Below are 72,089 nucleotides of genomic sequence, written 5' to 3' on the forward strand. Positions count from 1 at the left end.
TATTTGAAATTACAAGATAATATATAAGAAATATAAATCAAATGTTTCATATAATTATTTAGCATGGTGTTAAATATGTGTGTTTATCGGGGAATTTTTATCTTTAGAATATTGACACTTCACAAACAAATATACAAATAAATTTGATTTCAAACCAAAATGTATGTAAATACAATTTACTATAAAATAAGACTTAATAAAAGACGATAGAAATGAAGTCCTTCAAAATTATTGAATCTCTCTGACATTATGAATACAAAGATTTAGTTTATAAATAAAAAGAACTCATACTACATTATATATATAAGACTAAATCCACACTTGTTAAACAATTTTCAACGTTTAATATGTATATATGTAAGCATGACTATTGGATAAAACTATACATTTTTAAAATGTGTTTGTAAAATATGTACATTTTAACGTTATTTCATATTAACGAACAATTACATTTTTATGAAATATATAAAGTACAACATTTTTATGAAATATATAAATTACAACATTTTTATGAAATATATAAGTTACAAAAAAAATGTAAATAAATCAATAAAAAATAATGAAAAAAAAAAATAAATAAATTAAAAAAGAAAAGTAAAAAATATTTCAAAAAAATAAATAAATTAAAAAAGAAAAGTAAAAAATATTTCAAAAAAATAAAAAAAGAAAAATCAAAAATTTTTCCAAAAAAAAAAAAAAAATTAATCAAAAAAATATAACCAAAAATATATTAATAAAAAAAAATTTTATCCATATATGCTATATTTTCCTATTCAGTATTGAATCCAAAGTGGGTCCAAATCTACCATATGGATCTTTTGGCAACATAAAAATGTCATCACACCACGTATAGCCTAGTACGCGGTTTTCGATTAATTTTTTGAATGCAATATTTTCATCTATCAAATCTCGATAATTATCATTCGAGATTATGACTGCATCTTGCTCAGCAGCTAACTGCAGAATAAAACTATAATAAAAAGAAAATTAAATAAGTTTATTATAAATCTTATCAATTCCAATATGACTTACCGATCATCATACGAATTGCTTGCCATACCAGGCAGATTCTTACATGGAGTGAAGACGATTTTTCCGTTTTCATAATATTTTTCTAGACTAGCTGGATCTGATGATTTAGATTTTTGTAGTCGGAATTGTGGTACAACTGCTTTAACCCGATGGCCCATATTTTCAAAATAATCTAAACAGATTTTAAGACCACGGACTGAAAATTCTTTATTTCTGCTATGGCTATAATAGAGAATTTAAGACAAAAAGTATTAAAAATATATATTTAAGAAAATTAAATTTAAATTAAAATTATAAATTAATTTCAAAGAAAAAAAATTTAAATAAAATTCATAAATATTGATAAAAATTTATAATTTGCAGTTAGGGTAGTAATTGGGTGGTAATTGGCATTAAAAAAAATATTCTCAAGCCTTTACATAAATTGAGCTTTCAATATACAAGCCTCAGATCACCGCGAATTCAAGTCTCCGATAATAATCCGGAAAAAAATTAGAAAAAACAAAATATGCACTATATGCCTTAGGGACGGGATAGGGAAGGTAATATGAAGATGGAGAGAAGTAAGGTAAGGATGAATGTTGTAAGGTTGTTAAAACATCTAACCAGGATGGAGATGAAGAATATTGGCAACTCGGCGGAATGATGTCATAAATAAATAGGTTCATTTTAGCCCATGTAGTCCGGATCGATTACTGATTTGCTTGTCCGGATCTTATTGTCTGGTGAAAAAAATCACGTTTAAAGATTATATGCTTACACGTATGTATGTTTCTTTCGTCTATGTATACGCTTTGTTTAGTAGTCGCTTAGATGTTATATTTTTTCGTTTTGCATTAGCATTATCTAAATTACGGACTTATAAAATGATCAGAAGATTACTGTTTAATTTGTGTTCTTGAAATAAATATGTATGTTGACCCTTTTTTTTTCAAGCCAGCGCAACTGGGCACTTTTACTCTTTGATAGCTGGGGGTACTATAGGGTCCCACCCATCTCATTGACTAATTTGTAAATCTCTCATAAGCTTCATAATTATCCAGTGATTGATCTAAGATCTGCGTACCTCCCCGTGCGGAGACTGATTACTCTAAGATTAGATAGTGGTAAGTAGGATACCCTGTCAATTTTCGCATATAACTTCAAGGCTCTGTCCCTTATGTATTTTTTGATCGGGTCTATTCTAAGGTGTCTTAGTATGTCGTTTGTGCGGATGTAGCAAGGCACTTTGAAGAGTCTTCGGAGAACCCGACTTTGAGCGACTTGTAGCTTTTGTATAGTAGAGTCAGCAGCTTTGCTATACGCGACACACCCATAAAGTAATGCTAATTATCTGGCTATAGATCAGTTTTCTGTTCTTCACGCTTAAGTTGTTGTGTTTGAAAAGTGGTTGTAAGCATTGCAGGGTTTTAGCGCAACTACTTCTTTCGACTTGTATATGCTTATGCCAAGTGAATCGCTTATCAAGCGTGATACCTAAATATTTAATGCTATCCTCCCAATTAATCACAATGTCACCAACTCTTACTCTCGGTGGATGTTGCCTGTGTTTACGTATAATAAACAGGGCTTTAGTTTTCTCTTTGTTAATTTTTATTTTCCATTTATGGAAGAACCCCAGGATGAGATTAATATGCTCCTGCAGCATGTTGGTGACATTTCTGGCAAGTTTATCAGAATATAACAAGCATGTGTCATCTGCGTATAATGATAATACCAAAGGACTTAACATTGGGATGTCAGACGTGTAGATGTTGTACAACAAGCGCATATAAATTTTTTTCTGGATTTTTAATATGACTGCTGCAATCCGAAAGTTTCAGTAATTATAGACCCGGATTAAGTCGGATCAGGATATACCGGATAGAATTTTAACGGAGTTTTAATGTATATACATTATATATATAAATCACAATATAATAATTTTAATTATTTATTAGAAAAATATTTTTAGATACCTGTATGCCACATTACTGCCATCGATTATGATCATTCGCTTTCTCAAGATTTCCACTGTGCCAGGATTATAAGCATTTGTATTATATTGCATTAATTTTTTCTTCTCACTTTTCGTAAATAAAGAATTATTCCGCACCATTTTTGCCCGTATGCAATTGATTACATATTGTGATGACTAAGGGGAAAATAGATAAATAACTTTTGCAACAAATAAGAACCAAACATACATTTGATGTATTGTCAGTATTTGTAGAATTAAGGGGAATATAATCTGGTGATTTTGAATCACTAACAAACAAAACACTATCATCACTATCGTCATTTACTGTTTTTGGTTTTAATGTGGTATCTTCAAAAGTTTCATCCAACACAATTATATCCTCAGGTCTGAAATGTGATTTTGCAGTTGAGTTCTTTGTAGAATGTTTAGGCGGAGTAACTTTATCAGGTGAGTTGATACTAGTTAAAGTTTTATCTCCAGTTGTATCAATCCACCATTTAGGTTTCTTCTCTTCAAAAAAATTGGACTCTTTTTTGACTTCACTGCCTTCTTTTTGTGATATTGGCGTAGATGAGAGGAAATTTGAAGGTTCGTAGTTTTCCAGATCTATTGAAACGAGTTCTGGTTCCACGCAAATACAATCATCGTCGATGATATTTTCTTTACAATTTGATGCAATTATCAAATTTTTGCGGACAGAAATAGTTGGTTTATTGACTTTCGAAGCAGTTATCTCCGCTGTTAAATCAATTTTATCTTTAATACGTTGCTTCTTATGTTTCCACTCAACTTCTCTTGCGTTCTGCATTGCATTACGCTTTAAGGTACGATTCATGACGGTCCGCTTTATTCTTTTATAATAAGATTGCGATGCAGATCTATTTAAAATGTTATTTTTATATTTTGCCTAAAAGAGAATTTAATTATTATAAAGAATTTATACCAAAATTTAGTTTGGAGTTCTATTTTCGTACAAATTTTCTAATACTATACACCATGTAGTTTTAAATACATTGCGTTAGAGGTCAAACCAAAAAGTTTCAGAACTTAACTAAGGGAAAAAAGAATGCCCAATGCACATTTGAAATTGGTTTTAAAGTATAAAATGTTGCTTCGAAGTGTTGGAGCGTGGCGAGCTCTTGAGCAACTTGACTACAGCTTGAATATACTTAAAAATAAATATACTGTCAAATTCATTGAAAAGTTCAAAAATATTGTTTATTCAATATAACAACAACTGCTTCAACACCACATGATGTTCGAACATTTGAATCTGCACAACCATAATCGAAAATCAAAATGCTTGAAGTTTTAAACAGATCAAACAATGTTTGACTTTTTGACTATATCATTTCTCAGATATTGGTTTTCGTATGACTGTTTGAATACCAAAAGAAAAACTTTGAACAATACTGAAAAACATTTGTTTCTGGTCTAGTTTCTTGAGCGACGACTTCAATCACTTACAAAATTATTAATGCAATTTAATCATACGTTCTTTTTTATTTTCACCACTAAACCAGTAAGCGTCACCACACCACTTAGAGGGGCTTGCAAGACCTCCTCTTAAATAGCATTATAAGTTTTACCCAAGGTTCTAAATATAATAACACAGTTTTTTTATATACGGTAATACAATGGGCCTATAGGCCTAAGTGGATCTCTTAGGATCGTCGGTACAACCTAAGTAAACCAGTAACAGACTGCTCTATGTCTCAAGAATGTCATTTTATATATAAATTGCTTTTCTAATTTGACATTTTCAATCTAGTCGTGCTTGCTTACAGATACATAGATTTAGCCCACATACTTATAAAAAATGCACGCATGTTTAAGTGCTACATAATAGCACTAAAACTGTGACAATGGAAATTTCGTAATCACAAAAAAATAAAAAACAAGAAGTAGAAATATTGTTTTGCTTAAAAATGTTTAAAGAAATCTTCTGCATAAATATGTTAAACGTTTAAAAAGTTTATATTACATCACTACATTAGACCCCGCCATTAGATTTCAGTGACTATTATAATATCAGCACATATCTCTATAATAATATATATAGGGTTAAATGTGTTGGTTGAAGTAGGTAGATTTCAATATGAAATTAAGAATATAGAACCTCAAATATTGTAATTATATAGTAATTCTTCGCAATCCTGTATTATTAAGAATCTTTTTACAAAAGATATTTAATTTAAGGTATCTAACACTACTGTTCTGAAACTTTTTAGAGAAATAGATAAATTGTAAACGTAAACAGCATCAAAAGGTAAAACTTACCCCCGAATTATCAATTATTTTCTTAAATCGTTTTTTTTTATTTGCGGAATGACTTGTTGACGGAATATCGTCGTTAACAGGTTGCTAAATAAAAGATACAATATAATGTTATTATATAAATGTCAGTTAATGTAAATATGCATGATATGAATATATGAGTAATAATCATTTAACAAAATAAATTACGAAAAATAATAAATAACAGATGACCCCAATACTTACCTTTACCCACCTAAATTTAATCTGATGGTTTACTTTATTAAAACACAAATTTGTATTTTTTTTTTTGATTTTATTTCAAATTTATATATAATACATTTATTTAGATTTTCTAACAACGACGATAATAATTAAATTTTTCATAAAAACATTTAGTAGAAAAAACAGCGCGCATATATGAAAATTGGTAAAAAAGTTAGTCATATCAAATGTATGGAAATATAAAAAGTACTTTTTTTGAATGAACTAAGTTTTAATATTTATATATAATTAATTGAATATTTATTTTATCTATTTCCAGTTTAAGTGACAACATGTAATACACAAAAGGAAATAGCAAAATAATATTTTTTATTAGCAAAGCAATTATTGTTTTTGAACTTTAAACTGTCAAAATTATTTATTTTTCAGTTCTTAATCTATGTTATTTTGAAGGGAATATATGAACGAGGCCATTTCTATTTTGAGAGGTCTTCATAAGATCTCTTCTTTATAAGAGGATTTAAATACTGTTTATATTTGAAATTACACTCTCAATGTAGAGATTTCTTCTTCTATATTTATGCGCGCTGTTTCTTCATATTTATTTTGATATTCCTCAGTTGAAAATATATTTGGTATTTTCAGCAAAGTTTCAAGCACCTAAAAAACAAAAAACATATATTAAAACATTTTTAAATATTTATTAAAATTAATTTAAAAAAAAAGTAGAAACAAACCTTTAAACGCATTAATCTATAGCTTTCATCGTTCATATGGAAATATTCCCGACGTAATAATTGGCTGTAGGATTTATAAACATCAGACGGAGCACTACAAGTACAAAAAAAAAATTGTTAATTATAATATTAAAAAATAAGTATATATAAAAAGGAAGGAAGTATTATAATTCAGGATCTCAAGTAACGAATTCGAGTATAAGATAAAATAATAAAAGTGTAAAGATATAAACTGAAAATGTATGCAAATATTTTTTTTTTTGCTGCTGCTTGGAACTGTTAGTATATTACACGGTAGAAGCTCGAAGAGTTTTTTATTATAGGAAACAGAGAAATAATTATAATATACAAATACATGGGCCTACATCCATATTTTAGATTTAGGTAAGATATAAGCGTGAAAAAGCGAGGTTGTTAAGAGATAAGGAATGAACAAAATGTGGATCCATATCATAATGATAATCCATATGATGATCTTCTGAAATGATCAAACTATATATGGGTGTCAACGACAAAAGATTTCGGAAGGTTGTTATAAACCTTATAAAACACTAAAAGCACACTTAATTTCTGAAGTCACTGTTGAGAGGAATAACCGCCATTTGATCATGTGAAAACACAAATAGCTTCGGAACGTAAACCTGTGAATTTCTGGAACCAAATATGGATTCGTATCTGGTTTGTTAAGTTTGATATTTTCCATAATAAATTAAAATAAATTCATTATGCGAGTTACACAAAAGTTGAATTTGTTGGCGTATTAATTTATCGTGAGACCCCACCAGGGGGTTATGAAAAAGTAGATGTATTAATCAATCAGAACCAACCAGTGCATTTAAAAAAAAATTCGATGATGTCGTTATTAAGTTAAAGCTGGAGTGGCTTCCGTTCGCATAACCACATCTCTTGTTAATGCAAGCAGTTCATTTAGCTTGAGGTGGCCTGCCAAGTCATCACCAACCCAATGGTGTCCTAAGACAGTCTTCCTCCTACTTGTCAGTGCTGGACATTGGCACACTATATACACTACTGTCTCCTTTTCTTCTAGATATAGTTTGCAAGTGTCTTCGAAGATAACAAATTCAAAAATAGATTGTAACCTGTTTTAAACCTGTTTTGTTTTTTTTCATTAAGAAATTAATAACAGTTATTAATTGCTAGCACATCTAACTTAATACTTGCATTTTAACACAAAATCGCTGATCGAAAAGAATTTCCAGGTATATTTCATCATTGCATATCAATTCCGCAATGAGTTCAACACACTTAGTTTGGACAGACTGCAATTCCTTTGGAATGCTCAAAATCCAATTTTCATTTTGACTTTTGACAGATAAAAAAGAGCTTTTAAGTTAGTTGCCAGAAAGCGAAACATCTTTAGGAGATTTTTGTGCTTGAAAAGACTGCGCTAACCTGTAAGATAGTTGCCAGAATTGCACTGTGTGTCTAACCTGTATCGATGTTCAGAATAAAGCTATAGGTTGTTGTAGAATGAATGTCGTAGGGCACTTAAACATATGAAGAAGGTTGATTGAAGTAGGTTAAAATTAATGAAGGTTGGTAATGGTGTTTGGGGGTTTCGGGTTAGGCTAAGGCCCTTATGCACTGCGACCAGTTTGATCTATTGTACACTAATGAACGTTGGTTAAAGGAAGGCTCCACAACACAAGGAGATTGTTAAAACGTCTTATAACACATGAGTAAAAAAATAACTACTATACATATTTGATTATTACAAATTGTTAACATTACTCGAATAGTATCATCAAATTAGTGAAGCATATTGTATAGTTATCAATTTTCGTTTCTAATAAATTATACACATATAATTGAGTAAATCTATTTGTTTTTAATATTTATTTACCAAAAAAAAAACTTACCCTAATATTATTAAGTCCAAGTCCTGTAATATATTAGCATCATCCTCAATGCTAGCATCTAATTCACATTCAATTGCCTTATCGCCTAAAAGCTTTAAAACGTGTGCTTTTGAAGTTTCCTAAAAATATTTTTTTAAAAAACAAAGCTTATAATTATAAAATGTATAGGTACTCACGTCCTCCAACATGGCATCGGTGCAGAAGTCCTTAAATGCAGCACAGTTTTCTCTGACACAACTACGATTACCATCATATGCAAAATATTGGAAGAATGCAGCTAAAACAATATTTGGCTTACAGGATTCGAGGTGCTCCTCCTTTCGCAGCATCATTTCATTCCAATTGTGATAGGCGCGAGTAGGTTGGATTTGATTTAAACGTTCCCGAATACGTGTATACCATGTTTTAGCCACATCTTCTGGTACATCGTAATGTGTGCATGCTCTATGCCAAATACTTTCCATTTGTTAAGTTTTTACTTGATATTATACACTTTTTTTCTTTTTCTTTTTTTCCTATTTGATACTATTTTTTTAGAACTTTTTTTTTTATAAATAACGAATAATGTACATGAAATGAACCGTTTTTATAAATTTATGAAACGAAATATGAATGCAGAAAGTTGCTTTCGTGCTTACACGGTGATGATTTAATAAGAGCAAATGAAAAATATTTTTAATACATTTCGATTAACACTAGTGTTCTTGAAATTTGGGGGTGGTTATTATTGCAATGTCCTTCTACTATGTAGGGCAAAGGATTGCCAAGTGTCTATAGAATGTTCTCTTTGAAAATTCTAAATTGAAGTATGTATTTTTTTTCTATATTGTGTAATATTAATATTAAAATAAATCTTTATTCAACATTATTTTTAATAGTTTTTATTATTATATTATCATAATATCATATATTCTAATATAAAAAATCTAATAAGTTTGTTGAGTATGCATTGGTAATGATAAGAATTTCTAGTTTGTTAATAAAATGTGTAATATGCTTTCTAGACTTATAACATTAACATTGTTACATGGATTTTAGAGAATTTTGTAATGAAAATGTCGCTCATTGGTACACATATGTTGTGTTAACTGCGTTAGTGTAAACGTATTGTTAATTTATTAAAATTTAATTTAATCGAGCTTAACGTCGGTTAATTTGTTATTAATAATATTATTTTTAAGCAACACTTACTAAGTTATTGTTAGAAAATATATACATTTAACAAAAAAAAAATAAAATAAAAATAAATAATTAATTTACAATTAATGGTTATTGAAAACTATTTGTATAAAATTATGTTACAAATTCAAAATTCACCGATCTATTTTTTCTCTCTCCTTATATGCAAATATAGAGAATAATTGATAACAAATAATTGATAATTATCTGACGATGTTTTCAATTGATTAATCTAACTTAACTTAGTTTAACCCATGATATACATTTTTACCCCTTTTAAAAATTTAAGTATAATTTGATTTGTTTTATAGAAATCATTTAAATAATCATGAAAGACTCAAGTGTAAATCTAAATTAAATTTGTTGTCAAAAATATAAAGGTAGTATTGCTTAGTAAATAATATGCATATACATCAAAAGTACCAACTATAAATAAATTTATATATTTCAGAATAAACGCTAAACCACAATATTAACCACACCTTCACATTATACCAGAGATAAACTATAAATCTCATTATACAGTAATGTTATAAACAATAAAATTTATTTAGAAAGAAGAAAATTTGGTTAGGTCGTGTGCGAGTAAATTGAGGTAAGGTAAATTGAAATATTATAGGAATGTTTTGCACTGCACTTATGTTAATATGTATTTATTGCATTTATTTATTATTTTTGTTTAAAACTTTTCAAATTAATTTATTAAACATCTTATAAAATTTTCACAATGGTAATACCTAATTTTTATCTAATTTACCTTACTCGTAATTCTGGTAAATACCAACATTCACTGTCATACCGACATAATTTACTATTTCCCTCAATTTATCATCAATTTACTCAAACTCGCACACGGCTTTATTATTTATTTAAAATTTAAAGTATATGCTTTTTTGGACCTTTACCATTAATTAATTCTTTATAAACTAAAATTTCGTTTATTACGATTTTTGTTAAAAGGAAAATCTTTATTTAACCTAATCAATCAAGTATGCATTAAATTATTAAAAATAGTTATTCTAAAAATTTCAATAATAAAATTTTGCATATTTGGCAACTCTAACCTATCTCAATGCCAGCTCCCCCTTTTCCAAAAGTAAAAATAAAGTTTCATAACATGAAAAGTTACGTATTTTACATGTAAAACGGCACATGCGCCATTTCACTGTATTTTCAGCACAAACACGGAAATAAATATAAACATCATATATTTTCGAAGTGCAACTTACCTTATCCCTGTTATTTAACCCAATCAAGACTGATCTACCAGCAGCCATAGGCTTTCTTCTTTGAGCTATTTGCTCAATTCCAGACACATTTAATGAATTTTTTAGGACTCGGTCAATGTTTTTAAAATAACGTGACTTATTGCGCTTCTTAAATTTTCTTTTACGAATTGTCGATTCGTTGCTTTTTTTGTTTTTACCCATATTGATGTTTTTCTTATTAAATGCTATAAATTAAACAATTTGTTTAATTCTAACTTTAGCACCAACAACTTTTGCTACAACTCAAATCAAAGAAATAATGGAGGACTCTGACAGTTCGATATTTATAAGTTGGTATCACTGCAATAAAGCAATTTCATACTTCTTTATACTAAAAGGGTTGCCTAATAAATATTATATATACAAAAAAATTTTTTTTTAAATCATGTGAGTACATATATATACATATATTTATTATATATTATATATATTTGCAACACATTTTTAAATATTTTAAAAGCAGTTTTTTTCTCTACTTTAGTAGTAATTTTTATTGAAGATATGTGTAGTTCTTGTTGTTGCTGTTGCTTAAATCCGCCGTGAAGTTCTTTTATTTTTTTTTAAAGCGGAAAAAACAATTGTTGGAAAATGAGATGAAATAAAACATTATGATCTGTTTTGAGATTAAATCTGCATGTGTACAGGCACAACTGAAAAAATGAAGAACCTCATGTGGTGTAATGTTTCAGTTAGGTCAATGTGGTAAGAATTGTGATAATTATTGCTATTGAACGCAATACTATACCCTAAACCTTTTGTGGAAAACCTTTTTTATATGATAATTCTAAAGCATTAGAAATATTTACTTGTTGGACTTATACCATACACAGATGTTGTTATATATTTATCTAATTATTTATACTTATATTATTTATCTAATTATTTTATGTAAGAGCAAAAAAGGGGCTTCGAAAAAAAATTTCTTTTAATATAGGCCAGTTTAAATATAGTCGAAGAAAAGATCGGTACATTAAAATCGTAGCAACTAGTAACACTCTTTAAAGAAATGTGGTCACACGTGCCAGTGTAGAAAATAATAGCGTGTCGCACGCAAACCATTGGTTCCCACACCCCCTTTGTTTATTAAAATAAATTGGTTTAAACAGTTATACTGTACTATGTAATGGTTGAGTATAGTGTAATAATAAATGGGCTACTCATGTAGTATACACATTATTTCATATAGCTTTTAATTGATGACGATTTAAGAGATAGTGAAATTAAAATAATGCATATATGTAACTAAAAAAAATTAGGTATAAAATAAAATTCTTAGAGTTTTCATTATGGCAACTATGAAAAACATTTATAGTTTACGAGTTATCTTACTTATATGTTTTAGTATTTATTTTTTAATTATTATTATTGGATTTTCAATTCTTTCTTGTTTAGAAAATAGCTATAAGTTGAAAAAATATGAAAAACTATTCCCTTTTATTGCATAAATTACAATTTATTCAAAATAAATTGTAAATAACAGAATTCTATAAAAAAAAATAAAAAAAAATTCTAAAGTTCAAGTTATTCCAATAACACTTTTTATAGTAAATTTATTATGACTACTAAACTCGTCGCAGAGTCTATTGTTGTATAAAAGTGTACCCATTATCCCAGTCTTCCAAAAAACTAATTGACTACTAAATTCGTCGCAGAGTCTATTGTTGCATAAAAGTGTACTCATTATCCCAGTCTTCTAAAAAACTGTTTACTCGGTAAAAAAAACTGGTTATTCGTTATCTATTCTAGATTAAGCTAAAAACAAATATATTTAAAGACTAAAATTATTAAATAAGATATTAATGGAAAAAAAAAATAAAAGTTCATATTTCAATTCATTAAGAACAATTTTATCAAAAGCAGGGTTCAATGTTACTATGACAAAAAAAAATATTGAATCTGGGTTAAGATATTATGATCAATAATAATTGCCGTAATAGTTTCAAGGGCAACTCTAATATATATAAAGAGATATTAGACTCTTTTCGATATATTTATTTTGGAAATGTTTTATAACGATACTACAATTAACGTAAAAAATTATATTTCTTTATAATTCATTATTGGAAGTCGAAGGCTCATTTATATAAAATAATTCAGGAATAATTATATAGAGTGCATACTTAATAAGAATAGAAGAAATATTTTGTACTTATACGAAATCTAAACCTGGATTTTTAGAGGTAATCGTCAGTAAGCTTGATTTGAATCAAAAATGAGCTTGCAGTCACTTGGATCTTTAGTGCTAAATACTTACCCAAAAATCTACAAAGATACTTTTTATACAATTCATTCTTATGAACCCAAAGCTTAAATAAATACAAACTGTATCGCTAATCCCTGCTAGAATAATAGCAACACAAGTAATATTACCAATTTAAATTAAAACTCATACTACTATCTTAATTACTTATTTAAACCTAAAAATCAAACTAATACGCCAACGAAAAAGTAAAACAAAATAAAATAGAACATTTTTAGCTTACCACTCCTATAATATTATTGCATAAAAATGTTTTGACCAGTTCCACAATAAACACTTCAGATTCCCACTGTGCGAACTGCAGCAACAACAAAAACTATCAGTAAAATTAATATTATTTTATTAAAAATAATATATGTTTAATTAGTGGACAGATGTTTACTTTGTTAAGTAATTTCACAGTTGTAATTTGACTATTATATAAGCACAAAAATGAATACATAAATTTAATACACATACGAGTAATGTAACTTCTCACTCCACTTTATTTTCACTTCACTATGATGTAAATAATTATTACAGTGGCCTAATTTTAACTAGTGCCTAGTTTTGATAAATATTTTAAAGATATCTAACATATACTTGATATTTTAACTTCAAGCACAATTAGGAGTTTCACTAACTTATTTTAAGCGCGTTCTGTTGCAAAAAAAATATTTTACACAGCTGCAGCAAACGTAAGTAGGTTAATGGTAAATAATTTGATAACTCGATATTTCTGTTGTCAGCACTGTATGACAGAGTTTTCAAAAAGTGCTACCACATTGACAAATTGCTTAATATTGCTGATTTATTAATACGAACTGAATTCTTTCAATAAACAACAACATTTTTTTTTTCAACAACAAAAAAAAAGAGGTTTATTAATATGTCTTATTTATTATTTAATAAATAATAAAAATAATAATAAATAATTCATTATTTTTAAAGTTTAAAATAAATGTCACTATGTAAAAAATACACACATCGAATAAAAATCTCTTTCTATTTCTACAAAATAAATTTGTTTCGAAATGATCGTTTCCTCAACTATGAAAAAAATTCTGCAAGCATGCAAACGAAAAACTTATTTATGACCGCAATTTACACTTTCTTGTAAAATGCTAACCCTCTAATATTAATGAATGTATTTAATAGCTGTCAGTGAAGAAATTTGTATTTATACTGAATAAATTCAGTAATTAGAAATAAATAAGTAAGAAAAATACATCACATATTATTATATTACGAACATTTTATATATTAAATTTTATATTATAAATTTTTTTATTTTTTTATAATTTTTTCAGTTTCTATAAAAAAAAATTCAAAATTTTCCTATCGTTGAAAAATTCTTTATTAATCTTCGAGTTCAAACTTTTGCATCTTGCTTGTAATAATGGACGTTTTCGGTGTTTCACATGTGTGGCAAAACACGCATGCTGGCTTATTATCGTAAGGGCCATGTTATGCAGAGTGTCTCGAGCACGGCATGAGTACAATTGTTGTTGTTTTCAATGCAAATTTTAAATTTGAGAATGAGAAAAAATACAATATGGCCGGTCAAAGTCCGGCATGAGAGCCGGAGTATATGTGCCCACGGTTGCCACTTGAAAATTTTTTTCTGTACCAAAATTGGTTTAAAAAGGTACCATTTTTGTAAAAAAAGGTACAAAATTTTTTTGGACCTTTTTGTTTTCTCGTTCTGTGTTTTTCATAGTGTTATAAATGGACAAAATATAAAATAGTGCAAAGTTGAATTTATAAAAAAAATTAATTGGAAATATCCACAATAAAGTTGGGTCGTCAAAAATGTACCATTTTTTGAACATGAGTACCAAACGAAAAAAAAAGTACCAATTTTGGTACTAAAGTACCATAAGTGGCAACCGTGTTTGTGCCCCGGTACTAAAGCAAAACAGTGCTGTTTAGTAATAAATTTAAAAATTTGCGCATTTTAGGAGCAAATTGCTACAATTCTAATACGCTTTGGAGAAAAAATGGCAGTAAGCAACACAACCTTTTTTTATAAATTGTTAATAATATAATTATTACACTTTCCAGTTTTAAAGAAAGGCGTAAATACTATTAAGTACTGTTAATAATTATTGTAAGATAATGTAATAATAAACTAATATTATTACGGCCTCTATGAGATTTTTCTTGCTAGTTATTTTTGGTGGCAAATTGAAAATGAGCATATCTAAATTTTCTTTTAAATATAGGCATAACCAAAAAGTATCAAAACATTGTAAAAACACGAAATTAGCAATACTGATGTGACACTCTGCATAACATGCATTTTCATGCGGAGACACTCTGCATAACATGGCCCTAAGCGAGAATTGTCATCACTGTTGCAATCTGTCAAGCGTTATGTTTTAGCTAATTACAAATCTTTCACATGTGCACATAATGGAAGCATATTAAATTTGTATAAAAATAAATAGTTAATATAAAATTCTAAATTAAAATGAATACAGAATTGAAAGTAATGGTAAAAATGATGGAATTTTCAATATAAAATCTCATTTTATTCCCAATTTTCAAATTTATGGAATTTTTAAATTTAGCTTGAATTTTTGTTTACAGATCATTTTTAACTTATGATTGCAATATTCATTGGAATTTCCAATGAACGTTTACAATAGTTCACTTATTGCGTTGGTAACACTTTTTCTTGAATGGCCGAAGTGAAGTAAACGACTACTGGCCTGGATAGAGAAAATAGTGTTTTGCATACATTTCAGCCAGTATAGGCCAGCAGGTTGCTGTTTTTTACTACCGTGCGAGCCACAGAAAACACCTAATATAAAATTATATTTAACCTTGCACAACATTTCCTATATATTTAAAAAATTTATTGCAAAATTCACAGTAAAAAAAATTTGACAAAAGTTTTTAATTTTTAACAGAAAAGCAAAATCAATATGTAAGCAAGGTTTTGAGTACACTTCATTGCGACTCCCAGGTGCGCAATCTCTAGAATGATTGGATTAATGATTAGGTTATAATTCATTGTAGAATGATTGAAATGTGTATGAAAAATATATGGTTCTTATTGTAGCATAATGTGGTTATGCTTTGAGATATCATTTTTCTGTCAGTTGACTGGATATAGAACGGTTTATTGAAGCTACATTAAAGTCATTACGAAGTTCCGTTTTAATGTAATTATTTTTTAGCGGAACATTAATGTTAAACAATATTTCCAAGCACATTTTTCGAAAGATTTTTTGTTGAATTGATATAATTCGCTTGATATTTATTTTGAATGACAAAATTGTCAATCTTAAGCCAATTTACATTAGACCTGCTATCAAATGAGGTCTAATGCTAATGTAGAAGTGTACCAATTTCAAAAACTACATACTTACAGGTATATTTTGAATTAAGGTAAATATACTAAATGCTATTTAAGATGAAGCAATGTTATAATATTTAAATATGAGGCCGTGTGAGTAAATTAAAATTTCCAAGGAATTTTTTGCATTGCGCTTATGTAAATATTTATTTGTTAATTTATTACACTTATTTATTATTTTTGGTTAAAAGTTTTTAAATTTATTTACTAAACATCTTATAAAATTTTCAGTGGTAACATTTAATTTACCTAATCTTTATCTAATTTACCCTACTTGAAATTCTGATAAATACCAACATTCGCTGCTATATCGACATAATTTACTATTTTCCTCAATTTAACATCAATTTACTCGAACTCGCCCACGTCCTGAATAAAATATTTTGATAACTTTGAAATTATTTAATTATGACTTCATTAGAGTAGTTGGCATCACTATTAATTATCCGCTGTATTGTCACAGCTGTCAAAACAGTAATCAAAACAACATGATAAATAATAAAAATTTGCTGATTAGATAGTTGCTCTTGAGATTTTCTCAGAAGTTATACGCAAAAAGGTAAGAAGAGAATTGATAAAACTCTCTGTAACTGATATTGCAATTGTATAAACAACCAAACACTATACAAAATATTAAATTGCCAATTCAGATAGAGAAGTTCTACGAAAAGATCTTATTAAGAAAAGGCAGTGACGAAGAGCTACAAAATTTGCTATCAATTTTCGCATTGTTGGTCTGTCAAAGATAATAGCAACAAGTGTATTACAAAATATTTAAAGCGTTAATTGATTTAACAGTAAATAAGAAAATCGTAAGATGCATTATATTATTAAATAATGATAATTTATTAATTTATTTGTGTGAATTTATTTAAAAACCAGTGGATACTTTTGACGACGACGTATTCGACAACATGGACATTTGGGGAATTTTTATGTTTTGCCTGCTAGTGTTCTTGATAATGAGTTGCTGCGGTTATTGCTGCTCCTCAAAAAGACGTGGTACTATTCTATCAAGTAAGTCCAAATCCAATAGCTATACTCTAACTTTATATAAAAATATCAGCTCCAAACAAGAGCTTGGGTTACATCCAATGACAGCAGATCAATTGTCGTTAGTGAAGTGCACGTGCCAAACCCTTGTACGCGAAAATATATATTTCAATAAAGATTATTAATTTCAGGTATATTTATGCATATATATGACAGTATGTACATATTTTATGCATAATTGAGGGGTAGAGTTTTTTATTTTCAGCATTTGCGCAAACTATTTGATTTGAAAACTCTTGATTACTTTATGACGCATTCAGATTAGCGCGTATTGACACTTTGAATTCATATTTTGTTAGCAAAGTTGCTGACTGTATTTGTTAACATGATTTATAGTCCTTTTGTATTTAAGATAATTATAAGAAATTATTAAGCTATTTATTGCTATAATCTATATTACCCGCATTTCATAACCTTTTTGCTTTCTAATCAAATTAATTTAATTAAGAAAATGTTGTGAAATAGTGCTTTTTAATTTATTAGAAAAAAATAAATGATTTTATTATAAAATTTTATTTAAATTTCGCAAAATATTGTCTGAAATATTTTTTATTAATAATTCTACATAAATCTGTATTCATAGAAAACAGTTTATGTCAGCTCTATTCGCAGATAAATTATGAAAAGTAAAACCATGCAAAAATATTTCTAGATTTTATTTCCTGTTGCTTCTTAAAAAAATATGTTTAGCTTTTATAAAAATTGTTTATGTTTATTTATTCTTATTTGTTGTCTATTCTTTATGAAAAGCACTCAACGCAAATGCGCTCATATTACTGAAAAGCAGAGCCTAAGTTTATTACTCTAAGATTTGCTATCAAGACTGGTTTCAACTAGTTTCACTTACACATTAAAATGAAGGAGTGTTAAAAAACTAATTATTTTGAATTTTTTTAAAATATATTAATTTTATCGCCAGTATTTACTTTATCCGTTTCATAATACTCTGAATTCCAATTGGAAAAATACTGCTGAAATGCATTTTTAAGTATTTTATTCAGTTTTCGCCGCGTTTTCGCATTGGTATTATCCATATGTACCATGTTGTTATTGTTTTTGTTGTTGTTGTTATGAACTGCAGGAATCCATAAAGCAGATAACATAAAACGGATTACAAGTATGTATATATGGGTTAGGATATGAAGAGGTAATAATATAAAAGGGAAAAGGATTGTTTAGAAGTAAGAATGTGTGGCTGATGGATGGAATTTAAATTGAATTTAGACGGGATCAAGGGGAAGAAGTCTAGCCAATTTAGATTTCAAGCACGGCCTTGTCTACGTTTTGATAGCAATCGTCGGGTTCTACGATCAAGTGTATGCGATAAATCCTTTATATTATCTACGTTGTCGTTCCCATACCCCTTTGAGTCGTGGAAAAAAAAAGGTAGTGCAATGTATTGACAATATATAGTGCTTGCGGCATTGGAATGATTTTATGATTCATCATGTTTTCTTGAATAAGTATTAATTTTTCCAAACCAATTTTGCTTCTCAAATTATCTTCAATGAAAGCGTTTTTAATTTTCCTGTAAACTTTTTGGTTTGATATTTTGCTGCAATATAAATTGCAAATCAAATTAATGTGTGTCTTGCTTACTCGCTTAGTAAACACAAACTAAGCAGTGCAACTGGCAATATGCGTATGCTGCCAATACAAAGGCCTTTCTTTCTGCGATACGTGGAAAACATGAACAGGCACAGTGTGACACTGAAACCATAATTCATTCATCTTAGGAATGACTAAAGAAGATTTACATCACTGAGTAATTAAGGAAGAGACTTGAAATAATGAGGTTTAATACTTAGGTCTATCTTAGGTCTATCTAAGCCAAAAAGCAGGGCCGTCACTGGAATCACCAAAGCCCCATGATTATAAAGTGGGGTGATGAAAACATCTGAATTCCTTATATCATAGTATAAAGTGAGGAACAGGGGTGACTTGTGACGCATACCTAATAAGTCAGAGGAATGGGTGCTAGGGATATAAAAGAAAAGTCAGGATTTGCTTGCTACCTTACAACGCTTGCAATTTCTATATTCTTTATACATTTTGATATCACTTGATCGTTTAAAAATGGTTTGCCTTTCTATGGTCACATTTTCTTGTGATATATAGAGTAGTTATATTTTTAATAATTCAATTATTTTTGTAATTTATATACATATACATATATATACAAGAGAAAATATGTTAATTTTTTTAAACTCAATTTTATGATATTATATTGCATTAACTTCATAGAGTTTAAATCTCTTCTCACGACAGGCTGTCGTTAGTATCTATTTCTATGATTAAATTGTGGGCGTTAACATTTTAAGTATTATCAATAATTCTGTGATTTATTAATATATTAAAACACATATCACTAATATTGGTCTTCTTTTTTAATGGCTATCTTTGGACAAACTTTCGGAACACTTTTGCTGACTTGACAGAACTGACATCCTGTAATATTGGGAACTTGGTCAAGTCTATAAACTTGACCAAGTTTCCAATATTCACTCTTACTTAAAGAGGTCATGCCTTTAAGCCATGTCTTTACGCTGTCCATTGCGGTCCTTCCGGGGTCTTTCTGGTCTATATATTCGCACTACGTTAACCTGTGGTAATATAATGAGTTATCATTGAAGCTCAAGTTGGCTTTGCTACATACGTCTGTCACTACAATATAAACAAACCTAAATCATTTATACATAACTTTATACTTATAACTACAAAAAATTTAAATTAATTTAATTTAAGGCTTAACTAATATAAAAAGTTACTTTTTACTGTTATTGATTAAGTTCTTTTTTTGACCAAGGACCACTTGTTTTTAGTAGGGACCACGAAGTTTTAAAATAATAAACTGTATGATTATTTCTGGTATAATGTATAATGAATTGTATAAGTATATAGGTACATTGTATAGGTTTCAAAATAGGTATATAATTTTTTGGAAATTTTTTTTGCTTATTTTCTAATAAGTGAGGTTTCAATGGACAAACTACAAACTATGTTTCCATATCTGTTGAAGTTGATTCACGGACCATTTTTAACAATCTCGCGGAACACTTATGAGTTGGGAACCACTGGTATAAAGGATGCATCAAGTGTACATTTTTCGGGAATCTTACTCAATATCTTTGGCAGTAAATGTTTTAAAATATAAATCCGTCACTATTTCGGGGCTGTTTGAAATTTTATAATTAGTTCCACTAGGACCTATGGCAAATTTTCGTTAAGAGTTAAATAATGTATGCATCAATGTGTATCATACAGATAAAATTTTATATATTATATTAATAAATCAATCATTTCTTATGATTGATTTATGTTCCTTTTTTATATTAACACCTTATTAATATTTTTTGCTACATAATTTACCTCTTATCATGCTCCATTTTCTTGTAATCGTCTTTAGAATCAAGATATCTATTACTTTTTTCGCCAAGAACGCACTAATTCGTCAAAGCGCTCCAATAAAAATAAGTAAAAATTTGCTAAGAAAATTCTTGTTTTTACATTTATAAAAACATTTAAGATTTTTAAATAACTAAATACTTATATATAAATAATATATATATTAATCTATAAGTTATAGACAGTAGACCAAAAAAGCATTATAGGCATTAATAACATTATTATTTATATTTAAAGGTGTACTAGTTTTGTGTACTATTATTGACAAGTAATATATAAAACACAACTGTAAAATAGATAAGTAAGCATTGCAGATTTCTTAGTAAACTATTTGGATATCTGAAAACAAAAACATTCAAGAAATTTGGAAATTTCTACTCTATTTTTGACAACCCAGTCTTAATAAGATGATATTTGATCTTACCAACTATTTAGTTAACTTTTGTTAATATAGGGTCGTACATAGGGTCTAAATAAGATGATATTTGATTGAACCAATTATTTAGTTAACTTATGTTATTATGAAGATCTAGAGTCTCACATAGATCTATGGGATATTTGCAGTACCGTATAAAACTCCGAAGGTTTCAAACAATTTTAAGGCATTAAGAAGATAAGGTTAGTTGGTCTTTTATACGAGGTATTGACAGATTGGAGGATTCTTCAAAGAGTAGCTCACTATCTCTGGCTATTGTTTCATAGAATTGGAATATAGTGAGAGTCGTGAACTACTTTTGTGAAAACCTGTTCCTTAACCGTGCGTTAGGCTTTACAGTTATTGTACCAGTAGTTCTTGGATAATAATGCACCTCGCTACAAATCTATTATAATGTTTTATAATAATCTTTTATATGTTGTAGTTAACGTTAAATACTGTTTTAGATGTTGTAACATAACTTCCAAAAAAAAAGTTTCTTTTACAACCTATATAAAATAATTAAATAATATATATTCCAACATATCACAATCAGTTTAGTATATTGTACATATGTATAGATACTTTTTTTTATTTAATTTTGTATCTATTTATCTTATCAGTTGGCTTAAATATTTACAAAAATAATGTGCTACTGGATGATAATATAAATAAAATTAAATATCCATATACATTGAATCAGTTGATCGATCTATTATGAAAGTATCGAAACGTTTGTTATTTCACTCAAACATTTATACCATATACTTTATGAGCATTTTAATTTAAATTTAATATTCAATACTCAGTTTACGAATACTTTTCATACGGTTAACATTCCGGTTCCCTTATAGTCAAAAATGGTTTATATATATTTCGATGTTTGGTTTCCGATTTTGATGGTTTTATTTGTGCTTATTGTAGTTTTAATATCAATGAGAATTCGTCGAAGACGTTTAGAAATGGCTGCAGCTTGTGTGACGATTGATAATGGTGAGTAGTTGGTTTTAGTAAATGGCTTTGAGGACTTGTGGAACTAATAACTGTAATAAAGCTGGATCTTTACCACACATACACCTCAGGGTTCTTAGCTATAGAAGAGAGAGTTACATGTCTATAAAAACTTTATAGTAGATAATTTTGCGTATTAAAAGAGTGCTGAAAACTCTTTTCTTGAGACACTGCGAATAAATATGTGTATTTTCTTTAATTAATATATATAAAAGGGGTGAAAAGAAGTTTATTTCATAATTGATATAAATTCAATTAAGTAGGGCATATATCATGTGTTATTTTCAATACATAATTTAATTACTTTAGTAAATGATAAATAATTTATACATTATTTTAAAGCATTTAAAAAATTATATTATAGTAACATATATGTTTTATATTTATTCTATAACATGAATATTGTGAGATTTCAAGACCTGCCTGGTTTACGTCCAGGCGGCATTCATCAATTCCCATGTTGAAGTGTCATTCATTATTCCCAAAAGGGAATATATCCGCAGATCTCTTCTAGTTACATCAACAACAACAACAACAAAACATTGTTTAAACATAAGGTTTCGAAAACTACATTCTCTCATGATAATAGTTGGCTTAAGTAATGCTAACTTCATTTTTGACAAGTCTAGCTACTTTAGTTAGCTAAAGAAGGTAACTAGTGTCGTCAGCTAGTTTTGTTTAATCATGCGTTGGGAATTACATTGGTAATTTCGTCTGGTGAGTCATTCTGATATCTATTATAATCTCATAAGAAACATTATTAATAAATTATAAAGTAAAATGGAAAGAAAAAAAGCAACTTGAATGAATTTTATATTAATGAATTAAAATTTCATATATATTTACAATATTTTAAAAGTTCTGCTGAGGTAACATAAAGTTTAGCTTCATAATACAATAAGAAGTTAATACCCTCAACATTCGTTAATGAAGTAATTATACTCTTCACATATAAATTAAAAAAATTAGCTGACTTCAAAAATTTCAATAACTGAATTCTTTTTCTATACACTATCGCACGAATGAATTTTTACATACAAACAAAGTCCTAAACTGTACATAAGGCAACATCATTATTGTTGCAAATTTGTTCTTCTTTTTTGTGGATAGTTTCTGTATTTGTGTTGATTGTGTTTCTTAACTTATTCAGTCATATGAAACTCAATTAAGTATATACTGCAAACAAGGAAAGATCAAAATGGAAAAAGAAAAAAATAATTCCCGAATAAATGTGCCGTTCGTACTGTAGAAAACCACTATATAAACACTTTCATTGTTAATAAAAAGTATTTTTTTATGCTTAATTTAAATCTATTTTTATTTAGAGATTTACTATCTGATATTAGTTAATTTTTTTACAATATTTCTCAAAAGTATTTATATGTAACTTTGAAGAGCATCAACTCCATGTTGATGCATTCTCAGCTCTATATATTAACAAATGACTTTATTTATTCATCGTCATTGTAATATACTGTAGTGGGGACCTATTTTTATTAACATAAATATAAACAGTCTAAAGTCATTAACCTGAATAGCATCAATATTTTCTTATCATATATAATGTGAGTACAGTTATATATATATAATGCCTGCAATTAAATTATATAAAATTAATCATTACTATCAAATTTATTATTATCAGAACTATGGACCACAAAAATTTTTATTCAATTTCTAGATTATAAAATCTGAATGACTTCCATTCAATTATTTTAAAAAGTCAAAGGTCCCAGTAAAAACTAGTTTTATTCAGAAATGGTTCACAACTATAGGTTTTTAATATTCTTAGGTTAGATAAGAATGAGAGGGTGTGTGTTGATATAACTATCAGTGGCTTCCGATATTCTCAAGTCTGATTTTTTTTTTAAATGTAAATTTTGCTTTATTGACAAAATGTTATCTAAATTTTATATATCTTTAAATAAATATTTTTTTTCCTAATTATTTACAATTCTGTTACATTATTTTATTCCACAGTTCCCCTATGAAACTAGTAGTGAAGCCATAAAATTTGAAATTAATTTTGCTAATAATATTTTATTATTACACATGAGTTTACAATTTTCGTACATATATAATTGCACATACATATATATAAATGTATATATTGAATATCATAACAAAATAGTCAATTCCGATAAATTTTTTATTTCTTATCTCCAAACATTTTTTTTACGGCTTTGTGTGAAATTATAATTAAAATAAAAATATTTTCATTATAAATTTTAGGTACAATTGTACTCCATACATATTGCTAACTAAATACTTTTAATGATTCAACCAATTTTTTATATATACCGACATAGAAAAACTACTTAATTTATAACAATTTTTTAATATATAAAAACAAAATACATAAAAATATACTTCATGTTTATTGGAATATAGAAATATAATTTTTTTCCGTAACATTATTTAATTTTTTAAATGGCAGCTAATATATAAAGAGTAGGATAATGTGTCTTTATTATTTACATTAATTATTATTTCAAAAAAAGAATTTTAAATTTATTATTTTGTCTATATAAAAGCGTAAAATTAAAAATAATTTCACAGCCTAGTTTTCACCAAGCGAAAATTTCGCACCTGAGTTTAAAATGAAGATTTGAATTTCTTCATCAAACATAAAATACAGAGTTACTTAGGGACTGCAATAGCTTTTCTTTTCTTACTCTTTTGGACATATTGGTCATATGATTGATCATATCTAGGTAATTGTATAACATACATATTTTGTTTAGTTGAATTTAAGTTCGTTATTATTTTATGTTACTTATATTAAATTATAGTTTTTTGCCAAAGACACTCTCCGATTACAATGCCGGACGAATTACTATCTTATCAACAATTGTTGGTATTGTTGATTTAGGTTACATTAGTAATATACCACGCAATAAGATCGTATAATGACTAGTAAAATAATAACTTTCGAACAAGATTTTCAGTCAAATTTCCATAACTTCCATAATTCCAAGTCCAATTTTGCAAAGAAAAGGTTCGACTTATGCAGATTTTGAATTAGAGAATTTTTTTATTTTTTTTTATTTTTGAAAGAAATTTGAATTATATTTCATCAAAATTATATCGCTATCACCTTACGATTTCGCGTTTGCGTTATTCGTCGTATTGAGCGGCTTAAGTCCATTGCTGTCAATTGCCGATTTAACTTTGAAGTGTAGTGTTGAAGCTGTGTTTAATGTATATTATTATTACTGAAAAATGTTTATCAAATGCTTATTAAAAATTACTGAAAAAAACATTTTCTATATGAACTGACAGATTAAATACATATATCTGATCAAGGTGTTCAGGTTTATCTTTTTGATCTGTTTCATGTCTTATTCATTAACTCGTTCATTACGATGATATAGTATTTTACCGCTCTGATTGCTATTTGTTGAAAAAACTTAATTTCTGAACTTTCATTGTATCTTACCTCCAACTCAAAAAGTACCCGGATTTTGTAAATAAAACACACAAATTTAAATTTTATTCTAAATTTATTTTATCTCCTTCAAAATATGCTCCTTTTGAAGCGATACACATATGCCAACGCTTAACCCAATTTTCCATACACTTTTCGTAGGCCCGTGAAAGTATAGATTTTAGTTCTTTCAGCGAATTCTCTTTTACCGATTCAAACGACTCAAAACGCTTACCACGAAGGGACAATTTGAGTATCGGGAACAGGAAAAAGTCGCACGGATCCAGATCTGGCGAATATGGTGCCTGAGCGATGACAGTAGTGTTTGGTCAAAAAATCGCGTACAACAAGAATTTTCCATAGTAAAAATCGCTAAATGCACTTGCGGTAGTCTCACATTAAATGCTACTGTAAACAAACTAATTGACAGATGGCGCTCAAATTTGTACCATATGTCAAGAAAGGGTGTACCAACATAACAAACAACAAAATCCGGATGAGCAGAAGATATTTTTAGTATGCAGTATGGTGTCAATTTCTTCAACTCTGTAGTTTTCTAAGATAACTTAAGTTCTTAACATTCATTACGTTGTACAAATTGAAATTCTTTTATGATGTTACGAGACCAGTTTTAATTATTGGTCGATTTAATTATTGGCCTTAACTTAATTAGTCAAGAAACTGGGATTTTAGTTTTACAACAAATTTAATGACGACCACCGATTAGAACATTTACGTTATCTTTCACTAACGATGTTCACGAAAGTCGTACTTCTACGTTTCTAAAATATTATATATTATGATTCCAATAACTATAGTAAGAATACGAATATATAGGAAAAAAAAATTGAGAATAAAGACCGATTTAACCATCTATCTATCCTAGTATTTAATGTCAATGTCAATGCGTTACGAACCCAACAACTACGCAATAAAGCCATATTCTCATTCAAAATAGTGTGGAGGGTATAGGAGTTTAATGTGTTAAGAAATGATTGTGAAAATATAAAATTGCACACGCCTTCGTCGATAAATTTATCAATAAATAATTTCATATTCAGGTTTATGAGGTGCAATAATTATTCAAAAAAATTTTTTTTTGTTGAGTGCAGATAACTACGTCATGAATTTAACAATTCTTAGCAATTCAATGATGACGTCAATTTAAAATGAGCAAATACTTTTTCACCATTAAAAGCTGTGAGCTCGTTAGGATCCTATGGACTAGATAAGATAGAAAAAATGAAAGATTTTTTGGATTGTAGTTGGTGTGTTTACTAGAGTGCTAACAGGGCACTGCGCACTAATCGGAACACACAGAGTGTGTTCCGATTAGTGCGGTGTAATAGTGCTGCTATTATGAAGTGAAGAAGGAATCCATAAATCAAATATTGTGTCGTTGTTCAGGACTACAGATGAAGTCAGTTCAAAGTTTACGAGATTGTCTTTTTACTGATCTGGTTAAGATAGACTTTAACATGGTTTAACATTGATAGCACAAGGTTATATTGGAAACAACGTTTAGGTTAGTTCCTTCTTGGTAATTTTGGATATATCAATGGGTAATAGATGCTCCCGAATGTAAATATTTATATTTATATAAACATGCGTCATTTTAATTTAATCTAGTTCAATCTAATTTTACTACGAGAAATGTGGTTTTCATTGAGTTAAATTAAATCAAATTTCTCGGTGAAATATTAAATAATAAATATAAGATATAATATTTAAATATTATATAATATTAAATAATAATTAAATATTTTATAATAATTAAATATTTTATAAAAACATATAATAATTAAATATTACGTTATAATTAATAATTAAATATTATATAATAGTTAAATATTATGTTATAATTAATAATTAAATATTATATAATATTTAAATAATATTTAATATACTTATATATTATATATTAAATGTAATATATATTATATATATATTTAAATATTATATAGTAATATATAATAATTAAATATTATTGAATATTAAATTTAATTTATTATTTATTTTTATTTAATCCCTAACTTTGATGATATATTTGTAAATTTATTGTACGTATAAATGTTGATATTTGTTATATACAGTAATTCCCGGATGAATGCGTTAAAAGATATATCGTTATTTGACGCCTTTATAGTAGATCCGCATTTTTCTGAAATCCGCATATTTGAAAGGAGCACATATAACTGATGAGAGCATTTCACCGGGACATTTAGCCTATATTTTGACTGAATAAATTATTTTTTTAAATATGACTAAAAAGTCTTAATTTATAATATATTTAACAGGGAAGCATTTCTTCGTGACCTATTGTATATATCAGTTATGATATGAAGAGGTGCTTCCTGCCATATTTCTGTTTCAAATCATTACTAAAAGTTTTTGTTTTGTATTTTTCTTAAATGGGTGTATAATTTATTTTATTCAATGTATATTTAATCAAATTAGTTTTTGTTGTTGCTATCTGAAGACAACTAGCAACATTGCACGTAAAATGACAAAACAATTTTCGATATGTTGTTATCAAAACTAACTATTGTTTTACGTCTTTCACACTCCCCGTCATTTTGGTAAGAAAACAAACAGAAATTCTAATACGCCAAGTGCAAATTTATTGCACGAAACTGGCGAATGCTCTGGGATATCTCTAACCAATGTTAATATACTCGTAGATACTTTATACCGCGCTTATCACAGATACAAACGTCACAGTTGAGTTTTTGTAAAAGTGACATATTTAAAGATAATCTTGTACTTCATACAAAATCTGACAGTTATAATAATTTTTTTTATGTGTATTCACTAATTTTATTTATAAATATTCCAGCTATTTTTATGCGATGAAAGTGGATTTTGATATTTTATCAGTACTCCAGTCACATAATGTTTTCCATAACATTTGTGTCGCAACGACGTGTGTGGTTGTTTTTGTTTTAATTTTGTTCCTGTTATTGTTATTGTTACTTCTGCTACTTACAAATCGTAAATTAGTAATGCTTTCTGTCGTCTAGTGACGCAAACCCTGTTAATCTACAAGAACAGATGAAAAAAAATATTCCTAACGTGTTTTATATATTTTTTTTTTACATAAATTTCCTTTGATAATTTCCCTGTTCTGAGTACATTTCAAAGATTATCAAATCTAGAGCGGTACTTATAGATCTCTGATACTAAACTGAACTAGTTAAGGTTTGTGCTCTTTAAACCGATTTCATGTGAACAGCGACTGCTTTTTTAAATACTGGTTTAAAGCAGTTTTTTAAAGAGGTTAATATTGCGATCAATAATACAAATCGGAAAAAAGTTCTTATATAGTTTAAATTTTTTTGCAAATCACTTGGTAACAATTTTAGCACACAAAATTTTCCCACGCTAATAGTGCAATAGTCACGATATTAATGGTAAATATTGACGTACTTATGTTTAAAAAGTTCCATAAGTTTTACTAAGAAGTTATCTTCTTAGTCTTTTTTAAATTCGATAATACATTTATACAATAAATATAAGTCGTCAGTAAGTCTTATCTAGTCATGCGCTAAATATGTAAGTATTGTTTATAATTGGAGGTAAGAACATTCTTAACTGGAATATGAGCAAAGTCCGATATTGGGTATAAGACCATTTTCACTTCAGAAATAGGAAATATATATATTAATATTGCAAGATAAAGCTATCCATAGTTTCCTTGTTTTATTATTAAAAACATATTCAAAGAAATTCATACAAAAGTTATAAAAATTATAGAATTTTCCTTTAAATCTAAATTGACAATAAAATATTTGTTGAGTGCCCTCAAATTTTGGTATAATAATCACTATTAAAAACATGTTTTTGAAGAGTACTTTCGTTGTGTAGTGCATTTTGTAGATAATACATTTAACAATTAATATAGCGAAAATATATGTTCTGCCTTCATTGCATTCCATGAGTCATAATATGTTACGAATAATTTAGAGTCAAAATCATCGATCATCGTCGATCATTAAGTAAACAGTTGCTTCGTTAAATTTCTTACTAGTTTAAGTAGCTTTAATATGAGCTCATAAACTTTTTATGCTTTGTATAAAAATTATTTAATAGTCATTTATACAATTACTTTAGAATGGGCCAATAGGCGTAAAATGGATCCCCTAGGGATTGCCTGTTAACCTAACCTATACGATAACTTCCTGTCTTATACTATTTTGAAGTAATTCGTAAGACATTATAAACATTAAAATTCATCGTGCACTTGAATTTGGTATCTCTAAAATTATTGCGTATTGATTATTAACCAGTTTTGATTATCATTCCATTTTTTATTATCTTTCCACTTTTGATTATTATTCCACTTTTGATTATCATAAATTCTTTTAGACAAACATATACATCGCTTGAAGTCAGACACCCGCTTCCTACTGCACCAGATTTGTGAAAAAAATTCTATATATCATGTTATATGATGGGTCCGCGTGAGGACCTGCATATCATCCATACGTGAGAGACATTCTCTTATCCGTCTTTCTGTAGAGATGTTAGGTTTCCTCGAAAGATTTTTTTAATCTCTGGAAATAAAAAACAATTGCTGTTAGATATTTACCTTTAAAGATAGCAAAGTTTTGATAAATATTTTGATTAATATTTTTTAAAGAAAACCTCTTATATTTTAAAGATCCACATCGGCAAAGAAAATGGTTACTTCAGTATTCTAATAATGTTACGACCACTAAGTAACATTATGATGCACAACACTTTCCTTGGCCTAAAGATACTTTATTTATGACGTAGAATCACTTAAATCAAAACCACTAAATCACTAAAATAATTTAAGAAAAATGTAAGTTAACTGGTTAGACATCCCCTATCTTACAAACAGTATCATAAGAATTTTTGATTATTTTTTTAAGTATAAATTTAGTGACTTACCTATATTTGTAATTAAAAATTTTATTATATATTATTATTTTCATCTTATTATATATTATTATTTTATTATATATTATTTTTATTTTATTATTATTCTTATATTATGATTATATTAACATTGGGTTAGGTTTAAATGGAGAGATAGCCTTGTGAACCATTGTTTATTTATACGCAAATGATGGTATGTTGTCATACCATTGTTCGTACACCAGACCTAAAGCACCACCTGAAAGGTAAAAGTCCCAAACACTTCATGCAAAAATAGCATACCTTTGAGAAGGACCTACTGCCCCATTCAGATGCACTGATAGAAATATTATTTGTAAATTATACGAAAGATGTTTAAATCGGAAATATATGCATATGAAAATGATTTCGAGATGGGTCTTGTGAAAGTTATAAAGTATTGTTTGTACTTTGCAAGTCAAATGAATCATTTTGTTCTCGTTTTATAAATGAAATTGAATAGATAACTTTGCATTGTTGTTATTTCTGGCAGTGTACATGAGAAGCAATCTGACATGTCCATAAACTTCTAGTGAACGAAACCAACCTGACAAGTGTATAAACTGGGCTACGTCCCAAATTAAATAAGATCACAGTATAATATCAGATCAGTTTGAAAAGGAAGATTAATAAACACATAAGTTGGAGTGCAGTTTCGTCCTCATCTGCAGACTCACAAACCCAATATAAGTCGTTAGAGAGTAAAGTGTTATTGCTTGCTTCCAGTGACCTGTCAGTGCCAAAACCATAATATTGAATTGATTCCGCTTTGGTTTGAACAACTGATTGAGAGATAAAAATTTTGTCCAGATTTGTTAGATTTCAAACCTTAGATGTTTCTTTTCGATATTTTAAGTCTTGTATTGGTTTTGAAAGATTTAATATCAACATTACTTATGTGAGATAACTTATTCATTTCCGAGTTATCTCTATGTTAACTCTACATATACCTATGCTCCTGATAGTAGCGAAATGTGTTAATAATTCTATTGCAGTAAATAATTGAATTTTCGTCTGGAAATATATTTCTGGTCGTTATATATAATTATTTATTTTATTATATATTATATTACGTTCAACATTTTTTTTGTGAAGATGTAATTTTATCACCCAACAAAAAAAGATCTTTCTGTGCACATCAGCATTTTATTTAACACTTCTTTTTTTTTTCTAAATATCTTAAAGAGTATCGAATTCATTCGTTTCGCATATATATATAATTTGTACTGTTAATTATATATTAGTGTATATCAAATATCAGTAGATGGTTTGATAAGTTTAATTGTCAATTAATATTTTCCAGTTTTTTGTAAAATGTCTGAAGTGGAAATTGTGCTACCGCATGATAAGGATCTCAATGCGCATATTCATCATTCCTCATAGCGTTGAAAATGTCTTTACCTTTTTAATACAATAAATATTTATTATTATCTTATCGATATGAGAAATTCGCGTAAATCGAATAAAAAAAAACGGCCTACCAATAAAACACTGATTCAATAATTTTTCGATTAAATGAAAACAATGTTCAATGTTTTATTTATAAGCAGAAATAGTTCAGTTGGTGTTCATATAGCATCAGATCCTAACGTTCAAACCGGTCGATAAATACTCGAGTGTTGTTTAAGTAAATTTTAATTATTTTTAAGTTTTAATAAAATTAATAATACATAATGGTACATGAACCCACACCAAAAGACTGCCAAACGTCAGTGATAATCATTGGTTCACTATTTTTATTTGTTGCGGCCTTATTCTCAGTGGTGATGATTGTGATTTGTATAAAAAGGCACAGACGAAGTCGAAAATCCGTAATTATAGAAAGTTAGTGTCTTAATTTTAATACAAAAAAATGTTTTTTTTATTTTTAATATAGCTTTTAGTGTCATAAACAGATTATGTGTAGCAGTGTAGAGTTAACATTTCCTGGTGACCTCAGTGAAAATTTTTGTGATATGCTTTAAAAATGTTTCTTTTATAATTATTTGTTTATTATCAACATTATTAATTTTTTTTATATTAATTTTTTTCTTGCCGAGAGTGACACGTCTAATGACAAAAAGAAACTATTTAAAAGTTAGAAGGGTTCGAATAGAAATGAAAAGTCAACAACAAAAATTTAGTTAATTTATTGAAATTTGGCTGACCATACAATACTGCTTCGAGCATTGCCAAGTACTCAGCATCAGTGGTCTTAGGAAATATTCAAATTACTTTTTAATTAGTTTATGGTCTGTATATAATTTGTTTGGACTGCAAGTGCCAGGCTTAAAACTTGTGCCTGTTAAATTAGAAAAGGTCAATGCTCAAGTTTTATGTTTTATTTTTTAAGTGATACTAACTAAATCACTTGTCATATTTTTAATTATATTTTTGCAATTTTTATAGCTATTTTCTATTTCTCTTTTTGTGGGACGCTAAAAATCATGACGTCCTGATGAAACTCTGTACCTATAGTTATCTATAGTTAATGTGCCGCTGCTATGTTTATATTTATACGACTGATTCGATAAAATTTGCTATTTTAAGCAACATTTCTACTATAATACATAATGATATATCCTGTTTCTTGAGATATCGGTCTTTAAAGTTGTAAAATTTTATATGAAAACAACAAATAAACGCGTCAACTTGCTTTTTTTATGGTCGTTTGTCCAATAAATGTAAAAAATTGATATGATAGTTGTCGCTAGATGCCGTGACAACTTTTTGTTTGTATAATTCATGTAATAATTTTAAAATTTAAGTCTTGATATTTGGGAAATTAAGTTAAGTTACTATATAACATAGTAAAAAATCCTTACAGTGTAAGTAATTGTACCATAATTTCACTCGTTCGCTAGAAACATGTTCACACAGCAATTTATAACTTGATTTAAATTTGATTCTTTATTCTGTTTTTGTAGTTGCGCCCGTAAATGAAAATACACAACGTCTGCTCCAATATTTTGTTTTGCTTTGCTTTAGCTTATATAAATTATTAACAATATTGCTATAAAATGCTACTACTGTGAGGTTCTGAATAGTAGTGAATTGTTATAACAAAATTTTTAATTATTTTTACCTAATTGAATTTTTGGCTGAGCATACAACTGCTTTGAGTATTGCCAAGTACCCATCAACAGTGGTTTCTTAGAAATATTTCTTATATATAACAATTTTTTGAGACTGCAAGTACCAAAGGTTGAATTTGTGTCTTGCTAAATTTACAGCTCAGAGTCAGTGTTCATTAGACAACTGACCCAAGGCCGTACTTGACTTGTTTGTTTGAACTTAGAGTTTTTCTTAATTTGCTATGAAAGTTCATCACTTCCTGTGTTATATTAGATTCCAATATATAATTATAAAAACTAATGCAAAAGCTTCGGATAGCCTAGGGAAAGTAATATTTTTAATGAATAGCTTGCAAAGTTAATATATATTTTAAAAAATAGGTATATATAGCTTAAAAGTAGCAGTTGTTTTTGTGAAAGAATTAGAATTGAATACAAATAAACAAATAATATTATAACAAGTGTTCAAATAGTCAACTAATTTAGGCAAAGTTCACAAATTTATATTTTTTTTTTTTAAATTTCGTTTTTTTTAAATAAAATGTTTAAGTTTTTACTAACTGAGAGTATTGTGTAAACAAAATATTATGAATACATGTATCATAGTATATACTTTTAATATCTATTATCACAATCTTATTATGAACTTATGATATTTAGTTATAAAATACATAAAATAAAATGATCTTTTATTACTTTGGACAGTCTTCAATGTTTCCAAATCGATTTTTTAATGTTACCATAAGTTGCAAAGTTATAGAAGCTTTATATTAGTATTTTTATTACTATATGAACTTATATATATAATAAGTTCAGTAAATGGATGCATGTTTTGCTGTTATTTCTACATAGACGTTTCCGTTGCATATTTCAAGTGTCCAAACATTCAACTTAAGGCTAGAGCCTACCCTTGTATAACAACAATAGAGCTACAAGTCTAGTTCGCAACTTCCACCTATGAAAGTTTACTTTACGAGTATACTTTGTAGGTGGAATAACTAAATTTGCGATTTGTACTGCGGATCAGAGAGTTTTGCAACATCTCATTTTTAGATAAAATTCTAAATACAGTCAAGAACAACTTTTTGTTTAAATTTTCTTAGACGTTGCATTTGCTGCGTACTAATTCCAAATAAAATTTAGAATGCATAGACCAAAGTGGTGCGAATAAGCTGCTTATATTGCATCAATTTTACCTGGGGTTAAGCCGGTTATGCCTGCGGAGAACACTTCCAAACTCAATTGCACCGATTTAATCAATATAATCGATGTTGGGTTTAAAAATAAATGTAACTCAGATATACTTTATCTTGTCAATATGCTAAATCGGATGTAGTCAATTTGTAGGTCAATGTGGGAGGGGTGAACACTTCTGACAGGCTGATATTTGTAACCGAGTAAGACTATACCCAGAATTTTGGAAGGGTTTGATTCAAACTCCCAATGTTTACAGTACTGGGGAGGTAATTATTGAGATTGTCAGAGATTACGATATTGGGATTTTAATTAAATTAGATAGGTATTTGCAAAACACAGTTGATTGATAATTCTTGGCAGGGCAGCGGCATTAAAAGTGAAAAGATTTAATAGCCAGGAATCTAAGATTCCAAATTGAGAACGAAATGATTGATTTCATTTGCAAATTACAAAAATTTCTTTATGATTTTACAAAATCTGTATTCAAATCGTTTCGTATGCCTATGTTGTCAATTAAATCATATTGCCTATGAAATGCAATGTAATTAAACAAATAAAAAAATATGTTTAAATCAATGTCTCGTCAGCATTGGATTCAGTTTAAAACTAACTTTTACGAATTCTTCTTAGGTAGTCTATTTTTCGTCTAAACTAATGATTTTCGTCTAAACTAATGATTTTGATCCATATAGCACGAATTTCTTTATATCTTTAAGCGAACTGTGTGCTATTCATAGTGTTTCAAAAATATATATATAATTTCATTATCTTTTTAATTTAAATAATATATTTAAATAATTTTAATCATTTAAAATCTAATATATATTAATTTATTATTATCACTTTTTCTAGATATTATAATATGGCCAGGTACATATACATATATATAATAGCAATAGTGACTAACGTCCTCTGATAAAACCTATAAAATCTTTACATTGTTGAAAAAATTAGTTTGGTGAAAATTGTAAATTCGTGGTGTGTTTATGTATTTATCATAATCTACCACGCCATTTTAATTAAATTTTCCACTCCATTAATTAAGCATAAAAGTAGGCAACACTTTTTCAATATTTCACATAATTTATGTGTAGTTTATTTTCTTGACTGGTTTACTTTGATTTCGATTAAAGGTTAATTTTTGTTGGTTTAAATCTATGAATTGTGCGAATTTACCCAAACCATATGGTAAACACACCTATCGAAACTAGTGGTTATCTTATCAATACATTTTCAATGTATTATTTAGTTCGGACTTATTTGAGTAATATATTTTTCATAAATTAATTGCTCATTATTTCATTTCAGTCCATTGTTTATTTCCGAACTTAACGTTAAGAAGTTAACTCTTTTGTGATATTTAATTAAAAGTGTAGCTTTCCATAAGTTTATTGAAGTGAGAGTTAAACATGACAAATCCTGGTATTATTGTTGGAATTTGTACGGCCACCTTTTTCATAGTAGTTATTAGTATTATGATTATCTGTGTGGTTTATCATCGCAAAAATTATCACCGCGCACATGGATTCACTGGACGTTAGTATATTGTAATACTTAAATTTTAACTTTTAATTAGTAAAATTTCCAGCGAAACATAAAAAATTTAATAATATAATATAATTTGTTTAAAAGATACAGATATAACAATTGGTTGCTTCCATAAAGAACTGTTTAAGAGAAAAATATTATTAAAAATTAACAAATACAATAGACGATCGGTGACAATAAATATTTGATCAAATTAACATTTTATTTAATTGTAAAAATTATAGTTAAAAGACAATTAAGACTTCGAATAGTAGTAACTTTTAATGAGAACTGAACACTCTTAAGCGTATTATAAAAATGAACTATAAGCTGAACCAATACTTTGAAATGATTTCGATTTAACTTGTTTAATGTTTATTTTGATAAAATGAAATATAAGTAACGGTTTACACGAACTTGAGTAACGAGTTTAGTAATTGAGTAAGATATTATCATTGTAAAGTAAATGTACTTGAATGGTTATTGTCACCTTGTAATGGTACTATGTTATTGAATCATAGAACTCGTTACACAAATATTCTTAAAAAATAGTTAAGATTCATAAGATTATTATATATTGATTAGACAAATTCTTATATATTTCATTTAAAACTAAATCTTATGTCGTGGAGTTTAAGCTGTATTTAAAATAAATTAAATATATTTTTATTTAAATTGATATATATATATATACAATAATTTCTTAATAATGAAATAACGAGAGATATCAGTTTTTAAGTTAAGTCTCTTAAGTTAAATAATGTTTAAGGGTTCGATATTGGTCACCTACGTTTCACTTAAAGTTCAAATAAATGTCACTTTCGTTGTCAAATTAACACTTGACTGTACATTCTTAAATTGAACCTTCATATTACAATATAGTTAAATGTTCAAAATTTGTTAGCTTTATATATATGAAGGCTTATAAGTTCAAATACATTTTTGTCTGCTAGATTAAGTACTTACCTATATTTTTCTTCTTTTTCTTCTTTGCTTTCTGTCTAAAGCAATTGTGTTCAAGTATACTTTAAACTTACTTCCTATATCTTGTTATAGAAGTATACATTGAAGCCCAGCATATCTTCCCGACGAAATAAACCGTACAGTAGTAATGCGTGGGTAATAATATCAATGATGTTGTCGTTTGAAGTCAAACAATTTACAAACAGTTGATAATAGATAATGATAATAGACTATAGTAAATATTAGAATAAAATGGTCATTAATATAATTTTATATTATATTATTTGCATTATTTTTATTATTCATAATGTTAAGCTTCGATTTGAAAATTTCAAATAGACTTATATAAACGAATCCTTTCAAAAAAATTGAAGTATATAGATCAAATTTAGTAACACAGTATTCGACTACCGCTCATTGAGAAATTCTTTGTTTAACTTACCACACAAAACCTAATGTCTACTTTTTAAATTAACTTATATATCCTATACTTACTTTGTTTGGTCTAAATACTTACAATTTGACCGAATATCGAGTTACTTCAATCTTAATATCTTAATACATCTATCTTGTTCGGTTTAAATAATCCTAATACTAGTCATAATTAATAAACAAAGTATTATATCTATATTTATAAATATATATTTGTAAATTAAATAATTTAATTAGATTAAATGATTTAAATTTATAAACATTTTTCATTCAGTAAACTTAAGCATTTTTCTTTATCAACTCAGCTGCTTTGAAATCTGATATAATTAATAATATATTTTTTTTTAATTTTTAACTATTCTTTATCTCTATTGTGGGTATTGTTGGGTATGTTACTAATTTGCAGTGACTCATTCTTCCCGATTATCAGTTCAAGATTATGCTATTTATATGACGTGCTGATATTTTGTTGTGAAATTAACAAACAGTATCAAAAATATGAATTAAATTCATGAATTGTTCTTTATAAAGTAATTATTAAATTTTGTCTTTATTTTACACTAAGAAATAACAAAGTAAAACGTCAGATACATGCTCACGTGCTCAAAATAGTATCACAAAGGCAGACAGACAATATCTATTACGATATTGTAAGTTTACATTCCCTTGACATTATGCGTAATTTATTGTAATAGTTTATTTAACTAGATTAAATAATGTTTTTATGACCTTATGTAAAGTATAACAAAGATAAAAAAGTAGTGAAATGAATACAGTGTAGAAGTACATTGTAAATGTAATTTTATTCTACTTGAAGGCATAAAAAATTTTTAAATTATTATAATATTATAATAATATTATAATAATATTATAATAATATTATAATAATATTATAATTATAATAAACAAAATTGTTTATTACAGTTGTAAATCTATCAACACTTTTATAAGAAAATTATTTAACATGTCTATAAGTAAAAATATAGACATGGAAATAGTAATCGATTTTTAGACATTCAATGCTCCTATGTAAATCGTAGTAGTTCCATTGAACCAGTTGGTTTCAAATGTTCTTAAAAACTTTGTTGTTGTTATAAAAAGGAATGATCATGCTAGAGTAATGATTCGTCATATCATATATATCATTTTGTAAAAAGTACTTATAAATTGTTCTCAAGAACTTGAGTACTGTCTTAAGTTTAACAAGAGCATAGAAGGTACTCGGTGGTTTTTATATATTTCTCATTATCATAGCTATTGTATTAATTATTGGACGTTTAGTCTAATGTTCTGTCGACATAAAGAGCAATGTAAAGAAATCGTTTTTGTAAAAATTTATTATTATTTTTTTTTTTTTGGTAGATATATATAAAATTTGTTTACAAAAGAAATCTTCTTGTGATTTTCAAAAACTTGATTTTGATCAAATAATTTATGGATTTCAGTCTAGGTTATAATAAAACTAAAATTTTAAAAATATTAAATAAAATTGCAGAACCCTAATAATGCATTAAATTGATTCTCTGTCTAGAATTTAAAAATATGTTGTTAGTTCTAAAGCAGTGATAGGCTACGACATTTTACAAAAGAGTCTGAATTTGGTGCTTTATAGCTTTTTGGATCTTTATGAAAATTTATGGTTACTCAAAAACGCTTTCTCTATTTATCTCGATGGGATCCAATCATCGTGAAAAATACTGAAAATAAGTTATCTAAAGGCCATGTTATATAGAGCTTCTCGGGCACGACAAAATTGGCTCGTTTGGTCTATGACAAAAATACATGTTATGTAGATTGTCATCAGTATTGCCAATTTCGTATTTTGACTACTCTTTGGTTGTGCCTAAATTTAAAAGGAAATGTAGATATTGCTCACTTTTAATTTGTTTTCAATTATAACCAGCAAGAAAAAAACTCAAAGAGGCTGTAATAATGTTAATTTAATGTTATATTATCTTAAAGTAATTGTTAATAGTACCTACAAAATTATACGCTCTTCTTTAAAATTGGAAAGTGGGATAATTGGATTATTAGCGGTTTATAAAATAGAATGTGTTGCTTACTGCCACTTTTTATCCAAAACGTACTGAAATTGGAGTAATTTGCTCCTAAAAGACGCAAATTCTGTAATTTATTATTAAACAACACTGCTTTGCTTTAGTGCTGACGCACAAATACTCCGACTCTCTTGCCGGAATTTAAACCGACATATTGTTTTTTTCTCTCATTCTCAAAACAACAATAATTTTACTCATGCTGTGCTGAGACACTCTATATAACAAAGTCCTAATGCAATATTTATCTTATCAATCATGTCAGTTATTGAGTTTATATAACCAGTTAATACCTATTGTATGTATTATTTTTGATTATTGAGTTTAAGTTTTGTTTCTTACGAATGCAGACGAATTACTTTAATTCTTCTTTAAAGGATTTCATTTAAATCTAATAACAAAAATTGTGTATATATATAATCTAAAGACATGTATCTATTGGTCGCTGTGAGCATTTCAGTGGGCGTGTTTCTATTCTTTTCTATTTCTATAGTTATCATATTTTGTTGGTATAGAAGAAAATTATCGAAGAAAGCTGTTGTTTTTTCAAGTCAGTATGAAATTATTTACAGTTCATACATACTTAAAGTATAATTCATTTATAGGTGAAGTGTTTAATTTTTTAAAATAAGTTGCTATATAATATATTTTAAAGACTTTCAAAATCATATGTCATCATATAAATATTTTCCATTTAAAGTGATTGAGACTATATTGAATTATATTATCAAAATTATTTCAACACTTTAGCTTTATATTGCTTAAGCTATGATTATAGAAGCTCAAGACGAGTATATAAGACTATATAATAACGATAATATTAATTTTGAAATATATTCTGAACAGAATTTAGTTGTTCTTTTACGTTTATTATATCATTTTTGATATAGAAAATTGATTGAAAAAAATTAATTTCAATAGTGTACTTATGGTTTTGTGTTGGAGAAAAAAACACAAAGCAACTATACAAATGCAAAAGCTGTGTACAAAAAAAAGAAAATAAATTTTTTGTGTAGTATAGAATATATTGTTGGTAAATATAATATAAAAATATTAGTAATATGAAAATAGTAATATGAAATAGTTAACAATTAGTTGCTAAGATTAGTTAATAAAATTAAAAAATAAATCTCATAACATCTTTTCTTAATCTTTATCATATATAGAAAAAAAGTCAGTATTTTCAAACATTTTTACAAAAAATCCCCAATTTTCCCATATCATAAATTTCATTGATTTTCAACGTGTTAAGAAATATCTACTGAAGATAAGTTATCTAATGCAATAATTATCTTATCAATCATGTCAGTTATTGAGTTTATATTATCAGTTAATATTGTATGTATTATTTTCAATTATTGAGTTTAAGTTTTGTTTCTTACGAATGCAGACGAATTACTTTGATTCTGCTTTAAACGATTTTATTTAATACTAATAACAATAAGTGTATATATATATAATCTAAAGACATGTATCCAATGGTCGCTGTGGGTATTTCAGTGGGCGTGTTTCTGTTTTTTTCTATTTGTATGATTATCGGATTTTGTTGGTATAGAAGAAGATTACTGAAGAAAGCTGTTGTTTTTTCAAGTTAGTATGAAATTATCTAAATACAAAAAGACAATTAAATTATTTATACTTAAAGTGCTTAGTTTTTTTGAGATAATAAATTGTAAAGAACTTCAAATTGCAAGTAAAACAAAAAAAAATCGAATAAAGAGTACATATAACCCACGATTAATTTAAATACACAATCTGTAATACTTTGTGCTTTTATAAAAAATTATAAAATGTCCTAAGTATATTAGCTTATAATAATGGAACTATTAATAAGTGTTACGTTGAATATTTTAATGTATTGCAAATATTCTTTTTGTATGATATCAGTTAATATTTCTTTTGATATCGATTGAGTTACTGCTGTTGTTTATGCGTTTGTTGATTTCTTACTGATTTATGAAAGTAAATTTTAGAAATTAATTTTCATTGTTCTTTTCTCTGCCTTTTCGCTTTTAGACAAAACTTTAACACTTTCGGTGCTTTTCTCTCTAATAACAGTTTGATTTTATGATATTATATATTTCCTTGTTCGCATGTTTTTCTGTTGATTGGCTATTGTAATCAGCTAAATTGACGTGTAAAAGTTAAATTAATATAGTTTCCATTATTACGATTAACTTTTATAATGTGAATAAGCTCTAAAAAACTCCAAATCAGTATTCAGGCAGGATGATTTCTTGTCGTGTGATTTCTTCAATCTAGTGGTGGAAACGATAATCCGAGCAGCAGATTTGAATTGTGCAGATGTAATACATTACAAAGCTTTCGTATGCCATTAATATTAATATTGTTTGCTAGAATACTTGGGCTGCCGATGCAGCTTTTTTCAACTTTCAATAAAGAAAAAACGAAGTACATTCTGTCAACAAAGAAATTTCGTGAGTGTCTTGGGACCCATGTGCCTATTGACAACTTTTAATTTGAAGGACTTTTTGTGGAGGACTCTTTTTATTTGGGATTCCGCGTTAACACCAGAAATCAGTTAGATATAACTAAGACTCACCCGTTTCAACAAATGCTATTTCTAAGTATGTCTAAGTATGTAATTGAGAAACAAAACCCTCTCTAGACAAACAATCAAGCTCTACAAATCTCTTGTAGAACCGGTCCTGAAGTATGGTGCAAAAGTTTAGACAATAACAGTAATGTCTATGATTCCTTAAGCGTTGGTAATGAGTATATGTTAATGCCATGGGCATTGACATAATAAGACACATCTTTTTATGGCTTCGGTGACTTGGTTATATCGCGCGAACAGAAGAAAATGGTCTGGATGTTTGAAAAGTGTTTGAAAAGTGATACCCGTTGTTGAATAACGTGGTAGAGGATGTTAGTATCTTCGGTGAGAGGATTAGGTAACTAACAATATGAAGGCACTTGGTATTAAAGTCACTGGACGCTCTATAAGTTGTTGAATAACGTGGTAGAGGACGTTAGTATCTTCGGCGAGAGGATTAGGTAACTAACAATATGAAGGCACTCGGTATTAAAGTCACTGGACGCTCTATAAGTACCTATATGTTTAGAATCATGTATAATACATTTGGTTGAACTCGAACTACTTCAGTGACGTAATGTTCGACTCCCTTTAAGCACTAAAATTTACACCCTAATTATTTTTTCATTTACGTCATTTGATGGTAGAGCTCAAGCAACATGTCCCTATTACAGCAACATTAATGAACGATGTTTCATTATCCCAAAAGTAGTATATGTAAATTAATAATATTATGTTTTTCATTATCCTTGCCAGTGAAAGTGTTTCAATTTGGATTTAATTTTCAATCTTTTATTTTTATTACTAGTCATAAAAAAAAGTGCCCATTTGTTTAATTGCCTCTAATTAAGGTAGAAATTTCTCTATTTCATATTTTCTGCCTCATAAGATATAATTTCCAATATATAGTTGGAAAGTAGAGTTCACAGCTTAGTTGTTCTATTTGTTGTCAGTCAGTTCTTACTTAGCCAAATATATCTATAAGTTTATTTGATATGGAAGATGAAAGCACTGAATTTCCTTCAAAAATTGAAATACATAAATACTTGCAGAGCGTGAAAACGGTTGAGTCGAGCCATGCAAAACATGTATTTATTGCTTCTGCTTTCATTAAGTTTCTGTTTTTTATTAGTGTAATTGCAATTCTAATATACGTGGTTAAAAGATGCATGAAAGGTAAAGGAAAAGTAGAGCATAAAAAAGACAAGGAAGAGGAAATAATTGATAAAAAAATATGGGATTATGAATGTAAGTTACATAAATTTTTTTGTGAAATTATTTTCGATTTTTTTTTTCACTATAATTTTAGTGTTGTTAGCGAGCACATTTTTTTAATTAATTATTTTTTTTTGGTGCTGTTTTTTTGTACCATCTGACAGAGCTGTCATCCTACAAAATTAATGGACTTGGACGAGTTTATAGACTTGTTGAGTTGGTTTCCTTTCACTTGAATAGGGAGTCATGTCATTTGGTGTTGCTTACATGCTGATAACTGTGTTCCTTTGATCTACGTATAAGCAATAGTATTTGTTTATAGCAGTGGTAATTATAGCCGCCGCTAAGCTAACCTTGTTACTGTTAGTTAGCATCTTAAGTTTTGCTATTTTTATCTCAATATATTTTAAGTTGAACAATATCCGCTTGCATGAGTGGAGTAAAGGGGTTTACTTTGCAATTGGTAAGAATTCAATTCACATGCAATGTGTCATTTGCAGTAAATGATACTGAGAACGTTGTGATTGTTTTGGTACATTAGGTTTGACTTTGATTATATACTGATATCTAAATTCGTCTACTTATTTTTTAATTTGTCAAAAAAAAAAAATTAAATATTAGAAATTAACGTTAAAAAGAGTAAAAAAAGCTCGTTTTAAAGGTTTATTATGAAAGAATTAAACCGCTATATGAACGATAGAAATATAATAAAGCTTTTCGTATATTACAGTTCTCATAATCCTATCTTAATAACACTAATTAATATATTTAGTTTTAATTAAGATATTAATTATATTTTGATTGAAAGTTTTTTTTTGATATAAATTTATTGTATTTGATATTTTATATATACATCGCATTTATCATTAAAAATATGCCAAAGCACCGTCGTCTATATTCTTTTATTTCATGGACGAAAGAATAACTCCCTAAATAATGCTAATTTTGGTTGCAAATGCACTGTATATTTTATATAAATATTGTGTGAAAACTATCCGGACGTATGAAATATTGCATATAAATTGTGCATACATTTATTGTAAGCTGATTGAGGTATGGCCTTGTTGTTATTGTTGTAGCCAAAAACCCACCTGAAAGTAAATATTGAAAAGGTTAAAAAGACACAGCATAATGGGAAAAGTAATATGGCATAAAACAGAAGTAAAAATAAGTAGAGATGGGCATGAAAATTAGGTCCCATCGATAGAAAGGTACCTATATTAGCGCTTGATAAAATTCTGTACGCATTTAATGTAAGCTGATTTAGGTATGACCTTGTCAATGGTTTAGGTAAAAACCAAGCTAAAACCATGTAAAGGGTTGACAAGACACCGCATAATGGGAGAACTGATAAGGGTAAGACAAATAAGAAGTAGCAACATATTGTAAAATAGGGCTGCAGTGGGGGCTCATATTGGATCTTCAACTTTTTCAGTGAATTTTCTTTTATTGCCGTTATCGGTGGAAATACGTGACTTAATAAGGAATTAATAAAAGGAGTATGAATAATAACTAATGTTTATTTTAAAATATAATATCAAGAGTAAGAAGAATGGGTCTCAATCGATATAATCGTTCAGCTTTTCTGGTATAAACTCTTGCTTGATGGCGCTCATATTTTACATGCTTTTAAAGTAAACGTAAATAGTATAATACAATATACAATATGATACAATATGTATGTATAATATATAATACAAAGTATTATATACAAATTTTAACTATATTGATCTAAATTTAATATATTAATGTATAATGCATAAATATTATTATTCTGCAGTATATACATATATTAAATATTTGTAAATCTTTAATCGTTATGTTGTTCTCTCCATCTAATGCTTTCTTACTACATATATGTACATATAAATATATTTACATACTGTTATGACATTTATTGAAATATCTAGTCAATATCTACAATCAATCAAATCTCCTTGTCATTCAAATTGCATTATTTTTCTTGTCCTTTCACATCGATTACTAGCTATAAATAAAAGAAATGTCTATTTATTTAATTGTTTATATTCAGTAAAATACGTAGTGAAATCGATTATTTTGTGATTCGACGAAAATAATTACTTTTAGTTGGTTTTTAGCTTTTCGGCAGTTGCAAGTGATATTAAATAAATTTATTTTTGCTAATAATACGAGTATATATAATAATTTTTTAATATGTACGTCTATATAGAGAATGTGACAGAGATATATATAGCAGATGGAACTTTTGAACTTCCCACAAGAATTGAATTGAAAAAGTTTCTAGAAAAAGTGGATGAAGGGATGCCTAAAAATAACAGGGAAACCTATGTGTTCTTTATAATTTTTAAAATGATTGTTTACATCACTTTGAGTATATGTGTTGTATATTTGGCTAGACGATGTAGAAGATATAGGAGAAAAGTTATAGGTACGAAAGAGTTAATTAAAGAATATTATTAATTTTGTTTTTTTTTTGTTTTATATATATGTAATAAGTTGACGAAAGAAACTAAATTCTTAATATAAATTCTTAATATATTCTAAACTAGTAGATGACCCGGCGAACTCTGTTCCGCCTTAAAGGCAATAAATAAGCAGTTTTTTTTTAATTGGAAAAAATACAAAAAAAAAAAAATACCTACATTAATCATTCATAATTTATTTGTGTATTTTAGTACACATCGCAAATTATCTATTTGTTGACCTCTGTTGTTCGCTCGACCTTCAGTCCTTAAATTTGCAGTATTTCGTATTCTTCTTGCATTACGGCTTTGTCGGGAAAGATTCGATCGTCTTGGTCGCGGCATTATTAAAAAACTAAAAACTCAAATTTTCAACCATACCATACATTATAATTGTTAATTATTTATTTTGTTGAGTTTGCAACAACCAGGTAGTTTTATTGATTAAAAACGATATTTATTGCAACACAAACTTATATTGATCTAATACAACTTTTAAAAACACATTAACTAAGTTATATTTCTATCTGTTAAATTTTAATAAAATATTTTCTTATATCAAAAATTTGATAATTTCAAAACCTACTTTGTCGTGAACGGGATAAACAGGTATCCTATGTCCTTCTCCTGGCCTTAAACTACCTCCCTGCCAATTTTCAGCTAAATCGGTTCAGCCTATATCCTTCTCCTGGCCTTAAACTACCTCCCTGCCAATTTTCAGCTAAATCGGTTCAGCCGTTCTTGAGTTATAAGTGGTGTAACAATAACACATCTTTCTTTTATATATATAGAAGAAGATATATATATATTGTTTTCAATAGAGATGTATTTTAAACAGTAGTAAATTACAAGAATAAAATTTTATTAATTATTAATTAATTGAATTTTTAGCTAACCATAAAGCTGTTTCAAGTATTGCCAAATACCTGTCATCAGTGGTCTTGGTATAATTTCTTATATATAATTATTTGTAAACAGTTTTTTTGAGATTGCATGCAATAAGTGTTGAACTCGTATACTTATAACTTATATGTGATAAGTATATAATTTAACTTTTTATTTAAGTAAATATATTAAAAGTTGGGTTAAACAATCGATCTCATCAACGGTCATTTCTCTTAACAAAGTAATTTTGATAGTTCATAGTTTTCATTTTTCATAGAATGCATGTTCTTTTTCATAGAGTGATAGTTTTCTTAACCGAATAAAATCGTTGTTTTGTTAACTGTCTGCTACCGGCTACTGCCGTCTGTTACACGCCATCTACACCGGCAAGACTTAGGCAAGATTTTATATTCGAAAGCAAATACCTATTATTTTATTAGTGATAAAGTGTGAGTTAGTGCAAAAATCTTGCTAAAAGTTAAGCCAGTGTATACGTAGAATTAACACGTTTAAAACTACCTAGAGTTTGAAAAATATTTAAAACACTATTGTAGGTGTAAGCGAGCTTTTACTGTAGTTGCAATTAAAGAGCATGTAAATAGGATATTGATAACCCCCACTTGTTTGAATTATGTTCGATGACATTGTCCGCTGAAAGTTAGAAAATGTCTTCAGTGACAGCCATTGTTGTTCATTATGATTGTCTCCTTGTCTTACAGATGTCGGATCGATACGTTTCCAAGTAGGATAAGATATATAAAAATGCTTTGTAGTACTGCATTTTAGTTTTACTTTTATATTTTATTTAGAAGTAGATACTTTATAAGTATCTGTTACAGTGTCTTGCGACAGGTGTCAAATTCTTAAGGGTGTCACAATGTACCTCATGGTCTAAGTGCGTCTTCGGACGGTACCGATAACGTAACCTAACGTAGCCTAAGTATGTGCTATTATTCTTATTAGTGATTTCTTTTGGATGTCATATGCCAAACTTTTGATTCATCCTGACATCCAAGTTTTTTCTTAAGTAACATATTTGAATTTAAGTATAAACAATTTTTCTGCATAGAGGGCGTTGTATTTAAAATTATTACTCATACATTTTGCGATGCGAGATAATGAAAACAATTCGTTTCTCTTTTATTAGATTAATCACTTCTCGTACATCTTATCTTTAATATTTTATCAATTTTTTTTTTTTTTTATAAAAAACATATATAAATAGTATTTTATCTGAAAAGGTTTTCATTTCTTTCTCTCATGTTTAAATATTTTGCTTTTGCTTCATTAATGGATTTTTGAGAATTAAATCGTTTTAAATAAATTCAGTTAAATTACGGTTGCAGTTTCTGTTCAAACTTTTTTCGGTTAAAATTGTTTTTTTTTCCGCTACAATGGATTTAAGTCTGGTATTCTGTTTGGGTGTTAGTTTGTTAATATTTGTAGTGACTTCCGTTGCAATTTTCGTAATGCGTGGACGAATTCGGAAACGTTCGAAAAAACAAGGTTCTAATGGTTTGTTAAATATATAATAATTATCAATTAATAATTTTTTTGATTTTCACTCATTTCACTCCAACATATTTCTCCCTTACTATAAGCTGTTTTTGGTATTTGTAATCTTTATTGTCAATAGCAATAAAAACGATATCAATTTTAGTTGTTATATATAATAAAGTCTTATCTTTTTCTATTTTTCTTAACAATATTATTGAATTTGATATTGATTAAATATCAACGAACAGTTTTCAACGTCGCAGTTACTGAAGTGAACATAAACGTGGAATTTATATTCGTAAATCCGATTTTATATATAATATATAGAAATCCGTATCTTTAATAATGTTTTGGTTATCCTTTTGCATTTTTATGTCATTCGTTTTGTCATTTCTTGTGACTTTATATATTGTACGGAGATATAAAGCTCAGCAAAATAAAGGATATGTTGTGGAAGGTAAGGCGGAGAGTGAATACTATATCAAAAGAAATAAAAAAATAGTAAAATGTGTTATTAAATCTTTAAAACTATAAAAACCTTAAAAACATTTTATAAAACTAAAAAAATGTTGCGATTAATTTAATAATGAATAACATTAAAAAAAAATTATTAAAACTAAGCCAACAGTATTATGAAATTAAATTAATTAACTCGTCAAAAAATAAGTGAAGTTGAATACTTCACACCTCTGAATTAAGTTGACTCGACTTATTATCAGTGTTGTATCGCCTGTGAATGACGACATCATACCACGAACTTTCATTTAGTCATAAAAATTCATATAAAAAGCGCAGTTTGATAAAAATAATGTTAATTTCATAACTTTAATCTTAATAATTTTTTCTTTATGACAACATTATTCTGATATTATTTATGACAATCATAGCAGCACAAACATCAACTATGGTCACAGTGTCTGCGATCATAATTGGGAGCTGGTATCCTGTTTATTTCTATTCTATGACAATATCATCTAAATACAACGGATCCAGTCTTTAAAATAATCTCCAAAACGATTATTTTTTAAAGATTTGTGTAGTGGGTTTATTAATAGGTCACTGTCGGTTAGATAGCCATACTGAAAAATTGAGTCTTCTTTTCAAAGATTCTTGTTGTAAGCGTAGTGAAGATTAAATATGCCAAGAACTCATTATCATGAAGAATTGAAGTATATTAGAATAAATTTCTAATGAAATTGTGAATTGTGCGAATTATTATTTTCTATTAGACTATGATGAACTCATAGAACTGTAATTCCTGAAGCTAGTAAAATAGCAGTATTTAATAGAGGAATTTGAAAAGTATTAAAAGGAACAATTCTTATTATGGTGCATCTAATTGAATTGTTGAGGATAAAATTCTATGAGAAAAGCTCAAAAAAATTAAACGGAAAAAGGTTTAAGCTCTATAAGGTGTTCTAGATTCTTTAAAATCACAAAGTTTTATATGATAACACAACGTTATCAGTAACGTTCATATTTTGATGTTGTCTCATTCATTTTGATTATGTTGAATTATATTAATTATTATTAATATATTATTTAATATATTTAATTACGCTTATTAATGCAAATCAATAGGTCAAATTGACAGTTAATGAAATAAGTGCAGCAATCCTGTCTACCATGTTAAATTCAAAGTGTTAGTAATAACAGATCCATTGAGTAGATACAGTATGGAGCAAGAAACTTAAATTTCACCTGAGGACTTCGTAAATTCAACCTATTCACATGATAATCAAACTGAGATTTTTCATAATAAACCATATATTGCATCTGGTTGGGTTTTAGGAAAATTAATAGTTTTGTGTATCATCGTCGCTTTCATAAGAGAAAATATAAAGTTGAAAATGGGGATTCTAATGAAAAAGATAGTAATTAAAATTCAATTACATTAATGTATTATAAATGTTATAATTATATGTATACATTTGTATTTGAATTTAATTTTTATAGTTTATTAATATTTTTGAAAATTACGAAAATAAAATTTTAATTCAGTAAAAAGAAAATTTTTTATATAATATTTATAAAATTAATATGAAACATAAAATTTTAATCTTATTAATTTAATTTTAAATTTATTTATTTTCAGCGCCTGTTGTAGTTACCTCAGCTACACATACTGCGCCTGGTGGTTATCCAGTTACACAAATGCCTCCGCCAGGTGGTTATCAAACAAATGTTACAGTGGCACCTTACCCCACTCATCAACAGTAAGTGTTCATTAAATTGTATTAATATTTAAATATGTTAAAAATTTTTTATTACTTTTATACATAGACCACATATGCAAATGCAAATGCCAATGCCAATGCCTATGCCTGGAATGCAACCATCAGGAGGGTAAGTTAATTATACACTTAAATTATATTACATATTATGACAAGTAATTTACTTAAATATTATATTGTAATTACAGCATGCAACCTCATATGGCTCCATACCCTCCGATGGGAGCACAAAGTTCTGCAATGAATCCACCATCATATGATGTGGCTGTGGCTGGTGTTGGTGCCGGTTATCCAAATCAATCTGCCTATGAAAAACAAGCGCCATATAATCCAAGTTTTACGGCACAATAAAGTCTTACACAATCAATCTAACATATAAGTTATAGCATTTTATGTTTATATTTAAATAATATTTCTATAAAATTTCTATTAAATTGGGCTAATACTTATGTGCGTGTACATTGTCTCCATTAAAACTATCCTGTAAAAATGTGTCTTCAATGGTGTGTTTCCTGTACTAAATGAAATGTGCTACACATTCTTTCATACGAACCAAAGGAATACGATATTGTGTTATTGTGAAATATTATTATTATATATAAATTTTATAAAAATATGTCAATCTGCACATTTAAATGTTTAAGTAGTGCACTCAGTGAATTAGACATTCAAAGAAGTGAAATGTATTCCGATCTATGCCATACGAAAATAGCACAAATGAATTGCTTCACGAATATCAAAACTCCATTTGATATATAAACTACAGAACCCATATGTTTAAACTTAAAAATCAGTTTTAAATAAATCATTATAAATAGTTATTGTTGTGATCTAATGTAAGATAATACATAAAAAATGAAGTACGATTTAGTGAATGTATTAATAAATTACTTAAATGTAATATGCAATTTTTTATTAATTTTTTTATTACATGAAACTATTCACAAAATGATTAATATATGTATATGAACTCAGTAATTTCCTTTATATATATATTGTTACGACTTTATATAGTTTTTGCAAATTAATTTAAAAAATGTATATGCAACGAACAGAATGCAGCAGTTATGTATTAAAAAAAATATATATTTGAATGAAATATTTATTTTTAGGGACTAATTTATATTTATATTTACACAATGAATTTTTATTAATTTTTCCTTTAATAAAAATATAAAAAAAAAGAAAAACAAACGAAATATTTTGGTTTTGCGTATCAAGTAATAATTATGGTAATATTTTTGGGGATCAATAGATTTCGTTCCAAAAAGTTTCAAAAATAAAAGAAAATTAAATTAAAATCATTAAAAACCTTTTTTATTTTATTTTCTTTTATTAGTTCATTTGGTGATATTTATTTTCGGTTTTAATGTTTAATTATTTTTTAAAATTATTTTTATTGTATCAAAATTGTGTTGTAATTGTATTATAGTAAGTTAGCTTTTAGTTTAAAATATTTTAAAATACTTAAATATTTTACATATAGCGTACTATACATGTACACATACAAACTAATTTTTACTTTAGACACTTTATGTTTAGAATAGAATACAAATTCAGAGGAATTTGTTTTCTTCAACTTAGCTTACCGTTGCAATAGCTGTGTGTAATACAGAAGAAAATCAGCCCTACCAATGAAGGTCAAAACATGTCATGTTGAGGATTTTTTAATATTAGAGAGAAATAGATGTTTCCGACTCAATATTTTTTTTGTGACTGTCCTGCTTTGGTAAAAGCTATAATCTGAATAGACGTTTCAACTGCATTTAAACATTTCCAACATACTGTCTCCCCAAATCGATCCATATTGTTAAGCTGATAACACATGTCATAGAGATCCATTAGATAATCTGCGAATAGCTTCAACTCTGTTCTACCTCAGTTATAAGTACGAACAACCTGGTTATTTTTAGTGTCGCGCCAATGTGTCTATGTATGTATATATGGAAGTGATTTTATCTTCCTACAACGATTTTGTGTCCTAGTCTATTATTTTTAAAGAAATACAACCATTATTTCAAGAGGTAACAATTTTGTTTCATGAATAATTAGCGTCTATCATATAATAGAACTGCCATTTTGTTGGTATTAAATATTCGAAGTTTTGTATAAGTTAATATATGTTATGACAGCAGTTCGATATCAGTGTATTCCATACAATCACCAGATATTTAAGAATAATTCTTTAATTAATAATAAAAGAACACATATATTAAGTCTAACTCAAAATGTAATATGAAAGCCTTCTTAATCAATATAGAAGGTAGAATTTAAGGAAGGAAAAATTATTATATTCTCATACAGCAGGAACTGTCTTGACTATATATGGATCATCTGGACATAGCAATATACTTTATGGTAATCACAAATAAATTATAAATTCACACTGTACTATATCGAACTCATGAAATGGTTTCATCTCTTCCACTTGTCAGATCTTCTGAAGGATTTGGAAATTACATGTATTTTAACATCAACATAATATTTAATGAAAACTGTTGGTATGAGTAAAGTATATTAATAGAACCTTTGTTGAAATGGTCTATAACCTTTATATGTGTTTGGAATAACAATGTTCGTTTTCTGGTATTGGTGTTCTAAGGAATTGTAAGACTGATTACTTTCTAATTAAAGAATAATTTTGGGGGCAATATTAGGTAATATTTGTACTCTATTTATATTGTATGATTCTAATAATACGATATCTAACGATTATGAAATGTTGAATAAATTACTTAGAGAAGGAACTGCAACTCAATCTATTTTTCATTATTATGCTTGTTTAAGTTAAGCAACACACAAAAAAAATTATTAGAATGTGTCTAACGAGCAGTGAACTATACTTATATAGATATACCCTTATATCTCACGAACTAAATATATATAGAATTAATGTATAAGCCGATAAAAGCAACATATAGCGGAGTACCTATCAATGAGTAATTAATAAAACTGATGTGTTCTTGACCTGAAGAACACATTCATGAAGTTAACGGCGTGAGAGTTTTAACTTCAATGATTGGTTCAATAACATGTTTAGACAACAATATATTACTGTTATTTTATTAAATTATTTTTCTATTATTTATATGTATATTACACCACAAATTTTTCTTTAGTTGTATGCTAAAGTTGTCCGTAATGTTCTTATAATATCACATTAATGTACTGCAAATATAATCGTCGAATCATTATTTAAGGCAAATAGGTTTAGTTTATAGAAAGTAGATGTTAGTTACCATTTTTTAATAACGGTCAAACTGTGAATAACATGTTATTATCCACTCTGATTTACTCATAAAACGTAGATTCAAACATTTATTGGTGGCAAACACTATTTTTACGGATGTGATCAGTCACAGTAAGTCTCGTCATCGTAACCAAGGTTTAATCAAAGGTGTACTCTATATAACATTTCTGATTTAGATTACAAAGAACAATATTTTTGTATTTAAAGGAAGTATAACAGTCTCCATAAAATGACCGATACTGAAAAGTTGTGTTTATTTTTCGAAAACAGGTTATATATTCCTTTTGGAATATATAATATATATATATACATTGGATTTTTAATTTATAAAGCATTATAATTATTTAATATAATTATAATCCTTATTTCCACAATGTTTGATTCGTTTATATTTAAATCGCACCTTATACTATGGACTTATAAAATGGTTCAGTATTGAATTTAATTCGATTTCCGTTGCTAGCTAGTGAATAAATGATTACATCCAAATAAATGAATAGACAGAAGAATATGGCTAGATCGGTTTGTCTCAACTTGCTGAACAAAAACATAGATGGTATATGTGGTTTCCTTAGTTTCATTTAATGCGTTGCAAATATTTTGAGTTCTATATTACTTGTATATTAAAAATTATTATTTTATAATAATTATAAATTTATTTCAGTTTATTTTTTACCAAATCACTTTATTGCTGTTGGATAGTGGAAAGAGCTTCGTAAAATCACTCATATACCTATTTGACAATATTTTTTTATGTGTGTAGGGTACAAAAACAAATGCTTTGATTCGAGCTTAAATTACCCGACTGTCTGAGAAATTATGTATTTATTTAATTTTGATTTATTTAATTTATATTTAGGAAATTTTAGTTAAACGTAACCATATATTTATAGAGTATAAAAGGGTACAAATTAATTACAGTTTTTCACATAATTTCTATATTTTCCAAAAAATAATGGATTTTCCCAATACTATAAATGTGATATACAATTTAAAGTAATATCACAATAAACATCGGACTCGGTTTCATATGGTAGTTTCTCTAAACCTGTATCTCAGCTTCTCTTAAAAACAAACGATTAATACTTGATTTTAATTATTTACATTTATTAACAAATAAACCGATCTAAGCAATTGTTTGAAATTATTCTCTTAGAATACAGGGAGTGCATTAAAAGGTGGTTCACATTTTTTAGAAGTTGAGTTTATTAAATTCTGTTTAAAGACTACGTACGTTATTTAAGTGCGCGGAATAAATTTATAACAATAATTATTTAATATTAAATATAAATAAATAAAAATATATTTTTGTACTCGAACAAAAATAAAGTGGTTAAAATGTATTCCCATTTTCATATATTTCTATCAATAGCAGGTGCAATGGTGATATTTTTTCTACTCTGTTCCTGCCTTTGTCATTACTTAAACAGAATGGAGCAAAAATTACATGGGCCAAGTTTAAATTGTAAGTAGAAACGACATGAAAGTAATATATATATCTTAAAAATAGAATTGAAAACATATAAAATATTTATTTAATAAAAACTACAAATTTTGACTAAAAATTATCATAAACTCTTTAAGCATATTTAACTCTTGCGGTTCAGGCATTTGAATATTGGATTATTGCCTAAAAATAGTATTTTTTTCTGTTCTTAATTGGTTTATACTCTGTATTTAACTTACGCTTTTCGTAATACTACAGCACAAAAAACAAGGCCTTTTTTTATTTTTCAACGTATTTAGGGTAGTTAGAGATTGCTCGGCTCAAGCGTCCGTTCTCACAGATATCCTTAGCAATAACGAATTGATGTTTAAAGGTTGAGGTTTTTAAATTGATTATAAAAATGTGGTTACAGGCTTCTCGGGGCGATATGCAGATCAGAGGTCAATTATTGCTTAGTCTGATGAAGTGATAAAAAATAATCCAGTCAAGGCGCAAAGAGGGGTTTTAAAGAAACCTCGCTGTTAATAGAGAGTAAAAGTGCTTAGGTGCACTGACTCAATTAGCCTTAACATAATAATATAAAAATGTTTAATTCTAAGAAATACGATTTTCGTGTTTTTAATAAACTTACTACAAATATAGATAAAGATAATATAGATAATAGATAAACATTTTTACCTTAGGCATTCTTTTTCTTTTCTAATTAAGTTTTAAGCACTGTCTTAGTAATAAATGTATATGTCAAAGTAACGACTGCAAATATTCCTAGGCACATTATTCCGTTATTTTTAAGCAAACTGTTTCTGTAATATAAATATAATTTAATATTATATTTTATATAAAAATTGAATATTTTATATTTTTTACTATTTTTATTATTTATTTATTATATCAATTATATTAATTATGAAGACAATTACATTAGTCGTCTCTCATTCAGTAAAACAGAGTATTAGAATATTAAACTTTTAACGGCTTAAGTGTATAAATAAAATATATAATATACAATATGAATTTTATTTTATACAGAATAATCTTCATCTAATAAATTTCTATATGGAAAAAATTTTAAATTTTATTTATATAAAATACAATTTTATTAGCATTTCATGACGTAAATTTTAAGTTGAGAATTGAAACTCTCTGTAAACGATTGGGAATCACTCTCGTATACATTAATAATAAAATTATATTTACATTTCTAAAAATAATTACCTTTTTTAAAAAAAATTCCAATAAACGTGCTATAAAGTATTGGTTAGTTTACTAATAATTGTTTATATTGAGTTCGCGCGCTTCAATTACTTGAAATACCCGTAAATAAATGAATAATTATTTCTAATGTATTTAAAAAAAACTAGTTTTAAAGAGATGGAAATTTTCTACTAAGTTTAAAATATTGTACGTTAGTTATTGATGGCTTACATATTAAAGTACTGCATGCACGTATTTGATTTCAATTTAAAAGCATTCTATTGTGTTGAGAATGGTAGCATACTCTCACTCTCAGCGAACGAATACGAATGAATGCGCATAAAAACAAAATTGAATGGAATGAATATTAGTTTCGTTTTTTGGAGTACTCTAACTCTCAACATTCTAAAATTAGTTGAAGTATTTGAGAGTACTCTAAGCATTTGATTTTCAGTTCATGCAAAAATTATGTGTTTTTAAATAGTAAGACACAAATTTATTTATTTAAGTTGTTTTATTAATTAAATATTATTTAAAATGTTAACAATATTTATATATTTATGAAATATAAAAAAAATTTTGAACAAAAATTTATTTAAATGGCTTTTAAATAAAAAAAAGGGTTTTTTTACAGTTTTAATACAAAAAATTTGAGGAGAAATAATGCTCTATAGTAATTTTAGTTTGCTTTTTAAAGTTAATATATAAAATATTACAAATTACAAATTTAATTTAATATATAAACTAAATGTTTAGCATAGCCTGACTTAATTCCTCTTTTTTAAGATTGTTGTGTTTTGATCTCTACTTAAATTCCATATTTATATAAAAATCTATACAATATATATAGAAACTGAGTACATATTCAAGGAGATATTTTTATATTAGTTATAACCTGAATCAATTTCTAAGCATTCTAAAAATCTCTTTTGACTCAAGAAGACACAAATAAATATTTTTACCATATCATACATAAAAATATTTTCTAGGGAAAGATAAATATGTGAGGCGAATTATTTTATTACATCATATAAAACTAAGGTCAAAGAAGAAAATTCTGCGCAAACTGTTTTTATTAGTTAACCCTTTGTATTAAATCTACCTGCTTAAGCAACTTTTGCATTGTTGGGTGCCACTAATAGAAAATTAAACCTAATTTACATACTTTACATACTTTGTTGTTGCAATTATTCCAAATCTCTACGCACATCCACCTTTCCTTACTTTTGCGCAGGCAACCGACGACACACAAAATATGGTATATAAAATATTTCTTTGCAAAAAGAGAATTATTTGAAATACTCTCAAAGTGATTGAAATACTCTCAAAGTGATTGAAATACTCTCAAAGTGATTGAAATATTCTCAAAGTATTTGTTTATTTGATTTTAAAATTCAAAACAAACGATTATGGAGAACAAATCAACCCCCACTCCATTGAAACAAATGCAGCACACATTCCATTCCATCGGACTGTTTACTCCGATGGAAATATGGTAAATATGGTACACATTTGAGAATTAAACGAATGACTGCAAAAACGAATGTTTTGATGCAGCACTTTATTACATATTTTATTCAAAGTTTTTTTTTTTATGGTGTTCCAGAATAAGTGGAAAGAATTGTTTATAATGTTACTATACTATATATACGAGTAAATTATATAAATAAGAGTCTTTGTGTTGTGATCATATATTGAACTTTGATTTAGTTATCTAATTTTGTTTAATTTGCGTTTTATTATTGTATATGTATATATATTTTGAAATAGAAAATATACCTATAAAATTGAACATTATATTAGTAATATGAAAACATATTTGAAAATGCAGTTTTAGTCTCATAATTATCATCAATAACTGATAACTTATTTAAAGTAAATTAGGTAAAGCTAAAAAACCATAGTATAATAAAATAAATAATTGATTCTTCATATAAAAAAAGATATAGCATAATAAATAATATAATCTAACAGATAATGACCCATTAATAAAATAGAATGCAAAGAAAAAGAAAAATAAAAAGATAATCATTATTATTAAATAATAAATTCGATTGGATTTAATTTTGAACTTAACTATATTTCCAACTATATTTCCATATATTTTGTAAATAATAGAAATGAGAACTGTAGAAATGAAATATAATCAATAAATAATATATTGCGAAAACTGCAAAAAAAAATATTTAATATTACACCAATTAATATATTAAATCTTATTACATTAAAGAATTCTGGCTACGCGGCTGTTAACAATATAATATAAAAAAAGAAAGAAATTTAATTTAAGAGGCCTCCACAAATCTAAAGATCATCTAGAGAAATCTTGTAACATATATAACGTTGGTGTAAAATTGATTTCCCTTTTATGAAAAAAATGGAAAGCTCTACAGAAATTGAAATGGTATCTAAATGACTAAAAAGTGATGCATGCTATTTCAGGGCTGTTCAAAGCACGTCCCGCGGGTTTTCCGGCCCGCGGGGCAGTTTTTAATGTACCACAATCGCGCTAATTATCTTTTGGTGTACTATAGTAAAACTACATTATTTCATTTTTCTGGTATGCCAAATAAATGAATTTAAAATAATAAATTAATAAAACTAAATTTAATATTATAACCATATTTTTATTTTTGTAGAAAACAACTATGAACGTATGTGTTTATTTCTGCGCCTCTCCAATCTGTAAAGTAATTTCTATTGCTAGCCAATAGATCTATTCTGAACAGCCCTGCTTTACATTATTCAGACAGATCATTTTTGATATATTATGGTTTTTTTTTACTGAAGCATTGTTAGGATTGATTTGTTTTAAATAATTTGTATCTAATTTGATATTAAAACGAATACTCACATTATCTTATGATTATGACTTTTCGAAGAAACGAAATTTTGAGATATTGAAAATATTTTCAGTGAAGAGGTGTTATGAGCAGTATTTATAAATCAAAAATGTGCCTTCTTCAAACCATACAATATTTTTTAGTTTAATCTTTAAGAGACGATCCGAAATAACTTTGCTACTTATGATAGGATAATACCGATAACATTAAATTCTTCTTTAACTTGAAGTATTCTGCGTCTTAATTTATGTATCTTATTGACAAAGATAATCATTGTTCAACCAATGATCCAGAAATGATTTTTAGTGCAAAAGTCTCAGTTAAATTAAACTTTATAATCATATATAAGCAAGTATGATATATAAACTATAATGCATGTGAATACTCATATATACCATATTTAAAGCAAGTATGATTATTTGTGTTTAATTCTAATAATGAAAAACATCTTTATATTAACATATAATGTGACTTAAAAAATTGTTAAAATTAATTTTACATATTAAAAATTTTTGATTAAAATATTAATATTATTAAAATATTTTTATTTCTGTATTCAGCTCCAATCAGAGTAACATCAGCTTCCTACACTGCACCTAATGATTATCCTACTATGCAAATATCATCAAATGTTTCCACTGTACACCAACAACCGTAAGAACTAGTATTTTTTTTTAACAATATAATAATTTATTTGAACGTTAATTTCTTCTCAAGATCACATGTGGCAATTCCAATGCAAATACATTCGAATAGAATGCAACAACAACCAATGTAACAAATATATATATAATATATTAGAAATAATATATAGAAAATAATGAAATTTCTTATTTCAGTATGAATCCATTTCAATCAACATTCGGTCAAAATTATGCCATGAATCCACCTTCGTATGATGCAGCAATGGCTGCGTCATCTCAAATGCGATACTAACATAAAGTTTAAAAGAACCTCACTCATGACTTTGTGATATTTAGTTTTATGAAATATAATTATATATAAGTTTTATATATGGAACGTTCTTTCACAAATGGGACGACTTTTAAACTCATCACCACCGATTTGTTGAAATATTTTTTTTAAGCTTCGCTAATGTATATAGAGTTATATTAAAAGTAACAATGATAATGCTACTAAGAATGCTATATTAGTTATTATTATTTCTTTTATAAGAAATGTACAATTATTTTTATTACTATATGAACATTTGTTTTTAATATTTATATTAATATTATATATTTTTTAAGAAATTATAAATAATAATGTTTAACCAGTAAGAATGAAAATGAGAGAAACGTGTTGATATAATATTTAATGTTTAATATTAATATTTATTAAACAATAAAATTTTTTTAAAATTAAAATTGATATAATAATTTAAAATTTATTTAATTTTATTTAATTAATATTTATAATTTATTTATTTAATTTTAAATTATTAAATTTATATATATACTAAATACTGTTTTATATTCATATTTTGTATAACATAACTAAGAGTGTTGTAAAAATAAATAACTTATTAAGTATTTAAATATATTTATAATATAGTGAATAGTACAAAAATGAATAAATTAATAAATTAAAAATAATTAATTATTTTTTGTTTGATATTTGTTTTATATAATATTAGCTATTAACTTAAGCTAGTCTAGCGGTTCTCGGAGTTCTAAACTGTTTTGTCAGGACAAATTATATACAACTGATTTTTTGTGTACTCGTATAGTATGAACAGTTGCGGAGCTAGACCAACTCTGGACGTCGGCGACATTAGAATTGCGAGGCCCCCTTTATAATCCAGTTGTAAAAGTAAATAAGTTACATTCATTAATATGACAAAGCATGATTGAAAGTTTTATCGCAAATCAAATTAACATAAACACAAATTATAATAAATGAATTTTCCTACTTTTAGCTTCACTCAATTTTTTTTAAAATTATATCATAATTTGCGCTATCTGCTATTTTTGCTTCAGTTTATAGAATTTCCAATGGAGATAGTCTCTATTGGATCATCATACTTTTCTAGTACGTCTTAATCAATTTTAACTTTGAGAAGCTTCTTTCCGTCGAAACTATACTGACTGGAACTGTGAACATGAAACTGGTTATTATATTAACATTCGGAAATATTTCGAATATGGTTAATGCCATCATCAAACCAAATTGTTCAAAATATTTATTAAGTGCTTAGAATCCACAGTCGGTAACTTTTTGCGAGGCCCCTTTGGGCGCGAGGCCGTCGGCGGTCACCGACATTGCTGACGCCTAGCGACGCCACTGAGTATGAAATTTGATAAACAGACGCTCTTATAAATGGACCTACTCCTCACCCGTGCAAAAAATATGTTCTTCAACCGGACAGTTTTATTAACTAAACAGAACTGAGCAGAACATCCCAACGATGCTCGCTTAAATTAACTAGCTAATTACTTCGAAAAATAATTTAATTTTATTTTTAAAATATTTTTTATGATCTATAACAATGTATATAATTTTATAAATTCTATTTTGGTTTAAATTACATTGCTCTTTTTCGAGTAGTTTTTCTAGTAATTTTTCTAGTAAGTAAACATTAAAAGTAGTAGAAACTGTTTAAAGAGATTATACGAAGGTGACCGATTTCAAGAATATATATAGTATGAGTGAGAATACATTTCATCGAAATTATAAAGGCTTGTATGAGGTCTTCGTTGCGTGGTTAATGCATTTCAGAATTGATTTTTTAAAAGTGATCTTCTGATATTGATTTATTTATTTTGTCTGTATCAGCTTTAACTGGCAGTTGAAAACATCAATCCAAACCAAGTTCTCATACTCATAGAATACTCACAGTAATACTCATAGAAATTCTTTATACTCATACGCAAATTCTATATTTTTTTCTTGCTGGAACTTATTATTACTAAAAAAAATGGAAAACACTAAAGAATAATTATTCTCCAAATCTTTTTTACCAATAAGCTTTATTATTATACCATATTATATCATGACAATATCACTAAGTGCGAAGTTGGATTTGCAAAAATACATTTAAGTTTAATGTGGTAACTATGAAATTACTTGCTATCCAATCAATCTAAAATTAGAAATCAATAAAGTAGTCAATAGAAAATCTTTTCCAAAATATTTCAAAATTTGTCACTCTCAGAAAGTAATAAATGTATAGAGATGTTTCGGTATAAAAAAACCCCCATATTTTTCAACTAATACTGAATGCTTATGAACCTGATATTTTCTTTCAATGATTACTTAATATCAAACTATAAGTGCTTGATATCGTAAGTTAATCACAAAGAGTTTTGAAAAACTACTTATGTGAATAAGAATCGATTGTTGGAGGTGTCTTACTTTTCCTACCGGTATGCAGCATAAAACTGTGGTTTTAAATCTCAAATAAGAGTGAAATGTATTACAGCTGTAAATAATAATAATCTTTAAATTTAGCCTAAATAACATATAGACGATTTTTGATTTTTCCGCATCCTTGAATGATTTTGGGATGTAATTTCACAAGATGGGAGGATTCAATGAAATGCAGTAGTCTGTAACCTAGTATCTTTCTTTTAAGTGAATAATAATCTATCAAACTGAAATGCACTGCAACAATATTTGATTTTTAATGGGTTTGCTCATGGGTCACTGTTGATTAAGTGACCATACTAAAATATTAAATTGTCGTTGCAGTGACTCTAGTTGCATACGTAGCGAAGATTATATATGCTAAAGCCAAATTTTCTATTGTCTTACAAGACTCTACCTTAAAGAGCATTTGAAGCTTTATTTAGGATTTGAAATGGTTTCATTCTCTTCGAGTTTTAAACAGTTATTTACGGAATGCGCTCAGTTTTTGTTCAGCCCTTAACTGCTCTTGGGTTTTACAATACCAAGATTTTTCCGAGTTAGTGCAACTGGGCACTTTCACTCTTTCCTATTCAATGACTGATTTAAGATCTGCATACCGTCCCTTAATGGCTAGTGACTGCTCTGAGATAAGAAAGTGCTATGCATGGAAGCTTGTCAGTTTTCTCGTATATCTGTCACTTATGTATTTTTTGACCCAGTCTATTCTGAGGATTTTTAGTATATAATTTGTGGTGATGTACCATGGTACTTTGAAGACTCTGCGGAGAGTGTGAGTTTGAGAAACTTGTACATTTACACTTCATACTATAGTATGTTTCCACTGCTTTCGTATAGTTAAGGTTACCAATGAATTTTTATTAACCAGATTTCGTGTTTTTTAAATTAGTTAAAAATAAATCAAGGGAAATGAGACTGGAAATGTTGAATGAAACTCTTAAAAATACATTTCTCACAAGATAAATTAACAAGAATTGAAATCTCTATTATATGTTTTATATATAAAATGTAAATAAATAAAAGTTATTCTGGAATTTCCACAGAACTTGCTGACACATAAAAGCTCTTTCACATGCAATAATCAACTTATGTCAATGGAAACGACAAAATTTCATTAACAAAAGTTGTTTTAGCTGCAGTGGAAACATGGTATAACAGTTATTAACTCATAACTCATTATCATAATAATTTTTAAAATGATTAAAACCTAATAAATAAAAATTCAATTTTATTTTTACAGAAATTTTCTAGTATTATTTCTATATCTTCTGATATCAAGTGCTCTTTATTAAGCACCTAAAGGTCACTTAAGATTGAATGGTAAAATGGCAAATACCAAATTGTGTTTTAAAATATAATTTTATTTAAATTATAATTTTTGTATGTATTTGTTTAATTTTATTTATTTATAGTTTTTTTTTATATAAATAATTCTATATTTTTATCTGAAAGTTAAACTAAAATGACTTTATGACTTTACGAATGTGAAATTTGGATTCCTTTTCATATGCTCATATCAGGGGTGAGTGTAAAGCATGCATTTTAAAAAGTAAAATTAAAATTTTACTGAGTCACTCATACTAATTTTTTATATTATCATGCAAAATTTAAATTTTAGATATTTTTTAAAATCAAATCTTAAAAAAAATTAAATTTGTGAAATTAAATATATTTAAAACGTTTTACTTTTTAAAAATAAACATATAATACACTGCATTTTAAAAACAAAAATTTTAATACACTGCATTTTAAAAACAAAAAGTAAAATAGAAACTTTTAAAAATGAAAAAACAAAAACTTTTAAAAAATGTAGAACTTATATATATATTTATATTTAATAAGAAAGTAATACATACAACTCTTGATTAAAGAACACTATCTCAGTGTGGCTTACATGGAAACTTACTCGTTTTTAATGCAGAAACTCTTGCCTGCCTTAAGACCGTTGGGATCAACAACGTTTATGGGTCGATCACTTTCAGGGCTTAAAAAATTTATATTATTTAATTATAATTTAAAATAATAATATAAAAAACGTTTTAAATGATTTTCTATTGACCTAAAACATTTCTTTTAAAAATGATTTTATTTTATTTTAAAAAATCCTATAAAACAATATAAAATTAATGATTTGAGACATAATTTGAAGACATTTTTCTCAAGTTTCTAAACACATACTAATAATAATTATTTTTAATATAAAAAAAATTATTTTCAATTTAAAGAAACATTGTGAGTACAATATGTATAAAAAAAAATTGTTTTCTTTTCTTTTCCAACATTAATTCTCTGAGTGTGATTATAATGATATGTATAAGTAAGTGTTATCATTATGTTAATCTGCACAATATTTTTATCTTTATTAGCACAGATATATATTATATATCTGCTTTTATTTCTGAAAAAGAGTATTGCGTTACAAAGTAAACTTAGTTCTTAGTTCCAAATGGTTGTAGAACTTGTAACTATTTGGTTCTGGTGAATTTGCATTATAAATTTTTCTCTAATTCACGTTTTTCATGCCTTGCAGTTTGTTGATTTCTGCAGTGGTTTCAGTTTAGTTTTTATTTGAAAGGCGTTCGTACCGGGTTCTCGCTTTCAAATTATATATCTTAAATAAATAATTAGCTTTATTTTATGTTAATATAATAAGTGAATAATTAATTATGTCAGAATTCGCGTTTATTATAATTGTACTGGTTATGATTATAATTGGATTTATATGTATTTTATGCGCTGTATGGATGCTTTGCGATTGTATTTGCAGCTGCATAAACCAAGTTGCCAAACAAGATCCAATTTGTTAGTAAAATATTATAAATTAATAATTTAATTTAATTTCGTGTAAATAAGTAAAAATAAATAAATATCTAAATAAAAATAGCAACATAATGTGACATTAAGAAAAAAAAATAATTTTACATCGCTGTGCAATTAAAATTAATCTCTTCCTCTAGATCTTCTATTGACTTACGGATTATAAATTTTCAATGTTTACACATTATTAGGATCTAATAAATAATTAATTTAAAAAATTACGTTATAAATAATGCATACTATAACGATGATCAATATGCTGTTATCAACACCGTGAATAACTGTATCTGATCTTAACTTATTATAAATTATACTAGAACCAACTAACTTATATTCTGACTCATCATTGTTTCCAGAAAAAGAATTTACGTTATAATGATTGTAGTGCTTATGCATTCTTATATTGAAAGTAGAATTATTTTTTTTATTATGTATATACAATTTTGATGTTGAATTATAGTTTAGAAAGATAGTAGCCTAAACATCACCACTCACAATTATTAAATGTGTTTAATTTTTTGATACTAGGCGTTTCGGACATCGCTCGGTAACTCGGTAATTGCAATAACGTGATTGCAATAACGCCTGAACACACGCTTTTAATTGTTTGTCGGTAAACTCGTAAAATTGCAGCTAATGCAGCTGATCTTATTTGTTTGGTCATACCTAAAATTAAGAGACTGACAGAAAAACGTGAAAAAGTGAAATTAATTTTAAATTCAAACTGGCTTTTTATTTAGTTTTTTATTTCTACTTATAATTCCTTAATTATTATTGTGTCTAAAAATTCCAAATTCAAAATTTTTATTTAATTTGATTTTTGATTGACTTCCTTAATTGGCCATAACAACTCGTTATCGGGTTTTTCAAGCTCCACTGCTACACGCGCGCCTTCTCCAGTCTTGTACAGCAATTTCGATTACTGCTTCCTCAAAACCACAGGTAGGGTGGGTGATCTATAAAGTGTAAGTTTTGTTTGTCGAGAGACAGCTTTACGTAGCAATTACCTACTGAGCCCATAGTAGCACCTATTGGCAATGTTGATTCTTCGTCAGATTTCTAGGTTGGCATTGTTGTGCCAAGGTAGAGAGCTACGCACATTTTTAACAGTACTCGTTTAGAAGACTACACCTCGTTTTCTTCTAAGTAAAGAAAAGTAAAGGTAGGTGTAACATCACGCTCGTCGGGGTAAGCAATCGATGTTTTATAGAATATCGAAAAAATGATGTTTGATTAATTGGGATTTAAATGTAAACTAAATAATTACATAGTTTTAAATTTCATTAAACAATAAATTCGAGAAAATAAGTAGTTCTGGTAACTTTTCTGTTATTTTGTATAACTAACTATTTTCCATAGCATTTTTAAAGTAGTTTTAATAAAAACCGGTATGTATATTATTTTGTTAATGCCACGTATTTTACATTAGAGATAAATTTTCTTGTAAATATTGATCGTTGCTGATGTAAAAAAGTGTGGGACTTCCTGTTTTCTTTTACTGTTGTTTAAATTCCATTATAAATACTATGTTTATTATCAGTGATTACTATTCGGTTTTTTTATAATTCGATTTAAACACCAAGCAAAAGGATAGATTACAACAATTTTCATTATTTATGGGAATCTTTTCAATTCTATTGCGTCCGGATATTAATATTTAGACTATAGCTGGAAGTCATTACCAGCATAAATACAAATAAAGGATTTTTTTATTAGAATTAATAGTATTTTATGAATTTAACTCTATTTTTTTTCCCCACCAGTATTACTACTTTATTGGATAACATTTATTCGTTTTCACTTTTTATCGACGATATTTCTGTATATTATTTAGTATTTTTTCGTGTCCTGATTGAAATTTGATTTGTCTTTAATATGTTACATGTATTTGGGTTAGGTTAGGTTAAACCGGTCATCCCCAGTGGATCCACTTAGGCCTATTGGCCCATTGTGATGCCGTATAAAAATAATGAAAATCTCAGGGTATAAAACCACCTAGAACCTTTTGCGAAGCATAGAATGCTATTTAAAGCATCCAGGTCTCAAGGAAGGGGGCTCCTAAAGTACTAAATCGCATCACTGTAGAAATATTGCTTAAAGGAATTCTATTTATTCTATTTAAAGGATTCTATTTACGAAATTTTTATCCCTTTTTATATTGTTCTATTTATGCACAATTAAATAAATATATGGGACTAAAAATTTTAAATTAGAATTAATATCAGAACAACTTTATTTCAAAATTTTTTTCCTTAAATTTAATCTATACATTTTTATATCAATCCAAGGAAAACAGAATAAAAATGAAAGAGATATAGAAATTAATTATATATATATTTAATAACTATATAATAATAATAATTGACATAGTTGTTATTAAAAGAATTCCAATTTCATTATACATTATTGCATACATTTTATTACTTCAAGATCAAGGTAAGATCTACATCCATATTTTCTAATATTGCTAGCATTTTGCCCAAATCTTCTTTATTAATAACATCAAAAATATTATCTATGTTATACATATCTTAAAAAATATGTGCACTTTTTTCGCTACTTTATCCTGAACTGTGGCTTCTAACACTTCCATTACCATATATGTAGCTTGTTTTTAGAGATATGGATGACCTAATTTGTATTCATTTCGTTACCATACATTATATAAAGAGTAGTTGTTATGTAAAAAAGTCTGTTTTATATTATATAGAAATGTGTAAATTGAAAAAGTGTTTAACAGTTTAAAATATGATGATTTAAGAAATTTTCATATAAAATTTTGAGTTTCCTAAAGATGACTTTAGATTAAAGTCGAAATATTGAAAATAAATTAATAATAAAATAATAATAAAATAAAAATAAATAATAATAATAAAGTATATATAAATTAATGTAAAATAATTTAAGTTGTTTTTCTTGATTTTCATTTATAACAAGAATTTAAAGTGATTGACCAATTAGCCTAATAGAACATTATATTAAAAGTTTTTGTGGTCATAATATAATAAATATTTAGTTACAAAAATGTATATAGCTGTGGTTTATATGTTATTTTCGAAAATAACACAGCTAGTGCTAAAATTGACAATTACGCAAATTTAATGTACGCTCCTAACTCTGTGATTTATATATAAATCCACAGTTTAAAATAGACTGGATAGATTTCTGATACTTGTAGTCCAAATATTATATACAGACATAAATATATAGTCGTCCAAAATTTCATACATTTTTCATAAATTTTTTGTTACAGGAAATCAAAATTTTAAATATATCTTGTTAATATAAATAATTATTTGTTATTCGTTTGGACCTTTTGAATTTTTATTAATATTTTTATTAATTGTTGTATATTGTTTGTACATTTGTAGTATATATTGGTAGGTTGGGACTGATTGATTGTTCCGATTGAAATTCAGTATTTCATTGTTCCGATGTAAGAGTTCTTACTCAAATTTTAAAATCGATCTAATTAATTTTTATTATACTAGGAGTTCACTGAAGATTAGTTGTTATAAATAAAAATCGTTGTCTATTTAATATTTGATTTGTAACCTCTTGCTAACCCATATACCATAGTTTATATAGTGTCATCACCGTTTATCCCTTAAATTTATAAACGTATTGCCTTGTTTATCCTTTTGTTCTTCGACGGAGAATGCACATTTTGGACTCAGGCAGAGTACAAACTATATATATCTTTGTTTAGTTTTCTTATGGAATCAGTTTTTAGTAAGTAATGTAAGCTGTTTTGTTTTATAATTTATATATTTTATACATTATAATAATATTTATATATATATTATATATTATTATTATAATATTATATATTATATACATTATGTGTTATCTGTTTTTCTTTTTTTTTGTAAAAGGTTTCAAAAAAAATAATTCCTTAACATTTCTATTAAATTTATTTTCTGATTTTTTTATGATTTTTTATTTTCATATATTATTTTTTGAATAATATTATTTTTAAGTTAATTAATAATTTCATAGTACAACATATATAAGTTCTGCATTGTGTAAAGAATTATGTAGTATTAACTGCAAGTTATAAACAATACTATTTTTTAATATTTTAAATAATTAATAATTTTTTTAATTTTGTAAAAGTGTAATAACAAATAAGAATTTTGTTAGTTTAATATTGCACAAATTTTATATATAATATATTTTTTTATTTCATTGCATTTTAAAGTGCAGTTTTAAGAGAATTGCAGTTTTACAATTGTTCTTAAATCTGTTAACAATTTATTTATTATTTATTTATTGAAAAGTTACTTTGTATTTGTTTTTCGTATTGGAGTTGAGTTAACGTAAACATTTTAATAAACAGTGATTTTAAATATAAATTAAATTATAATTGTAATGTACGAACATATGAACAATTGACTACGTTGTTTGTATATTGTTGGAGCTCTTTTACAATTATTTTTAATAGTATATATATTTATGCGTATTATACAATTATGTAAATATAAATAGAAATCTAGTAAACCTAGTATAAATAACTATTTTTTCGTACCGCACGTTTCTGATAACCTTGAGAGTCTATATAAGGAACTTCTGTGAGTAAACTGACTCCCTAAAAATATGTATAAATGTTGAGAGATATGTCTGCATGATTTTACAATAAATTTTTCATTTTAAGCTGATTACTTGTTATCCATAAGAAAAATATTAAGAAAAATATCTACAGATTGGTTTTTCTAAAATAGATCAGATCGCATTCCTGGTATTAATACATTAATGAATTATAAACATACTATTAACAAACATAATACTAACAAACCTACTATTAACAAAGATGCTATTGAAATACTGTATCATTTGAGAGTCTGCTCTCAAATGTTTAACAAAAATATAGGTTATTATCAATACCAGCTGATAAATTATTAATTAAGACGAATGTAAAAAGTGCAATATATATAAAAGAACTGAAGGAAACTCTGATATTTGCGCATTAAAAATATAAAGTAGGTGATAAACCCATTGTTACTATCTGTAAAAACTGACTTAATATTTATGACGATCTATTACGTGCTGACTCATATTTAGTACTTGTTTTTAGTACTAATTCATAATGATAATAATGACTAAAATTTTTTTCTTTAAAACTAGTTTTAAAATTTTTTTATATAGCGTCTTATAATAAAACATTTAAATTCCGTACTGTTCAAATATTTGACTTATTTCTCAGCAAATAAATACAAAGAACCAGTGAGTTTTAGCTTTATTATTTACGTTTAAGTTATTTGTTTTGTAATATAAATTTTTAGTATCTTTATGAATATAAAATGGAATTAATTGCAAGAAATACTCACTGTAGACACATAATTAGCGTTGATATTGTTGTATCTCCATTAGTTTGTATGCTAAGTGGTTTCAAATTACTTTGCTTAGTAAGCCACGTGTGAACCCACAACTGAGTCTTGTGGGTTGATATGTAAATTTTTAAGAAAGTTTACGTTTCTTTGAAAATAACTTACAAAGAAACCCCCTTTTTATTACGAGAATATAAATAACTTATAAATATTTAAGTTTAAGTATAGTCAATAATTCAAGTCACGGTATGTTAATTATTACTAGGTACATGTATTTTTATTTTTTCGGAAATATATATTTTATTAGTCAATAATTACATATAGTAAATAAATACATATTTTCTTCAATTATTTAACATCAAACTTAAAAATATTTGAAATATTTAGTAAAAATAAATAAAATCAATCATAGATATATACGTATATAACCACAGTTCTTCTAAGGTAACACATATCTGTCGTAAGAAACGAAATCTCATTAGACACTACCTTTTACTATTTCGATTATCAATGGTAATGACTTAGTTTAATTTGCAGCACACAATCAGAGGTGTAAATCTAGTATAATGGCTGTAAAGACCCACAGCTTCGAGTGTACTGACCAACAGAGGTTGGCTTCTTAAAAAGAGTGTTAGAGTGGCTGCAGTTAAAACCCAATTATATGCTTGTAAAATGACTGTATTCATTTCCTTTCTTTTGATAAACAGTTTCATTTTCCAAGCGGGTGCTGTGACTTAATGAAAAGCAGATGTTTTAAATAGGCCTCTTACCCCAAGAATGAGGAAACTATATCAAAAAGTGTAGTTTCAATTGGTGCAGATAGTTCCAGTAAAACTTAAACGAAATCTTTATTGACACATTATACCGATATGTGTGTTAAGAACACAGTAATGTTAAGCCTTCATGGTATGTAATCACATTAAATAAGTCTGGACTCTGCATTCAATTTCGTAGCACTCTCGAAAGTACATGAGTTTTCTGTGTTGTGCATATGTTATTACTTCTTAGTCAACATGAAGTATTTATGATTTTTTTCGGTGATATATTTTGACGAGTCTAAAGGTCACTTTATTAGTTATCAATTATTGTTATTAAAATTATGGTCTTATTATTTATCGATAAAATCAAATTCGGTATTTTATATATATGTGCATTCTGTAAGTTTGCATTTTATACCTATGTTGATTTTAACCCAATTTTTAATCCATTTTCATTTCGTCCTTCATTTGATAAAATTGGTTCAGTCAACATAACGTTGGGTTGTTTATATAGATATCAATACAACCACTAGGAGACAAATATGTCCCCATAATGTCAGGGAAGACAAGTTACATTAACCTATTTTACACTATTCGTTACAAAAAATCCATTTTTCAAGGCTTATAACCATATTCCATAATTAGAAGTAAATAGTAA

The 72,089-nt window shown here is 27.0% G+C and overlaps 4 protein-coding genes across 15 annotated transcripts; 2 read left to right on the forward strand and 2 right to left on the reverse strand.

Moving 5' to 3' along the window:
• Positions 1–753: 753 nt before the first annotated feature.
• On the reverse strand, positions 754–13,501 carry LOC119684190 (endoribonuclease rege-1). Of its 3 annotated transcripts, none has more exons than XM_038098166.1 (7): positions 13,421–13,501; positions 13,021–13,095; positions 5,273–5,356; positions 3,219–3,899; positions 2,991–3,166; positions 1,033–1,254; positions 754–970 (listed from the first exon to the last, which is right to left on the reverse strand). In XM_038098166.1, the coding sequence occupies exons 4-7, from the start codon at positions 3,825–3,827 to the stop codon at positions 760–762; spliced, it is 1,218 nt and encodes a 405-aa protein (XP_037954094.1). In that variant the 5' UTR covers positions 3,828–3,899; positions 5,273–5,356; positions 13,021–13,095; positions 13,421–13,501; the 3' UTR covers positions 754–759. The 3 variants fall into 3 exon arrangements, with proteins under 3 accessions (XP_037954094.1, XP_037954093.1, XP_037954092.1); XM_038098165.1 differs by having other exon boundaries at positions 13,257–13,493; XM_038098164.1 differs by lacking the exons at positions 13,021–13,095; positions 13,421–13,501 and adding an exon at positions 10,499–10,656.
• On the reverse strand, positions 5,872–8,905 carry LOC119684195. Its single transcript, XM_038098172.1, has 4 exons — positions 8,267–8,905; positions 8,091–8,209; positions 6,211–6,304; positions 5,872–6,133 (listed from the first exon to the last, which is right to left on the reverse strand). The coding sequence occupies exons 1-4, from the start codon at positions 8,552–8,554 to the stop codon at positions 6,017–6,019; spliced, it is 618 nt and encodes a 205-aa protein (XP_037954100.1). The 5' UTR covers positions 8,555–8,905; the 3' UTR covers positions 5,872–6,016.
• A 3,131-nt stretch (positions 13,502–16,632) lies between the features above and the next one.
• Positions 16,633–51,322, forward strand: LOC119684197 (protein shisa-5). Of its 10 annotated transcripts, XM_038098184.1 has the most exons (6): positions 16,633–16,699; positions 16,791–16,952; positions 17,023–17,157; positions 50,291–50,411; positions 50,479–50,541; positions 50,618–51,321. In XM_038098184.1, the coding sequence occupies exons 3-6, from the start codon at positions 17,055–17,057 to the stop codon at positions 50,778–50,780; spliced, it is 450 nt and encodes a 149-aa protein (XP_037954112.1). In that variant the 5' UTR covers positions 16,633–16,699; positions 16,791–16,952; positions 17,023–17,054; the 3' UTR covers positions 50,781–51,321. The 10 variants fall into 10 exon arrangements, with proteins under 10 accessions (XP_037954112.1, XP_037954111.1, XP_037954104.1 ...); XM_038098183.1 differs by having other exon boundaries at positions 16,636–16,952; XM_038098176.1 differs by lacking the exons at positions 16,633–16,699; positions 16,791–16,952; positions 17,023–17,157 and adding an exon at positions 21,869–22,006 and having other exon boundaries at positions 50,618–51,322.
• A 3,665-nt stretch (positions 51,323–54,987) lies between these two features.
• LOC119684198 lies at positions 54,988–60,225 on the forward strand. The gene is made up of 4 exons (XM_038098185.1): positions 54,988–55,144; positions 59,724–59,817; positions 59,881–59,937; positions 60,003–60,225. Exons 1-4 carry the CDS (start codon positions 55,018–55,020, stop codon positions 60,097–60,099), a joined length of 375 nt encoding a protein of 124 aa, XP_037954113.1. The 5' UTR covers positions 54,988–55,017; the 3' UTR covers positions 60,100–60,225.
• The last annotated feature ends 11,864 nt before the right edge of the window (positions 60,226–72,089 follow it).

This window comes from Teleopsis dalmanni, chromosome 2, assembly GCF_002237135.1.
Source record: "Teleopsis dalmanni isolate 2A chromosome 2, ASM223713v2, whole genome shotgun sequence".
In the NCBI taxonomy this organism is placed as follows: domain Eukaryota; kingdom Metazoa; phylum Arthropoda; class Insecta; order Diptera; family Diopsidae; genus Teleopsis; species Teleopsis dalmanni.

Coding starts and splice junctions, on each gene's coding strand:
- LOC119684197 (XM_038098175.1), top strand. CDS start 32,045: ATGGTACATGAACCCACACCAAAAGACTGCCAAACGTCAGTGATAATC. Junction 32,196..50,290: donor AAAATCCGTAATTATAGAAA/GTTAGTGTCTTA, acceptor ATTTATTTTCAG/CGCCTGTTGTAGTTACCTCA. Junction 50,412..50,478: donor CCTTACCCCACTCATCAACA/GTAAGTGTTCAT, acceptor TTTTATACATAG/ACCACATATGCAAATGCAAA.
- LOC119684190 (XM_038098164.1), bottom strand. CDS start 10,546: ATGGCTGCTGGTAGATCAGTCTTGATTGGGTTAAATAACAGGGATAAG. Junction 5,357..10,498: donor GGTTAAATAACAGGGATAAG/GTAAGTTGCACT, acceptor TCTTTTATTTAG/CAACCTGTTAACGACGATAT. Junction 3,167..3,218: donor ATACTGACAATACATCAAAT/GTATGTTTGGTT, acceptor TTTTCCCCTTAG/TCATCACAATATGTAATCAA.
- LOC119684195 (XM_038098172.1), bottom strand. CDS start 8,554: ATGGAAAGTATTTGGCATAGAGCATGCACACATTACGATGTACCAGAA. Junction 8,210..8,266: donor CCGATGCCATGTTGGAGGAC/GTGAGTACCTAT, acceptor AAATATTTTTAG/GAAACTTCAAAAGCACACGT. Junction 6,305..8,090: donor TTGGACTTAATAATATTAGG/GTAAGTTTTTTT, acceptor TTGTACTTGTAG/TGCTCCGTCTGATGTTTATA.
- LOC119684198 (XM_038098185.1), top strand. CDS start 55,018: ATGTATTCCCATTTTCATATATTTCTATCAATAGCAGGTGCAATGGTG. Junction 55,145..59,723: donor ACATGGGCCAAGTTTAAATT/GTAAGTAGAAAC, acceptor TTCTGTATTCAG/CTCCAATCAGAGTAACATCA. Junction 59,938..60,002: donor AGAATGCAACAACAACCAAT/GTAACAAATATA, acceptor TTCTTATTTCAG/TATGAATCCATTTCAATCAA.